Source organism: Castor canadensis, chromosome 7, assembly GCF_047511655.1.
Source record: "Castor canadensis chromosome 7, mCasCan1.hap1v2, whole genome shotgun sequence".
Classification (NCBI taxonomy): Eukaryota; Metazoa; Chordata; class Mammalia; order Rodentia; family Castoridae; genus Castor; species Castor canadensis.
In genome coordinates this window covers 86,772,295-86,844,383 of record NC_133392.1, presented here as the reverse complement: position 1 = coordinate 86,844,383, position 72,089 = coordinate 86,772,295, and the positions used below count along the sequence as shown (strand labels likewise).

General features: G+C 42.3%; 2 pseudogenes; both read left to right on the top strand.

Annotated features, from left to right (window-relative positions):
• Positions 1–13,317: 13,317 nt before the first annotated feature.
• Positions 13,318–61,664, top strand: LOC109675338 (guanylate-binding protein 1-like; annotated as a pseudogene).
• Positions 40,061–43,377, top strand: LOC141424670 (guanylate-binding protein 5-like; annotated as a pseudogene).
• Positions 61,665–72,089: the final 10,425 nt, after the last annotated feature.

The window sequence follows — 72,089 nt, the reverse complement described above, 5'->3', positions numbered from 1 at the left end:
GATGACCAATAATCCCTCATGCGTTGAGCCTGAAAACTCTCTTTTTCCCCAACCCTCATCCTCTCCTTCTGCTTTCCCAAGTAGTTCAGGATGAGTGTCCCCCTCCCCCCTTTGCTCTAAACAGCAGTGAGCTTCTTTCTTCAGGGAGTTTGGGGGAAATCCTTGCAGGCACCAGAAAGTGGTAGTCTCCAATTTTGGCTTAACTGTCTTTGTCAAGCATCAGGTTAACTGGTTAAACAGGTTCTGCAGCCTGCCCTCAGGGAAAGAAAAAAAAAAAAGTTAAAAGGCAAAAACCTCAGGTCTACTCCATTTTTGCCCCTTACTGGGGAGCAAAAGCCTTCAGACTCTCTCTCTTTTTATAAAAAGCATATATGCCTCACAGAATATATAGGGGGACAAAAGTCTACTTCATCAGGAGTTCCCATCCATGCCTCTACAGGGGTCCTCCCTCTGGCCATACAAGCCCTCTTGGTTACTGTGATAGAGTTATTTTTAAATTACAAGCCTTCAGCTGGTAGAGGAGAACCAGGCCTACCTGGGTCGCAGGGCAAACAGGCAAGTCAAAATAGATAAGAGATTGATCAAAGGTCATTTCCCAAGGTTGCTGCACCTGAAATACCTGTAAATCCTCCAAGACCTTAGCCACAGGTGGCAGTGGAAGGAGCCACCTCCCTCTACCACTAGAGTTGCTCCTCATCTGGGGACACCTAGATAAAAGGAGAAACCTCTGTTAAGGTGACCAATTTTCCCTTGGTTCCCTTTTTTTTAGATGGGGAATCGAGCCTCAAGGATCCAGGAAGGATCCCCCCTTGCCTGCTTAATAAAACAATGAAAAGATCTTAATGCAGAAAGTCTTAAACAAAAGCAACTCAAGTTTTACTGCACCCAGGCATGGCTTCAGTATCCTCTGGGAGATGAAGAAAGATGGCCTGGAGGGAGCATTAATTATAATACCATTTTTCAATTAGATATGTTCTGTAAAAAGGAGGGAAAGTGGACCCTGGGAGAGGTTAACAGGATGCTCTGGCATGGGGCTTCTCACTTGGCCTTCATGTCCTGCCCTCTCCTGAACACAGACTGCTGAATTGACTACATGTGCTTCCAGACTGTGGATTTTAGATCTTACTGCCTTGCTGACTTTCCCATCCATCATTAGCCTTTCTCTCCCACTGCTCTTCATCTGACCTACTCTTCTCCTCAGATTCGGTAAGTGTCACCTTCTTTGGGGCTGCCTGCTCTGTCTGGTCTGGTAGTCATGGCGCTGCACCACGTACACCTCCTATGCCCACTGGAGCACCACTCCACTTAGCATGGGGATGCCTGGCTAACCAGTTGGACATTCTCTATGAATGGTAACCCAGGCCAGGACACCAACCCTTGCGAACCCATTCGAGTGACACTCCCCCTCCCTCTCCCTCTCTCACTAACTCTCTCTCTTGCTCTCCCTCTTTGTTTTCCTTTCTTCTCCTAGGGTGAGAGCTCAACAGCTCCTCCAACTTACTTTGATCAAATGGCAACTGGATGATTCTGCTCTCCTTGCCTGAGTCACATAAGGGAGGCTAGATCTTGACCTAGATCTATATTGGCCTGAAGAGTAAACTCACCAAGGCATCTCTCTCTCTCTCTCTCTCTCTCTCTCTCTCTCTCTCTCTCTCTCTCTCTCTCTCTCCTTTCTCTTCTACATTATGGGGACCTCCCACTCTACATTAGGTGTGTCCACTGGGATGCCTTCTCTGCACTCACCCCCTTGGTCTCCAAGATGATATAAAACCTAAGCAACTGATATATTACTACAACACTGTTTGGCCTCAGTACAAGATAGACAATCAATCACAATGGCCTGAAAACGGTACTTCTGATTTTCACAGACTTCTAAATCTTGACAATTTCTGCCATCACAATGGCAAGTGATCCGAAATTACATTTGTCCAAGCTTTCCTTTCTCTCTGCTCTCGACCCTCCCTGCTCCAATCTTGTAACACTGTTCATATCCTCCTTGCCAGCAACAAACCCTCCTCAAAGTCCAAAACTCCTCCTGACCCCTCTCCTGAAGACTCTTCTCTTACTTGTGACCTCACAGCTCCATCTGCCCACCTCCCAACTCCTCCTCCCAGATCCTCTACATCAATCCCTTCTCCCACCATATCCTCCCATAATTCAGACCCCCCTTCTTCCACCCCTGCTGGCTGTCCCAAATATCTGCCACCCTATTCCCCTTCTACAGTAGTCTCAACTGACCCTGAGCCATCAGCTCACCAGGAGCCAACATTGCCAGTCTTGCTCACAGCCCCTGCTACACCCTCACCCTTCTCCTCCCCACCTGTGTCCCATACCTGCTCCTATACCTCCTCCCAAGCATGCTCAGCCCATCTATACCCACTACGGGAGGTGGCAGGAGCTGACGGCATTATTAGAGTTTGCGTGCCCTTTCCATTACTGACCTCTCTCAAATTGAAAAGAGACTTGGCTCGTTCTCTAGTGACTCAGCCTCGTATATTAAAGACTTTAAATACCTAACCCAAGCATATGATATGACTTGGCATGAGACCCATCCTCAAGGATGGAATAATTATTCTCAACTCTCATTTTCTTTCCCAATCCTTCCCTGATATTCAAAGAAAACTTAAACAGACAGGGAATGGCCCTCAAACCCCCCAGGGAGATCTTGTGAAAATGGCATTTAAGGTATTAAATAGCTGAGATGAGACCTACTACCAGTGAAAGGCCCAACTCTTGGTGGCTACCCTGAGGCTACCTCCTCCAACTTCAAGATGGGCCAGACAACAACGCACGCCTCCAGGGGTCTGCTTCAAGTGCAACCAGACAAGACATTGGGCAAAAAAACTGCCCTTCACCTTGCCTGCCACCAAGACCCTGTCCACAATGTGGCCAGAATGGGCACTGGAAGGACAACTGCCCCTCTTTGTCTCTGGAAGGTAGGTCAGTCTCCCACTCCCACTCTCGACAGAGTGAGGCCTCACAGACCTCTTGGGCCTGGCAGCAGAAGACTGATGTGGCCCTGGGACCTCGGCCCCCTCCAAGATCAACTTGGAGGAGCCCAGGGGAGCTGTCCAAAAAGCAGGTGGGCTTCAGTCACTTACCAGACTTTTCAGGTAAGCTCTTTTCTTCACAAATCTCCACCATCCAAAAAGAAAAGACAGTGTTATTTAGAATTAAAATTCTTATAAAAGTTAATTTTAAAATACAAACTACAAAATAAACTACTGAAAGGATATAAATAGATAAACTTCAATGTGTGTTAAAGTTAAAGTTGACTGTAATTTAAAGTTGCCTAAAAGATTTTTAAGGGCATGTCAAACTAAAATCAAATTCTCTATGTCTATAAAATAACAAGGTAACTGCAAAATAAATAAATAAATAAATAGAATAACAAGGTTATCTTAATATTGTTCTGCTCTAAATAACATCTACAAAAAAACTGTTATAGGGAAACATTTTATCAAAGAAATTATTTCTGCTGATCTTGTCAAGCTTTAAAAATTACTAAATCAGAGTTCATTTACATATTTGCTCATGTTAACTGTGTTCTGTTTCTATACTTTACCTAACTATGGTACAAACATTTACAAAGTTAAAAATGTAAATTTATATAAAATGATGAGCTAAATCTTTCTTTTATCCAGAAGTGTTACATTTGACATTCTGACAGTCAGCCTTTGTTTGCCTTTAAAGATTCCACAAACACTTCACAGCAACTAACCTGGACAGTTTTGCCACAAGACTTTAAAGACAGCCCTCATCTTTTTAAGCAGACCCTAACCAGAGACTTATTAGATTGGTACTACCCAGAGGCCACTCTTCTTCATGAGTACTTCTGTGCAGAGCCACAGAGCTCCTCATCTGCAGGGAAACTGAGTCCTTTTTAAAACTTTCTGGCCTCTGGGGATACAAAGTCTTTAAGGAGAAGGCTCAATTTATGTCTCCCACAGGTCAAGTACCTAGGTGCAGTCTTAAAAGGACAGACTCACTCCCTGAGTCATGAGTGAATCAATCCAATCCTCCATTTCCCACTCCCCCATACCTTAAAGCAGCTTAGAACTTTCTTGGGAGTCACAGGATTTTGCAGAATCTGGATTCCTAAATATGCAGCCTTTAGCAGACACCTTCTTATGCTCCTTCTAATATTCCTATTTGGGTCTTAAATAATGTATGGCCACCCATTTCTCTTAGAAAACGTGCCTCCAACAGACCCTGCTCCTTTGGCAGACTATCTACCTTATCTTAACCTCCTCCGGGAACTTCTCAGAGAGCATGCAGACCAAATCCTGCCCCAGCCCTCAGAGGACCCTGTAACAATTTCTGTTAAACCAGGGGATCTTGTTCTCCTAAAGGATCTTTGACCCTCTCCATTGGGACCTCAGTAGACCAGTCCTTATCTGGTGTCCTCACAATGCCCACTGCTGTCAAGCTCAATGGGATCCCCCAGTGACAGCACCTCTCAAGGATAAAACATTGCCCACCAACTTCAGACTCTTCTACTACAGAAAAAGGATGAGTACTCTTGCGTACTGCTGGGTCCCACAAGGCTATACCTCTCCCACAAACTCTCTCCCTCTTCCACTCCTGCATAAGCTCTTATTCCTCATCTGGCTCTTGATCTGCTTTCCCTTCACAGCCCAGAAATCCTCCTCCTGTGACCCATGCATGTGCATTGTGTAGGCAGGAAGTATTGTTACTAAGACTTTACTGTTACACACTTACTATTTCTGTGCAGGGTCTGTTATCAGGTCATGCGCTCACAATCACACCATTTATCAAGCGTGCTCCAATGATAATCAATTTATCTGCTTCAACCCCACTTATTGCCCTGTGGAGCAATGGTTAGAACTCAGGAGTGGCCACCTCGCTGGGAACATTGTTACTCACATCCAGGTGTTTGATCCTGAAAAACTAGCATCATTATTGTTTGATACATCTGAGGCCATAGACAAAATATGTGGAGGTACAGGCTGTGGCTATGGGGACCTGGGTTGGGAAAAGACCTATACATCAAATGAAAAATATATGTGCTAGGAAGACAACTCCTGGCCATGTAATAATGAGGGTTATCATTTTTGCTCTTATTGGAGTTGTGTTTCATGGGCCACATGGCATGGGGCTACACACTTAGCCCTCCTTCAAAAGGGCATTACTATCCTAACTGCAGTCAAAGTACCTGTAACCCTATAAATTTCACTGTTCTTAAGCCATCTGATTGGACACAGGACAGATAATTAGCATAAGGATAGATGGCCAAGGCTTTGACCCCGGGACTCTGTTACACCTTAAGTTAACAACTGGTACCCATGAGAATTCCCCATACCAGGTCTTCCACTCCTTTTATGAGGAAATGATAGAAAAATTTCCAATCTCTGTTACAACTAAAAACTTGTTCCTCACACTGGCTGAATCTATAGCCTAGACACTAAATGTCACTTTGTGCTATGTGTGCAGGGGAACCAACTTGGGAGACCGCTGGCCCTGGGAGGCAAGGGAGTTAGACCCACGAGTGCCTTTCAATGAATGTGCCTTCCCACGACATAGGACAGGAGTCTGACTCCTTAAAACTTCCATTATTGGGAATTACTGCATCTCCCACCATGGAAAACCCTAGTGGGGGCCTAACTTTTCTAGGACAAAAGTTTTACAATGACACAGCCCAAGAGACTGAGCAGTGGGGTACTCCAAACCATACGGAACCCCAGCCTCACCCACTGGCCAACTTTTCTAATCTCAAAACAGCATAGGACAATCTTACTGCAGACATAAACTGGCAGGCTTCCAGGGGACTATATTGGATCTGTGGAAGGCAAGCCTATACAGTGTTGCCTAGAAACTGGTTTGAGTCTTGTGTGCTGGGCTCCATCAGACGATCCTTCTTCTTGCTGCCCCTCAAACAAGGTGAAAATCTGGGAGTCCCCATATACGAACAAAAACTAAATAGAACAAAATGAGGAATCTTAAAAATAGGCACTTGGGAGGATAACGAATGGCCTCCTGAGTGAAACATCCAATACTGTGGTCCTGCCACCTGGGCAGAGGATGGGTCTTGGGGCTACTGCACCCCTATATGTATGCTAAACCACATCATCAGGCTGCAGGCTGTTGTTGAAATTATTACTAATGAGACTGCAAAAGCCCTAAATTTGCTGGCAAAACAAGGCATTAATATGTGCGATGCTATCTATCAAAACCACTTGGCTTTAGACTATTTGCTGGCCTCTGAGGGAGGAGTTTGTGGAAAATTTAACCTGAGCAACTGCTGCCTGCATATTGATGATGAAGGAAAAGCCATACGGGAGATCACTGAGGGAATGACAGAGCTTTCCCATGTCCCTGTCCAGACTTGGAAAGGATGGGATCCTAATAACTTGTTTGGAGGATGGTTTTCTGCCATAGGTGGATTTAAAACACTGGTGGGGGCAGTGAACTTAATTTTGGGAGCATGCATACTACTTCCCTGCTTCCTTCCTTTGGTGATATGATCTATTAGGTCCATTATAGAGGCTACTATAGAAAGAAACACAGCTGCACATGTAATGATGATATGGAAATATAAACCCTTAAGCCAGGAAAATGCTCTTTAACCCTAGATGCCTCCAGGATCATTCAGGGAACTCAGCAGACAGGCTTCCCATCAGATGCTACTACAACATTCTCCCAACAACTGGCCTTGTCTGCAGATGAAGCCTGGGAAAAACCATCAGCCTCCACTCCTGGGGACCTCACAAATTCCAAATTCCAGTCAAACCCCCTTAACGGTGCCCCCACTCAGCAAAAAGCAGCTAGATCAATCGGCGCCCATAATACCAACAAAAGGCTGGAATGTTAGGTCCCTGGCATTCTTGGGGTGTGCAGAAGGTCCCGAGGCTAGCAGTGAAACTAGACTTCCTGATTTATGACTGCTTGCCCAACTCCCCTGCTTGTTTCTCTGCTTGAAAAACACCTCAGGAACTTCCAGTTACTCAACTAGCCAGGCATGTCAACCTGTTCCATCTGGTGATCACAGATAATCAAAGACCAGACTCTCTCTCCCTCCTCCATGGCTTGGACCCTCCCATAAAGCACACTACCTATTTCAGCCCAGCTGCTGCTCCCTGATCTGGGGGCAGGGGAACTGCCCTTCAGTCTGTTTCCAATAAATCTTTCTTTTCCACACATGGTGTGGTCTTTATTTGGCAGTACCTTACAGAAATTAAGAAATCCCTAGATTCAAATGATAACGAGGACACAAATTAACAGCACCTGTGGAATGCAGCAATGGCAGTCTTAAGAGGGAAATGTATAGCTATGAGCATCCACATCAGAAAACTAGAGAAATCTCAGATAAATAATCTGATGATAAATCTCAGACTCTCAGAGAAATAAGAGCAAGCCAATCCAAAATGTAGAAATGTAGTAAATGGAAAGAGATAAAAATCAGGGCAGAAATCAAAGAATTAGGGAGCACAATAGTAATACAACAAATCAAAGAAACAAAAAGCTGGTCCTTCAAAAAATATACAAGATCAACAAACCTTGAATCAAACTGAAAAAGGAAGGCCTGAATTAACAAAATTAGAGATGAAAAAGGGAATATTACAACAGACACCAATGAAATTCAGATGATCATAGAGGAATAGTTTAAAAACCTATATTCCTGCAAACTGGAAATGAAAAAGAAATAGATAAATTTCTTGACACATATGACTTGCCAATATTGAACCAAGATAAGTCCAGGTCCTGATGGATTAACTGCTGAATTCTAACAGACTTTTAAAGATGAACTAATACCAATGCTCCTCAAATTATTCCATAAGGTATAAAAGGAAGGAATACTGCCCAACACATTTTATGGAGCTCTTATTACCCTAATACCAAGGTCAGGTAAAGACACAAAAAAAGAGAAAGTTTTAGGCCAATATCCTTGATAAACATAGCTTCAGAAATCCTCAATGAAATAATTGCTAACAGAATCCAACAACACAATAAAAATATCATATACCATGATCAAGTAGGTTTCATTCCAGGAATGTAAGGATGGTACAACATTTGCAAATCAATAGGCATAATACAACACAAAGGCAGCTCAAGGACAAAAAACTATGTCATCATATCAATAGATGCAGGAAAAGCCTTCAAATTTCAACATCCTTTCATGATAAAACCTCTGAAGAAAGTAGGAATAGAAGCTACTAAGTGGGGAAAATGTGAAACCATTTCCTCTAAAATCAGAAACAAGGTAAGGGTGTCCACTTTTATTCAACATAGTGCTAGAATTCCTAGCCGAGCATAAGACAGGAGAAAGAGATACAAGGGATTCAAATAGGGAAGGAAGAAGTTAAATTGTTCCTATTTGCAGATAATATGATCCTATACATGAAAGATCCTACAAACTCAACCAAAAAACTCTTAGATCTCACTTTCAGCAAAGAAGAAAGATACAAAATCAATACATAAAAATCAGTAGCATCACTATATACGAACAATAAATAGTCTGAGAAAGAAACCAGAAAACAAAACCATTCACGATAGCTTCAAAAAATTAAAATACCTAGGAATAAACTTAATGAAGGCAGTGACCAGCTTACACAATGAAAATTACAAGTCACCAGAGAAAGAAATCAATAAAGACATCAGAAAATAGAAGGGCATCCCATGCTCATGAATTGTCAGAATCAATATTGTGAAAAAGACTGTACTGCTGAAAGTGATCTATGTGTTCAGAGTAATCCCTCTCAAAACTCCAAAGACATTCTTCACTGAGATAGGAAAGTCAACATTAAAGTTCATATGGAAGCACAAGAAACCTCAAACAGCCACAGCAATTCTAAGCAAAAAAAAAACAAGTCTGGAGGTATCACAATATCTGACTTCAAACTATACTACAGAACCATAGTAATAACAGCATAGTACTGACACAAAAACAGACATGTAGACCAATCAAACAGAATAAAAGACTCTGACACAAACCCACAGAACTGCAACCATCTAATTTCCGACTAAGGTGCCAAATATACTTTGGAGAAAGGACAGCCTCTTCAGCAAATGGTGCTGTGAAAGCTGAATTTCCACCTGCACAAAACTGAAACTAGATCCCACACTCTCACCTTGTACTTGTATCAATTCAAAGTGGATAAAAGACTTTAATGTGAGATCTGAAACAGTGAAATTAATCCAGGAGAAAATAGGGAACACACTGGACCACAGAGGCATAGGAAATAACTTTATGAATGGAACTTCAATATCCCAGCAATTACAAGAAAGTATTCACAAATGGGACTGCATGAAATTAAAGAGCTTCTGCACAGAAAAGGAAACACTCACCAGACTGAAGGGACAACTTACAAAATCTTTGCAAGTTATACATCTGACATGGGATTATACAGAGAGCTCAAAAAACCTACCCTCTCAAAGAATCAATAACCCACTGACTAAATGGACAAATGAACTGAACAGACAATTCTCAGAAGTACAAATGGCCAATAAATTCATGAAGAAATGTCCAACATCTTTGTCCATAAATGAAGTACAGATGAAAACTACATTGAGATTCCACTTCACTCCAGTCAAAATGGCTACATCAATAACACAAACAACAACAAATGCTGGCAAGGATGCAGGGCAAAAAGAACACTTCTATACTCTTGGTGTAATTGCTATGGAAAGCAATATGGAGATCCCTCAAAAAACTAAAAACAGAACTATCATACAATGCAGAGATACCACTCCTAGATATTATGTCCAAAGAAATGTAAGGACATACTACTAGGGTATGAGAGAGCCACTTGCACATCCATGTTTATTGAAGCATTATTTAAAATAGCCAAGCTTTGGAAGCAGCCCAGATGCCCCATAACTGATGAATGGATTAAGAAAATGTGGCATATATACACAATAGAGTTTTATTCAGTCATAAAGAAGAATGAAATTGTATTGTTTGCAGGTAATTGAATAGAGTGGAGGAAGTTAAGACAAATAAGCCAGGCTCAAAGAAAAAAAAAATCAAGTCGCATATTTTCTCTCACATGTGGATGCTAAATCTATAAGTTAAATGCATGTACATATACACACACATACACATATATACACATATACATATGTATACATATATACAAATATATATGAGAGAGAAAAAAATTGTATTAGTGAGTCCATCGGAGGGGGCTACAGGAGGCAGGAGAGATAAAGGATGCAAAATATTGAAATAACCCACCTATATATTCATATAATATAATATGTTGAACAGTAAAGTTGTTGAATATTAGGGGAGTATAGTGATAGAAAATGAGTAAATAACGTGGTGGTGGGGGGTTAACTTGATTAAAGCACAATATATACAGACCTTAAGTACCAAGGTGAAACTCCATTTGACTATCAATATACACTTAATTTAAAAAAAGAAAAAAAAGAAGAGCGGGAGAGAAAAAGAAGTCTTTTCTGGGGGTGGATACCAGTGGGAGGGGGTGGGCACAAGGAAAGGCAGAATGAGGGTGAATATGGTGGATGTATTTTGCATCCGTACATGGAAATAGAAGAATGAAACCCGTTGAAATTGTTTTAAGAAGGGAGGGAGGGGGAAGAGGGAGAACGATGGAGGGGTATATCTAAGATATATTCTAAGCACATAAGTAAATGTCACAATATATCTCCCGTACAACTCTTATATGCTAATAAAATTATACCAAAAATAAAGCATTTTAATTGTAAATGTTTTGACAGATAAAAAAATTTTAAATGCATATTTAAGAGGTAACATTTAAGATGCATATTTAAGATGCATCAATAGCTGTGTACTTTGTGTAATTTTAAAGTCAGGGTAACTTAACTATCTCCACAAACGCTTATCGTTTCTTTGTGGCAAAATCATTTAAAATGTACAGTGCATTACATAAAGTACAGTAACTTTGAAATTACAGTACTGAAAAAGAAGGGGGAAGAAACAGTTAAGGGCTCTACTTTCTCATTAAAGCAGCTCTCTTTCCCACTGGAAAAGGATCCTGCTTAAGAAAATAGACCCTACAATCAGGTCAGGACAGGGATGGGAAGAGATTTATAAGGGCTGGTTAGTTTCCTTAAAAATGGCTAGCACCAAGACAGGCTATCGTGGACCTTACGTGGTACAGTATCTTATCAGTATCTGTACCTACTGTGTCATAGAAGACCAGAGTTTTTTAAATCTAATTATGACTTAATTCTCATTGAACAACCATTCCCCTTCAAAAATGATTTTTTAAAAAACTTAATAACAGGATGTTTAAAAGATGCCTTTCAAAGGTAATATATAAGCATATGCTGTTAGAATTAATTTTTAAAATAGTTGTATTCATGTTATAGGGACAAGGTAGTCAGGAAAAAATTACTGGTAAATATCACACAAATTCAAAATCTTCTGTATCTCAAATGATTTTTCCAGAAGTAAAGATGTTGTACAAGCAAAAAAATAATTTTTGTCTTATTCATAAGTTTTAAAAATTATATTCCCAATATTTAAATCTGTTACAAGGTTTACCTTAGGTTAATGTCCTCAAATCCATGAATTCACTTAGTGGATCAATAAATTCAAGTTCAATGATTCATGAATTTGAGGACAGTAACTAAGGGAACTTCATGACAAATTTTAAATATTGGGGCTATAATTTTAAAAAACCTTGTGAATGAAACAAAAGTTAATTTTTCAATAAACACATAAAGTCCCTGCTCTCATAAACTTGAATTTCAGGTAGTCATCATTGAAAGGAGAAAAATAATTAAGATGGTGTGATGGTTATTGACAGAAATCTCATGGCAGATATCTCTGAAAAGATACACTTTAGCTGTCACCAGAAAGACAGGAAGAAACTGACCTTGATAAGATATGGGTAAAAAATTCCAAATGCAGAAAATTGCTCATGTACAGACTCCTGCGGCAGAGGAATCTTATGTGTTCCAGCGATGGAAAGATCTTGATAAATCATAATCTCCAAAGCAAACTAAAGCAACACTTAACAGAGACTAGAAAGATCATGACAAAGAGAAAGAAGAATAGAGGGACCTCTGTGTATGTCAATGTCAGAACTGGCTTCTGGGTAGGAAGCAAAACCAGAATACAGAGGAGTCAGCAGAGAACCTGCCACTAAGGCTTTCCCCTCCTTTTCCGATCTCTTTTCTTTCCTTACAGAGGAAATGAAGAGGGGGAGAAGCAGAAGAAGTTAAAGTCAAACAGAAGTTAAAATTTGCATCCCACTCCTGTGACTTGCCTGGGAATTTGGGCAATCATATTTTTTTAGTCTTTAAATGTTTTAGCACTTTAAATTTTTTATTAGCATATAATAGTTGTACAGGGGGTACATTGTGATATTTACATTTGTGCCTACAATGTATCATAGTTAGATTTACCCACTCCATCATTCTTCTTTCCCCCTCCCTCCCTTCTTAGAACAATTTCAATAGGTTTCATTCTTCTATTTTCATACATGAATACAAAATACATCCACCATATTCACCTTCATTCACCCTTTCCTTATGCCCTCCCCCATCCCACTATGACCCACACGCTGGAAAGGTCTGTTTACCCTCCCATCCTTCATTTTTATTAAGTGTATTTGATGAACCAAGGGGGTTTCATCTTAGTACTTCAGACTTGTATATATCATGCAGTAATCAAATTAACTCCCCATTACCTACCTTCTCTATCACCATGCTTCCAACAGTCATATTAGTTACCTTCCAGTCTTCTTGCTTTCACTATAAGATGGAGAGAGTACCATTTTGCATGACTGGTCAGGACTGAATTAGATATGAATATATGAAGCTCTTGGAAAATGATCTATAAAGTTGTCATGTTTACAATTACTCACTCAGCAACCAGGCAGCAGAGTGAGGTAGTTCAAGGAGAAGGCTTGGGATCTAGCTGCCTGCGCTTAGATTACATAGCTGTCCATGATTTGAGACAACTGGTAAAATCTACCTGTGCCTCAATTTCTATAAAATCATGATGAAATGATAGGAGACATAAGTTATGTAGCCCATGTAAAGAGGCCAGCATTGGGCGTAAAACATCGTTCAGTACTTGGAGCCCCTCTGAGAGCACAGTGAATAGCAAAGTGGCAAGTGCTGGGTTACATACTGGATATTCACAAGTGTGTCAATTCCGGGCCAACTGGCAGTGTGTCCAGTATGTAGAAAACTAAACCTAAAAAATAATATATTGCTTCTTCATCCTAGGCGTCTCAAACTCCCCTCAACGGTGAGAAAGTGACATTGCACTTCAAATGACCCAGTTGATCTTTGCTATGTGACATGTCTTTAAAGTTAAAACTGAGGCATCTCTGGTTGAGAAATCATGTGATGCCCCTGCCATGGCCTTCATATTTCTAGCAAATCCTTTTCTGGCTTTCTGTGGGTTCTTCAGGAGCCAGGCCTCGCTCTGAGTGCTTTCACTTTCATATGTCTAACCACAGAGACAGGGATGCTTGTTGTTTTTTCTTCTGATTTTTCAAGTCTCTGAAGGAAGTCCAGAAAGGCCCAAGACATTCCAGGAAAGAAAAAGAAGTTCAAAGATACAGGGAGAAACAGAAAAGTAAGAGAACTCCCTCCTAAAAGAAAAAAAAAAAAGAAGTAAAAAAAAGCAGGTAAGTACTCCTCAGAGCTGCCCTGTCTCCCACTGGAAACAAAACTTACACTAAAGGCCAGGCAGGAATGGGGAAGGGATTTATAAGGATCAGTTAGTTTTCTTAAAAATAACCATCACCAAGGGAGAGGCTGCAGCTGCACACGATGCGGACCAGAGTTCAGAGGAAATGCAGTGTGGGCAGGCAGCACCATGATGACTAGTGCTGGGCTTGTGATGATTTAGGCACCGGTAGACGCAGAGCTGAGCTGAGAATACGAAATGTCTTAGACTGTCCTTTTCCTTAGTGCTCACTGTGCTGATGGGAGGACACAAATCAGCACTGTTGTTGAGGAAACAGATACATTCTTTCAATGAGAAGGTGAAATCATTAAATCAGATAGATGCAGTATAAACAGCCCACAAATGTAAGAAGGAAAGGCTGAAGCCCAGAGTGAAAGAGGAGGACTCATGAAAACAGCACCACATGCTTTATTTGAAAGTGAAAGTCTTCAGAAATAGTCAAGATTCACCAGATTCAAATTCTTAGGACCCACCTACTCCTTAGCTCCTTGAAAGTGTAATTTCAGGCTTTTACTTACTAAAGGGCCCCTGTTTTTTCAGAAAAGATTTTTTGTTAGCATGTTTTCACTGTCCTTCTTTCAAGGCTCAATGGCAGCACACCCTTAACGGTAGCACCTTTGGCAACAGTTTTGCTCATCTTGACTTGTCTGTGCCCTCAGGCAACTTTGATTCTGTCTTCCTGTAACTCCTCTCCTGAGTTCCTTGGCCTAGCACCCGCTTCTTTTCACTACCCATCTCACCTCTGTATGTCTGTCTATCTGCCTTTCTCTCTGTGTCACTCCTTTTCAGCTCCTATCCTCCCTCTCCTACAACTCTTGTTTTTTCTCATTCTCCTCCTGCTTCAGATTGAAAAGGAATAAAAAAAGACAAAACTTGAAAGTGTATTTCAGGAAATACAAATCTTTTATGTAAACCACTTATGTTTTCCCTCTCTTGACCTTTTCCTCCTATTTTAATCTGTTTTTGTGTGTGTTTTTCTTGCCATGCTTTTCTCTTCTCTTGTTCTTTGTCATTGTAACCAAGAAACATGGTATTTGTGATTTACTTTTGTTATTTACCACCTTCTAGAAAACATGTTTGAGGACAGTTGAACAGCATGCCAGACACTGCACAACTCATAGGTCTTGCTCTAACTGAACAGTCTCTAAACAAGAAATTATACTTTTTGGGGTCCCTATTCATTCTTGCGTTTATGTTAATGTCAACATGTAAAGGGTCTTTTTAATGCCTTCTATTACTCTCCTTATCAGCAATGGGCCTGGAAAGCAGGTGTCTTGGCTCCTCTATCACATGGAGTGGTGCTTTGGTTATGGTTGGTTGATTTATGTCTTCTTTATGAGTTGTGTTTTCCTGCTTCTTTACATGCCCCATAAATTTTTATTGGTTTTCAGACACATTGAATTTACCTGATTTTTGTATTTGTACAAATATTCTTGAGACTACTTGGAAACAGTTTGAAACGTTCAGATTATTTGTAAGAATTGGTAGGCCCTGAGCACTGCTCTGCTTGGGTTTCATTACTCTCCGTCCCGAGGAGAGATCCCTTGGTGTACTTTTCCTAATTATCACAAAGTTTGCAAGTCTTGCCAGTGGGAGCTAGCACTTTTTCTAGTCCTTAAAAGTCCCAAACCTGTTTCCGCAACTATGGGTGGTTTCCTGAGAGACCTGCACTGATCAGTATTCCTCAGATCCGAGGTGAGTTCCACAGTTCTCTCTCTGCATGTGCCTCTCTTCTTTCTGGTGCATCATACACAATTCTAACCTCTTTTGTCTCCATAGATTTGCACCTCCATCTCCTTAAGTTAGGGAATCTGTGGACTCCCACTCACATCAGTGTTTGAAATGTCTCTAAATCAACAGGATGAGTCAGTCACATGCAGCCTGTTTTGTTTCCCAATGCTCAGGAATCACTAGTTTTTGTCATTTGGTGCTCAATGTCTTGAAAACTTTTTATGGTTTGGGAATAAGCATGAATCTGGTGGCTTTTGCTTCACTTGGACAGAAACAAACATCTCAGCAAATTAACCTTTATTGTAGAGTAAGAGGGAAAAAATGGAGCTCCTAAGAAAAATGTGTTTGAATCACAAAGAGCTAACATCTGTCAGCTACATAAGGATCAATTCAAGATACAGGGATTGAGACGTAGATGTTCAAAAACAAGAAAACCAAGTTATAGCACTACTAACAGATCATTACTCATTTCTTTCTGCTCCACAATTTCAGAACTATTTTAAGCTCCATTTAAAAATTAGTACAATTATGTATAAGTACTTCCAAAAAAGCAATGTTCAGAGAAGAAAAGAGCCATGATTCATCAGAAAATGCTTCATGATCACCTTTGAGAATCCTAAAAAATGTGCCCTCTCTGCACAAAGAATTTTGGTGTGAAATAAATAGATGGATTTGATTGTAAAGCAAAATTAGGATTCCCAAATATTACAGGTAAAGAAGAACCAATCTAGATACACAAGAGGTAGATAAAACAATAAGCTTAACACAAATGAAATAATAGGTCAATCTAAAAGTATGCCTGGGTTAGAATTTAGGAAATGAAAACCTTTTTGCGGGACAGAGATGAGGATTCAGTGTGCTCACCTATAGGACAGGACAAAGGGTCTGGCATCTTATTAGTATGTGGGATCAAGGATAGAAAATAAAGAAAAGCATTATGGAGTGGGTTATGAAAGAAATTGCATTAAAAGTCAATTTCAGGGGCTGGCAGAGTAGCTCAAGTGGTAGAGTGACTGCCTAGGAAGCATGAGGCCCTGAGTTCAAACCCTAGTCCCAACAACAACAACAATAACAACAACAATCAGTATCAAGGGGTACATTGAATATAAGCACAAGTACTATTTGTAAGTTAATTTTTGTCACAATGAATCCACTGTTTCATCAAAGTCAGAAACCAAGCATCTACCTCTCAGTCTATGCAAAACATAAAAAAAAAATCTTAGTTCAGTTATTGAATAAACTCTCTTTTTACATATAGCTAACACACAAAGCAAATTTCTCTTAAGCATATTCTATTTTACTCTTAATGTCTCCCATAAATAAACAGTTTAATGGAAGTCTTAAGGAAAAATTTTCCCTATAACTTACATGAAAACTTCTGTGCTTAAGAATGCTTGAATATAGATAAATCACTTTCAAACCAATATTTTTAGCACTGGACTATTTTTAAAGTATTCTATAATATTATGAAATTATAAAATACTCCTCTCATTTATCTAACTGATGCATGTACAATTCATGGCAATATTAGAGAATTTTATGACATTCTGAAATTAGCATAAAATGGTGAAAGTAGACAGGCACTAGTGGTTCACACCTGTAACCCTAGCTACATGGGAGACTGAGATCTGGTACCAGGCCAACCTTGGCAAAAAAACTCATGGGACCCCATCCTAACCAATACTTGCATGGTGGCAAGCGCCTGTCATCCCAGCAATGACAAGAAGCATAAAATAGGAGTCATGGTCCAGACTGGCATAAGCAAAAAGTGAGCCCCTATCTTCAACATAACCAGAGTGAAAAGAGCTGTAGACATGGTTCAAACAGTAGAGCACCTGCTTAGCAAGAGCGAAGCCCTGAGTTCAAACCTTTTTATCTCCAAAACAATAGTGAAAGTATTTGCTCAGCTTTAAGGCTAGAATCTTAATTAACCCTACCTCCTCTCTTGCAGACAAAACAGCAGCTTAGACATGGCCTCAGCAATCTTCATGCCAGGCTCTGTGTGCCTCATTGAGAATGTTGAAGGACAACTGATGGCTAATCAGGAAGCTCTGGACATCCTGTCTGCCATTACACAGTGTGTTGTGGTGATGGCTATCGTGGGCCTCTACCACACAGGCAAATCCTACCTGATGAACAAGCTGGCTTCGAAGAAGAAGGGGGAGGGTGCCACCAACAAAGTTCTGCTGCATCCCCTCTGTTCACCCACACTGCCAGCATGTATCACAGGGATGTAAGAAGAGATAGTTAGAGATAGAGAGGAAGATTGAAGACTTATTTTCAATCTATATTGAAAATAGAATACGTTTAAGAGAAATTGGCTTTATATGCTGATATCAGTTAAAAAAATCAATGTTATACTTTTCTCACTATGATTTAGAAAAGAAGAGTCAGCTAACTCTCCTGGATTTGCCAAATACTGTGTACACATGTGTGTAAATGGAAAAATGAGACCTGTTGAAACTATTTGAGGAATGGGGGAAAAGGGGAAAAAGGAGAATGATGGAGGGGTGAATTCAAGTATGATGTATTTGATATATTGTAAGAACTTTTGTAAATGCCACATTGTACCCTCAGCACAGCAATATATAAATAAAACTTTTAAAATTAAAAAAAGTGATAGTGTCCTTTTGTTACAGCTAATAGAGATAACTACTGTACATATTTATAAGCCAGAAAACATAATAAAATCTTCATGGAGTTAACAGCAAGCTTCCATTGATCATTTAGTTGAAATGACAAGTTCAAATGTGAAATAGGTGTTCTTATTTTCCTTCTTCTCTGTTTTTAGCTAAAATCAATTCTGACCATGAAACATCATCTCAAGACCTTGAATTACCTTAACTCTTGTACCTATTTCCAGAGATACCTGCTTTGAAAATTTTACCCCCTTTTACTTCTCTGTCCTCTGCAGGCTTCTCTCTGGGCTCCACAGCGCAGTCTCACACCAAAGGAATCTGGATGTGGTGGTGCCTCATCCTGAGAAGCTAGACTACATCCTTGTTCTGTTTGACACAGAAGGACTGGAAGATGTAGAAAGGCAAGGAAGGGGGATATTCTCTTTTTGATTGAGACCTTTATCTCTCAACAGCCACTAGACTATTTAATTTTCCTTGAATAAGAGCCCTAACTTCATCATAGTATGTCTTTCATTTTTGTCTACATGTTAGAACAAGTTTGGCAATTACAGTTGAAAATATTCATAAACCAGAATTGTAGAAGAGAAGCATGACAATCATGGGGCAGTGATCTAGCCATTAAAGTCCATGAGCTAATCCAGTTAATCCAGATGCATTAAGGTGGTGTAAACAGAATTACTCAAATGACTATTTTCTTACAAAGAATGTTAGTTAGTGACTGAGGTCCTGAACTCTCGAGGATATGTGTTCAACAAATGTCTCTGAACTCTATAAATTCTGTGGCTTTAGGGAGGCAACTGAATTATTTGTAGCCTCGCCTTTGTAAAATGGATGTAATAGATCTTTGCCTACCTTATAACACTATTTATCTGATAACATAAGTACTGTGATGGTCAGCTATATAGTCATTGCTCAAAAATACTTATGTATATCATTGTTCTTATATAAGTCAGTTAAGCTTTACAATGAAATCTTTAAGAATTTGGGATGCCTACCAATCTTCACTATTTTGTTGCAATTATCTGTCAGTGGTCATAAAGGACCTAACGAGTCAGTAAACTATGAATCAGTTCTAATAAAAAACACTAATTAGAAACTGTTCAATCTCCAAGTTCTACCAATAACAACATATCTTTAATTTGGGTTCTTTTTATAGCTCATAGTCTAAGATCACTTTAATTAAATAAACATATTTTAGTAACTAATTATCTAGAAAGGGCAATGGAATAAAGGGAATATATGCCTAGCCCAAATGTGTTCTGACTTGCAGGGTGACAACCGGAATGACAGCTGGATCTTTGCCCTGGCAATACTCCTGAGCAGCACCTTCATGTACAACAGCATGGGAGTCATCAACCAGCAGGCCATGGACCAACTGAAGTACCCTTTCTGTGGCCCAGAGCACCCCAAAAATGAGACAGGAGACCAGTATTAACAAGATAGCAGCCTGTGAATCCTACACAGTCAAGGTTTTAAAAAAGGTGGGACAGAGGATATGAAAAAAATAAGTGCTCTGGGAAGATCCCATGAACCTATGAATGAATTAACAGTTGGGTCAGAACAAGGCAAAGTAGAGTTTTAGAATAGATGGGATTAATACGAGATGAAGGGGGGATTGAAGACCCTGTTCATTTCACCACTTTTTCTTAGCTTCTCAGCTTTGTGACAGAGGTGACCAAGCAAATCAAATCAAAAGCCTCAACTGACACAAATGAGGTGGAGGATTCAGCTAACTTTGTGAGCTTGTTCCAAGACTTTGTGTGAACTCTGAGAGATGTGATTCTGAGGCTGGAAGAAGATGGAGAACTGCTCACAGCAGATGAATACCTGGAGAATTTCCTGAAGCTAAGTCTAGGTAAAGGGACTGCTGATTGGAATACAGAGAGGAAAGACACCGAGAATTAATATTTTTATGAAGATGCTTGTGTTCAGTTTCCTATTTATAAGGTCTACGCTAGTCCAAAAGAGTGATTCTAATTTAGTGTCCATCTAAATAGATTCAATTTTGATTGAACTATTCTCTTGTTCTAGAAACAAATTTCTTTTGCTTTCTTTTTTGTTGTACTGTTATTAAATTTCTTATTTCTTCCTATTTAAGTTTTGAGGAGCTACACATAGCTAAAAATACGGAGAAGAAACATTTACTTAAAGAATTATTTAAACCTCATATTAGCACTCTACTAGGTATTCCCTTACTTCAGCTCCTCCCCCTGCACCCCACTCTTTTATTTATTTATTTAGTTTTACTTTTACCAGGTACTTCAAAGGAAGATGAAAAGTACAACCTGCCCTGACTCTGTATTCGGAAATTCTTTCCTCAGAAGAAATGCTTTGTCTTCTACTCACCCACTGAGTGGAAGAAGTTTACTCATCTCCAGATGCTGAATGATAATGAGCTGGATCCTGGGTTTGTGCAACAAGTGGCAGAATTCTGCTCCTCCATCTTTAATTATTCCAAGACTAAAACTCTCTCAGGAGGTATCAAGGTCAATGGACCTTGTGAGTCCCCTTCCCAGTCCTTCCACGCTTTGGAGAGTGAAATAATATGCACCCAATTTCAGTTTTGACAAATGTACTGGTTATTGCTAGTATTTTGCTAAATTCTAGATTTCTAGACTTTTGTGAGTAAAATGTTTAGCTAGGAAAAATTTGTAAAGATCCAAGAAAATAAGCTCTATCTTTAATATTTTCATACTAACCTGGACTTACATTGTCCACTTTGGTATCTTAAGGAACATGTATGCCTATTTAATTTAAATGTATGTTAATTCAAAGAAATTTTAAAATTTAGATCATGTGGCCTTATTTCGAGAGCTCAACAGTTACATATCACCTGTCACTACGGGAAGCACAGACACAGAACATTTCATTCACCCAAAAGTTCTACTGGTGACACTGAGTCAGATTAAATCATTCGTTTCGGGTTGCAACATACGTTCAGAGGACAGATGATTTAGACATTAAAAAAAGATTTGGTCCTGTCCTAATGGTCCCAAGACTAAATGGACACGTATAATAAACACAGGCCTACTTTATCTAAGAAGAGGGATTCTCAGCCTTTGGGGTGCATATACATCACCTGTGTAACTTGCCAAAGGGAAGGTTCTGTTTCATAAGTCTGAGGCAAGGCTTGAGAGTATGTATTTGTATCAGGCTTCCAGTGATGTTCATGTCATCCATGAGGCAAACAGCTGTTTATAGACATGCTCAGAATTACTCAAAATGGAGACTTTTCTTCAGTCTATCTAAAACAAATCATCATTTTTTTCCCCATTTGAAGGTCTAAAAAGCCTGGTACTGAGCTACATCAAGGCTAGCAGCAATGGGGAGCTGCCCTTCATGGAGAACGCAGTCTGAGTCTTGGCCCAGGTAGAGAACTCAGCAGCAGTGCAAAAGGCCATTGCCTGCTATGATCAGCAGATGGTCCAGAAGGTGCACTTGTGTGAAGGTGCACAGACACCCTCCAGGAGCTGCTGGACCTGCACAGGGCCTGCAAGAGAGAGGCCATACAAGTCTTCATCAGAAATTCCTTCAACGATGTCAATCATCTATTTCAAAAGAAATTTGTGGTAATTTTTCTCTCAAGTTTATGCAGATTTTGATTGTGGAAGGCAAAGTACTATGAGCAATGATATTGATATTTACTTTGAGAGAAGCAATTATTAGTAGCTTTTAAAATGGTGACAGTTAATTTTTGATTATCATAATGATCATGAAAACAGCTTTATTATCATAGACTTAAGATTTTGAAACTTTTTCTTTTGAAAAATAGTAGTCTTCTCTTTAATTCAACACAGATGACTGACAACCACAAGTGCTAATTTGTTAACATGCCTGCTATTATCATACTGATTTGTTAACACACTAAACAAAAGCAAAGAAACTTATGATTTTAATTATCTGGTCCAGGCTGATATTGCATCATATTTATTCTATTTATGACAATTATTGCTACAATTTGTGACAGAAAACTTCATAAAATTGTGATGTAAAGTATGCATATATACACATATACATACATACATACACACAAACAAACACATTTGGCAGTACTGGGGTTTGAATTTGGCCTTGTGGTGCTTAGCAAGCATTCTACCTCTTGAGCCACACTCCCAGCCAAAGTTACCAATATTTGCTCTGAACATGCTTTCAAAGAAGAAACAGATGCGTAATAAATAAAGTCCAAGTTAAGAGAAAGGATGAAGTTCTGCTGAGTTTCCTGAAGTATCTAAAGGTCTTTATTAGGAAGCATTTCCCAAAATTCTAAGGTAGAACTGACATCCTCTCCCTGTCATTCTTTTTATTTCCTGTTTTTGCAGAAAAGAAATCAAATCGGATGACTTTTGTAACCAGAATATGAAAACATCCTCAGATCATTGCAGGGCCTTACTTGCAATATTTTTGGTTTTCCTGAAGAAGCAGTGGTGCAGGGGATTTATTCTAAGAAAGGAGGATATCTTCTCTTCATTGAGAAGTCAGAAGAGCTAAAGAAAATGTACCTTCAGGAACCCAGGAAGGGGATACAGGTAACTATCATTTGTCTTTTGTTTCTGGGAAGCTACAGACATACCTGCAGAATCCAAGGAGGCTGTGGATATACACATAGACCAGACTCTCACAGCAAAGGAAAAGAAGATTGAAGGTGAGGAGACACCCAAGAGAGCTGACACAAAATCTCTTCAAGGTTTAAATATTTTACCATGTAAAACTTATCTTTGAACTAGACTAAGAAGAGAAAAGACTATCTTGATTCCTAAATCCATTTCTGAGTTGTGGCATAAGCAGCCATTAGCATCAGGGCAACCCTAAATGAAAAATTGACATAGGGGAGTCCTCTATGAAGTAGCACTAATTTTTTTTTGAAAAGTGTAGATGAAAGAAAGAGGTAGCACTGCAAACCTATGTAGATTTCTTTTCTTCCTTTTTGTCCTCAGTGGAATGCATGAAAGCTGAATCTGCACAGGCTATAGCAACAATGTTGGAGGAAATGCAGAAGAAGAATGAGCAGATGATGGAACAGAAAGAGAAGTGTTATCAGGAACACCTGAAACAGTTGATTAAGAAGATAGAGAGGGAAAGAGCTCAGTTAACGGCAGAACAAGAAAGGACTCTGACTTTCAAACTTCAGGTATTCAGTTGTGTCTTCCACGATCCTGAATCCAAAGCACAGTGTAGAATTAAATCTTACACCAGACACTCCAGTCAGCTCTGCATCCCCTACAGTTTCTACTGCTGCCTGTGTTTGGTTACTGAGGGCTATTTACTTGTAGTATGAAGTTAAAAGGAATCCTTCTTTCTTACATGTCACTGATAAGCAGCAGCTATTCACTGCCCAACACTGCAAGTACATTACAGGCATTTACAGAATAGAAATGATTATTTTCTCTCTCTCTCTCTCTCTCTCTCTCTCTCTCTCTCTCTCTTTTAGTTTGAAAAAGTCACAGTTTCAGGAGTAATAAGTGACTTCTCTGAATCATATCTCAAGGAAATGCATCTGGACTGCCTTTCCCACTAAATGAGATCAATAATAATTTTATTTAACATACATTCCATATCTCTGGAAGCACTCTAATTAGCACTCTAATTAGTAGGACCCATTGAAATGCATAGTTAAGTGCTGGGGCTTCAGAAACTTGCTGTTCTCTAGTCCACACTCCAGGTCTGGGTTAAGCCTGGATTCTGACTCAGTAGTACCCCATGGGCCACTGCATCTTCTGATCTCTGCTTTTTTTCTCTTCTGATCCAACCAAAATTTTGTAGGTTTATACTAAATTATATATGCCAATATCTCTTTTGCTTCTGAACATCATGTAGAAATCTTCCCACTGTATTTCAGCCATCATTATGATATAAATATACAAATACAAATAAATATAAATACAAATTATACATATATATGAAAACCACCAGATAGGTGGTGAGAACTGAAAACAAAAAATAATGTGATAGTTTATACAGAATGATTGCTCCATGTGAAACAGGTATTATAGGTATTTCAGGATAGAATAGTAGGGCACCAACATTAAAAAGAGTTCACATGTTAATAATGTATATAAGTAATGCAACCCACAGCCATATTAAATTAAAAATAAGTCTGTCGTGGAAGAACATAAGCTTTGCAAGTTGGAGAAAGAGTGTATGTTAGGAAGAATTTCTGATAGCTTAGAGTTAGTAGTTAAGGAATTGGTAGCATGTAGATTTGAAGGGCTGATGGTATCATGCAGGTAGAAAGAGTAGCAGAAGCACCATCAGAGATACTATACTTCAGAAATCCTTCACAATAAGCATAATGTTATTGTGTTTTCTGGAGCAGAGGGTAGAGGCTGGTAGAGGGTGACAAGAGAGCTTCAAAAGGCAAACTAATTTGCTCATAAAAATTATAGTATCATCTAAATTACAGCGTAATCTAGAAGTTATTTCTTTTGTAAAATGTGTATAAATTTAGCACCAAGCCCTTGAATAAATGCAAAACTAGAATCTATGCTTAGAAGACTGTATGGGAGTTTGGGTAAGAAAATATTCATTGTTTTTCTACACAGTATTCTTTGAAAAGTAACCAATTAGGATAATTGAAGTGGGAATTGTGATAAACAATAAACACCTTAAATACTGAGATCATCACTTTGTTTGATAAATGTTCTTTAAAAATGGGCAGAAAGAGTGCCTCAAATAGTAGAACACCTGCCTAGCAAGCATGAAGCCCTCAGTCCAAAGCGCAGTACTGCAAAAATAAATAAATAAAAAGAAAGGAAAGAAAACAAAAGTAGATGGATGTCTAACTCCTCTTGGGGTAGAGATAAAGACCTATAGAACTGTAGGGCTGGGTGTGGTGGTTCACATCTATAATCCCAGCAATGTAGGAGGCACAGGTAGGAGGCTCATAGTCTGAAGCCAGCCTGGGCAAAAAGCATGAGACCTTATGTGGAAAATAACTAAATTAAAAAGGCTTGTGGGTAGGCTCAAGTGGTAGAGCATTTGTCTAATAAGTACAAAGTTCTAAGTTCAAACCCCAGTACTGCCAAAAAACCTAGATGTGATTTCCAAATAAGTTTCAAAATAAGGCAGAAAAGAAAGAAACAATATTTAACATATTATTACAAATCTAAAAATCCATCTTAATATATTTGTTGTAGGATAAACATAAGTTTTATAGAGCCAGCACAGGGAGAGTTGTCTCAAAGCCTTGCTGAATGCTCTGTGTAGAACTGAAGAGCTGCACCATAGGAAAGGTAAAGCCACTCTTCATTCCAACCTCTAAATGCACATTTCATCTGGTACCTCAAAGGTGGATCACAAGCCTTTCCTTGCCTTGTGGGATGGGTCAAGGCCTCTCCTCTTTCCTGCCTAGGCACCTTTATACTTAACACTTTGTGGTAGAAGCTATGATGTGCTAGAGCCAATATTAGGGAGAGTTTATTGCCCCAGCTCTGGAGAATGATGATGGATGGCAGCTTTCAGGTGTTGATTTTGTAATGAGAAAGATATCTATCCAGGACAGCCTCCCAATAATCATTGTTCATGATTCCAACTCCAGATAACCTTAAAGAATCATTTTAGACACAGAGCTTCCATGAACTTGACAGAGGCTGGGAATGTGGATATTTCCCTTTACCTGACGGCTCCATTCCCCTCTATTCCTTAGTATTGACTGAGGAGCTCACTGTAACAGATGTGCAGCATGTTAATCTCTGTCCCTGGGTCTGCTCTCAAAGAGGCTCACCTAGTTCTAAATATTGAGGCATTAATGGCACCGCATTAAGTCTGACTTGACACATGCAGTCTCTTGATGTCCACTGAAGGCGCTCTGTGAGAAGACCTTTGTTTTATTCACCAATATCTATAGAAGTAAGTCCAGAGATTTGGAATTGAGCTACTCAAAAATTACTTATTAAATGGAATCAAATCATTCACCTCTGTGCCAAGAAATAAACATTTTTACCTAAATGTACAACATTTGATTTTGCCTAGAATTGAGGTTGAAAACACCACAGTTCACCTAATTCTCTATAGTTTGATTTTTAGATTTCAGGAGTATATCCATATATTAAATACAAAAGATCATTAAGAAATGAGAAATCAAGAGTAACATCATCTGTCTCTCACTTTCTGAATTACCTTTTCCACATCACCGAGGCCCTTGGTGTCTAGAATGACCAGTGTGTGGTTTAGCTTGGTGGGATGGGGCACACAGCACATCCAGATGCCCTTGGTTTTAGATTGTACTGTGGAGCCCAGAGGGAAACCTGGAGGCAAGAGGAGAAATGACAGACATGGACAACAGGTAGACAAACTCCCCAGGAGCCATTGAAAAGTATCCCAGGAAACAGAATGGTGCTTCTCTCCCTTTAATCAAGGATGCTACCACATGCACCATCTATTTAAAAAAGCAGGAAGAAGATAACTATAAGAATGATGCTAAGAAGAGGCTCAAGAAGGCAATAGAGAATCTTTTGCATCAAATAAAATTATTTTGTAACCATACATAAATGGTTTGGAAGAATGGTAGAGTTCTAAGCCTGAAAGGAGTGAATCAAAACATGCACTGCAGTTGGGCGGAAGTGAAGGAGTAAAGGGAAATTGAAAAAAATATAGTTTTGCTTTAAGAACTTGTGAAGTGGGTGGTAGCCATAGTAGAATATGGAAGGATATTTAAGACACTAGATTGTAAATGATGTTTGAATATCAAATGGAATATTTGATAGAGGAAGCAAAATAAGCGAGAGAAGACTACAAAAGCTAAATAAAGGAAAGTAATTTTTTTTGGTGTCACTGTGGTTTGAACTCAGGGCCTCAGGCTTGCTATGCAGATGCTCTTACCATTTGAGTGACTCCACCAGCCAAATTCTTTTTTTTAAATGGATAGAATTCTGAGAATCAATAGGAGAGGTTTTCCTTAATAAGAGTAAAACTAGAAAAAGAGAATCAATTATAGTAAAGTAAACAACTTGCTGTTACGAATAGTTTTGTTGAGAGAAGTTGGATTTTCCCATCATGTGACTTTGAAGCAGGAGTAAGAACCTGAAATACAATGGAATCAAGCAAATTGCCTCTGCCACAGGTTGGCAGGGAAGACAGCCATTAGTGAGGCAGAGTGCCACATGTGAATGATACTCTATTTTGATTATTTTCATCCCAATGAATGGGATGTTTAATGACACCAAGAGACAGAGACCATCAAAGGTCTGCCAGTCCCTTTGATCCAAGACAATGTTAATAACATTCACATGTTCCCACATTGCTTCCAGTCCTCTACCTAATCTAGGGTTATTTGTGTGCTTTAGTTATTCAAGCAGTCTTGAAGCCTGAGGTAGGGGCGTCATGTACAAAGGTGCCCACTCAGTGTCTGCCCACATGTCAGAGTTGAGCTCCCTGGACACAACGGAGCATTGCTTCACAGGAGGGAGGCATGCTCACCACTCCTGTATCATTGTGGATGAGCTGTGTATCACCCAAGCTCAGTCCTATAACCTCTGGTGCAGCTAAATGGTACAATGCAGTAACAATGTTTTTACCTCATTTGAGATGTTAATGAAAACATTCAACAATGATCAAGCATAATTTCTTAATACAGACTGACTGTGTTACTAATTTGCAAAGATTATTCTCTGCACATTTTTTTGGTGGTACTGTGGTTTGAACTCTGGGCCTCATGCTATGCTGGGCATGAACTCTACCACTTGTACCATGTCCTCAGCCCTCTCCACATTTTGTGAAAGTAGTATACCTTGTTTCTTATGTGAATCAAATCATGTTAATTACATGGTTTATGTCCGTGGATGTTCCAGGTTTATAATGGAAATTTAAAAGAGAGAGAGAGAGAGATCTTTTCCTAAAGAAGGAAGAATGATGAATTAAAACATGGCAGATCTGTTTATTGGAGACAGAGTATCTACATTTAAATACTGAAACCCAATCTTACTGACTAGACAAGATACTAAATCTCTGCTTTCTTACTATTTTTTCTGAAAAATGAAGTTATTAGTCCTACATATAGGATGATTATTAAGAGTCAATGAGATGATACTGGTAAAGCATTTCAACCCAACACAGTAAAAAGAATGTGTAATGTAAATGTTTGTTAAATGTAATTATGTTTCTGAAGAGGCAGCACAGGTGCATCTTAACTGAAGGGAATGAAAACTGTAGAGGAGTGGCTGTTTTATTTTTTTTCTGAGGATCATACCCTAATACCCCTCTTTATTTTTTTCATCTCAGTACAGTAAAAGGAGATATAAAATTGAATACCTGACACTGAGGAGTACTTTTCTTTTCCATCTTCTCAGTTAATTGTTCCAGGTGACTCTCTCCTTTCTGTTCCATCAGGTTCATCTTTTGTATTTCCTCCAACATTTTTGTTGCAGCCTGGGCAGATTTAACTTTTTCATATTCCATTGAGAAGGAAAATGAATGAGAAAATTTATGTAGTCTTACCATGTTACCCCCTCTTTGTTATTATTGTTACTTCATAAAGGAAATTCCTTGACACAAATTTTTCTTTGGACTAACTATATTACTGTTGACTGAACTATGCCTTGCTCATGAAGTCATTCATGTGCATCTTTGTCATTCTTATTCTGCTTTAATGACTCCACATAGAACTGACTAGGAAGAGCTGTAGTAATTAACTGAAAGGATTCCTTGGATAAAAAATGCTAATTCTTGACTTCTTATATATTCTCTATTATACATATGTGAGACTTTTTCTGCCACTAGCCAGGATTCTCACCATTGCCTGCACACAATGCAGCCTCTAGTCCATTATAACCTTACATAGTCTATACACTGAGTCCAGTTTAGTGACCCTGACATTGGTGACAGATGAGGAATTCCTGCTAATTGCATCTAACCCATGATCACGGCACATCCCAAGGTGCAAGTAAATCCTTGTGTCAGAGCACTGGATTGGGGATGTCTAGAAGTCTTGTGTGAATAAGGAAGAAAAACAGAACCTATTGATAGCTCCCCGTTTAAAAAGGCATCTTGATTACACAATTTAAATTGCATTTCCAATACAAAATGTACATTTCATGAAGGATTAAGGTAAAATTATATTGATCATTAGTACTACAAATAACCATGAAATTAAGGGTCCAGTAGGTAACACTTTTCTTCCCACTTGAGCTTAGTCTTTACAAACCTGGTGGCACAACAGGTGTTTAGTTTAGTTATGGCAATTATGTAATGTCCTGAAATTGCTCACTGACTTTGTGCCATGGCAAAAGAGTATGTGAGAGGAAAGCTTTGTTCTTTGGATTTGTAGATTATAACAACATATGGACAATGGTACCCTTTTCTCTGTTTCTTATCTCCATGTCCTAGATCTCATTATGAAGTCTTCTGTTCTCTTCTTTGAATTCCTTCCTTAATATTCTTTCCTGTTCCTAAGAGGGAAAGTGAATACTGAAACTTTACAGAATAAAACAAGATCAGTGAATTTGTTTCCTAAGCATCAAACTAGTTCCACTTTTAGCAATTCCTCAATAGCTTCTGTCACGTAAAATCTGTTTGGCTGGTGGGCAGCCACCGCATGGCGATCAGGGACTTTCCACTCCACGCTGCCTCTTCTTCTTCCCCCTCTGGTTGCCAGGGCAACTCTGCCTCGGCCAGCAACTCCCGCCGGTGGGCAATCACCCTCCCCTTTCCTCCTGGTTTTGTTCCTCCTCGGGCCCCTGTCTTAGTCGCGGCCGCGCCAGGATCAGCCCCTCCATTTCTCCTCGCACCTGGGCACCGGGAGAGATGTCTCCCCTACCCAGGCTGCCTCCTCTGAACCGGGTCCCCTCTTTTAGTGAGGGGCGCTTCCCTAAAGGTTGAGACTCTCTGACAATTCGGGGATGGGGCCCTCCCAATCCAAGCCGGACTCAGGAACTCCTTTGTCCTGTCTCCTCTCAAACTTCCAAAATTTGGGACTCTCTCCAGACCTCCGTCGCAAGCAGCTCATTTTCTACTGCACCGCGGCATGGCCACAATACACCTTAGACAACAACTCAAAATGGCCTCCACAGGGCACTTTTGATTTTAATATCCTCGCTTATCTTGACAATTTTTGCCGTTGAACCCATAAATGGTCTGAGGTCCCATATGTGCAGGCCTTCTGGGAACTGCCTTCTCGCCCCTCTCTGTGCCTCCAATGTTCCCCTTCCCAGATCCTTCTCGCTCCAACACCCAATTCCTCTGGATCCCCTCCCCCACACCCCAACCCTTCCCCTCTGTCTGAGTCCACCAAATTCCTTGCCCCTCCTCCCCAATGACCACAACCACCCTCATCACCCCACCCGGCTTCCCCTGCCCCCCACACCCACAGAACCTTCCCCACCCAAGCAGCTGCCTCCTTCGGCCTTGCCTCACACTCCCTCTGCTCTACCTACTCCCTGCCCTCCAATGGCCCCAATAGCCTCCCACACCCACTCACAGCGCCTTTCCCCACCCTCTCTCCTTTGTCCTCTCCGAGAGGTGGCTGCAATGGAAGGACCGGTCTGAGTCCATGTTCCTTTCTCCCTCCAGGTCCTATCACAGATAGAAAAGCGCCTGGGGTCCTTCTCCACCAACCCCTCTGCTTATGCCAAAGAGCTCTGCTATCTATCTCAGGATTATGACTTAACTTGGCATGACATATTCGTCATTATGGTCTCCACCCTTACCCCTGATGAACGAGAACGCATCAAAGTGGCAGCCTGATGCTATGCTGATCAAACCCACTTGGCTGACCCCACAGTCCCTGTTGGGGAAGACGCAACTCCCGACCACGACCCTAACTGGGACCACCAACCCGAACCTCCGGGATGCCACCGGAGAGACATAATGATTCGATGCCTCCTACAGGGCATGGACACAGTGCACAACAAAATTGTAAATTTTGACAAACTCCACGAAGTAACCCAAGGGGCTGACAAAAATCTGGCCCTTTTTCTTAACCGTCTCCAGGAGTCCCTCACCCAATATACCCGGTTAGACCCCACCTCCCCCACTTGGGCAGCAATCCTGGCTGGACATTTTATATCTCAGTCCACACCAGATATTAGAGCTAAACTAAAAAAGGCCGAGGACGGCCCTCAAACCCCTATACAGGACCTGATGAAAATGGCATTTAAAGTTTGTAATGCCCGACAAGAGGCGGCAGAGTCAACCCGCCAAAAACACCTCCAACAAAAGGTGGCCCTCTAAACCCAAGCCTTGGTAGCAGCCCTGTGGCCGGCTGGATTACAGACCCGAGTCAAAGGAGGAACCCGAAACCTCCCATCAGCTCCTTCGGGAGCCTGCTTCAAATGTGGCAAAGAAGGCCACTGGGCTCGCCAGTGCCCCAACCTGAGACCTCCAACTAAGCCCTGCCCAAAATGCAAACAGATGGGTCACTGGGGATCAGATTGCCCTGAACAGGGCTTATCCCCTATGGCTCCTCGTGGAGGGTCAGCCCCACCAGCTATCCAGATCCCTGACTTTCTCGGACAGGCAGAACATTGACAACGCCTTGACTTGGGGACCCCAATCACCCTCGCTGAGCCCAGGGTCATGCACCAGGTAGCAGGTAAGTCCATCTCCTTCTTCTTGGACATGGTGGCTACCTATTCTGTGCTGCCTGCACACTCGGGTTTAACAGTTCCTTCATCAGTCTCTGTTATGGGAATTGACGGCTCTCCCTTCTGCCCATATAAAACACTGCCCCTTCCTTGCTCTGCTGGAGGTATAATATTGGCACACTCTTTCCTTATCATCCCATCCTGCCCTGCCCCACTTCTAGGTTGAGATATTCTAACAAAACTTGGCACCTCCATAACCATCCCTCCCCACCTGCTAGAACCTCTAGCCTCCCACTCACTCCTTCTGTCCTCTGCTAGCCATCTAGCCCCTCCTCCTCCTGGATCTGCTTCCCCTTCTGGTCAACCCCATTGTCTGGGACACCTCAATCCTGATTGTGGCTACACACCACCCGCCCATCCGCGTTTCTCTTAAGGACCCTAACAAATACCCCTGCAGATCCCAATTCCCTATTTCAGAAAATCATCGCAGAGACATAAAATCAGTAATTACCAAACTCTTAAATCAAGATCTCCTTATACCTATAAATTCCCCATGTAACACACCTATCCTTCCAATAAAAAAAGGCTTCTGGGTCCTATAGATTAGTCCAAGTTCTGCACATTATAAATGAGGCTATTATCCCCATCCACCTGTTAGTCCCAAATCTGTATACAATCCTCTCCAACATCCCTCCTGATACTACTCATTTTTCTGTCCTCGATCTCAAGGGCGCCTTTTTTACTATCCCCCTCCACCCAGACTCCTATTTCCTCTTTGCCTTTACCTGGAAAGACCCGGATACTCACCTCACCCAACAACTAACTTGGACAGTTCTTCCCCAAGGCTTCTGTGATAGCTCCCACCCACCATTTCTACCAAAACTTGGCAAGTTACACAGGTGGGGACCACTTCCCTTTGGATCTCCCAGGCTGGGGACACTCTTAATTCTGCTCTTGCCTCTTCCTCCAACCCTATCTGAGCCATCTCCCTCTTATCGCTGGAGATTCAGGATCCAAGAAACATATACGAAGGACAATAGGGTGGTCACCCACCTCACCAATGCCGGGGACTGCCCCCCCCCCAGGGGATGTAGCAGACTGCTCACCCTCCAGTTTCAGCACTCCTTTAGCAGCACATATGGCACAAGAACTATAAATCTTGGTTATTTTTGTTTTACATTTAATCAAACTGAACCATACTGCCAGGAGGGGGCCAAATGGGTTGAGGAACATGGAGGATGTCCATATTGGTCCTGCAGAATTCATTACATTAAGTTTAATACTGGATCTCACTCAGGCAACTCGCTGGAAGCTTCCTATGATGGCTCCCAGGTACGCCTTTACATTCCTGACCACTGGGATAATAGATGGACAACCGGGGTGATAGCCAAGGGATATCAACCTGGGTACTACACATACCCCTCAACAACCTTCAAGATCTGGAGGGAGTATGTGTGAATGGTCCCCGAGATCCTTGATGTACTAAAGGACCAGGCAAAAGCCATTAAGGAAGCAGAAAACGGTCTTCAAAACAAAACCTGGAGGGACCCTATTTCCTGGTTGTCCCTGGTGCAGGAAGGTGCCAACTTGCTAAATAGGTCAGGTCTGGCCAATGTAACTAAATGTTTCCTTTGTGCCACATTGTCCAGGCCCCCACTCATAGCTGTTCCCTTACCTGGGCCATTCCCATCAAACAGGACAGCCTCCACACCTCCACCAGCCCCCATCGCGGGAGCCCTCCTATATAGAGATCCTCGATCCCCTTCTGCTACTCTGATCCTGGCCAAATGTGTAACACCACTAACTCCACCATATCGGATTCCCTCTGGGCCCCTCCAGGAGGCTTCTTTTGGTGTAACGGCACACTTTCAAAAATTTTACCCAACAGGCCCTGACTTCCCAGCTCTGCTTACCTGTCTCTATGGTTCCCCAGCTTACCATGTATGGAAGAGGAAAATTCTTCCAACTCATAGACCTTACCTCAAAAATCCAGCCTTCACCTCAACATAGAACTAGGAGGGCTATCTTCCTGCCTGTCCTTGTGGGCATATCTTTGGCAGCCTCAGTGGCAGCCACCGGTTTCAGCTCTGGTGCCCTGGCTCACTCAATCATCCAGACACAAAGGCTCTCTCAACAGGTCCTGGCAGGCTTTGAGGACTCAGCAACATCCCTTGCCTCTCTTCAAAGACAGATAACTTCCCTAGCTCAGGTAACCCTACAGAACTGCTGCGCCTTGGACCTTCTCATGGCAGATAAAGGGGGAACTTGCTTCTTTCTTCGGGAAGAATGCTGCTACTATATTAACGAGTCAGGCCTGGTGGAAACTCGCGTCCAGTCTCTTCACAAGCTCAGCAACGAGATGCGCCACTACAATACTGCCTTGACTGACACCCCTGGCTGGTGGAATTCACCCCTGTTTAACATTCTCACAAACTGATTGGTCCCCTAGTAATTGTTTGTCTCTTTCTGCTTCTGGCACCCTTTCTCTTTCAATTTTTCCAGGACCACCTACACCAGTTAACTCGGGTAACCTTCAACCAAATGATGCTCCAGGTTCATGACTACCAGCCTCTCTCCATGGGGTCTGGCTGCACCGGTCAAACGACCCAAGACATGCCTAGCCCTTAACTCCACCCCCTTTCAGCAGGAATTAGCCAGAACCGATTCTGTGCCCCTTATACCAAAGAGTATGGGATGTTTGCCCGGTGGGCAGCCACCACATGGCGATCAGGGACTTTCCATTCCACCCTCCCTCTTCTTCTTCCCCCTCTGGTTGCCACGGAAACTCTGCCGCGGCCAACAAATCCCGCTGGTGGGCAATCACCCTCCCCTTTCCTCCTCCCCCTATGGTTGCCACAGCAACCCCTGCCGGCGGGCAATAGGTTTCAACCTATTCCATAGGTCCATATTACCCTGAGCCCCTCCTTCATTAAGCCTCAACCTATCCCAGCGTTCTGCAATACCCTAAACTCTTGACTTCACCCAGATTACAAAAACTGGGCTGCCATTTCTCGGGCGCGACTTCTCTGGCCCTGTTCTTTGGGGATGGGGAACCTCGCCCGAGAGCGCACTCTCAGTAAAGCCTGCTTGCTTTGTCATTTGACTCCGATTTGGCCTTTCCATCCGCGTCGACCTAACAAAATCCTTTCATTCCTCATGTTAGATTATGACATTTTCTCTTAAGTGTCCTATGTCTGCTATTAATTTTTCCTCAAACTTCAGAAGGGTTTTTGTTCTTATATTTCCTAATATATTTGGGTCAGAGAACCCAAATTTGAACACGAAATTTGGTGTTCAAAGAAGGTACCACAGGACAGGAGGTGTGGCTCAAATGGGAGAGTGCCTGCCTAAAAGAAAAAAAATTTAAAGACGGTATTACAGAACAATGACATTTGAACAAAAATTTGAAAGTGAAAGAGTAGCCATGCTTAAATGAAGGAAGAGTTTCACAGGTGCTAGGAATAGCATGTGCAATGTCTTGGACTGGGAATGTCTTTGGCAAGTACAAGGCACAGCAAGGAGAGAGAGTATGGACTAGGTGATGAGGTCAGCTAGAGAGCAGGAACCAGATTTATTGAGTCAACATCAGGACTGGTTCTTTAAAGGATCTTATAAGGATTGGGGGAAGTAATTGGGATACCTGGGGCATTAGAATTAAAAAATCAGACTACATTGCAAGAACAACAACACAGGATGTTAAAGAAGGGCAAGAAAGGAAGGAAGGAAGCAAAACTATTGACATTTTCTGCCATCGCCTCCACTAGAGATGATGGCGACACTGGGAGGTAGCAGGAAAGGTGCTAGAATGTGGTCAGAGTCCCGATCTGTGTAAAAGTAGAGCTGTCACTTCCTCTGTACCAGTATTAGGTAAATAGGCACATATGTGTCCAATTTGGAACACCACTGTTACTAACCTGGAGCCAAAAGCAGAGAGCGATAAGAGAATGTTGTAAGCTTGTTTTGATAAACTTAATGTGATGTGGATAGTCTGATATCTAGGATATTAAATTGTGTTTTATTAGCTTTAGTTTCCCTAAAAACAGAGACTGAAATGAAAGTTTGTTTGCAGGTAGTTTAGTTGGGAACATGATCCCAAAGAGCAGAAATGTGGCATAAAGTGAATGGAGAAGGAAAGAAGTTGGTAAGAGAATTGGGATATCACTGGGACAGTGCTGTGACACAGCCATTCCATTCCACTGACATCTTTTAAGTAGTATTGATTTTGTTTAGCTGTGGTTGCTGCTGTTTTTAGCTGAACATGGACTACAGTTAATTCCCTGGGCTTCTACTATGCTCCTTCCACACCTCCACTACGGAGAAATAACTCTAGTTTTTCATTGAAATCAGGGATAAAATACAATGACCAGTGTTCTGGTTATATCTTGCACTTTAAAAATTATCCCAAAATTAGTGGCTTAGAACAACAAATGTTTTGCCATAGGTTAACAATGTTAACACTGTTAACATTCAAAAAGGAAGGCAGTTGCAAATAGCCTTTCTCTGTGAGCACATGTAACATTTCAGAAAATTAGTCCTCAAAAGTATGTGAGGTTTTCATTCAAAAGGTGTGTGCTCCCAGGTGGGAGAAAAACGTATTTCAGAAGAGGTAAAATAACAGACACATGGCAACATTGCAAAAAGATGTCAAAGTTCTCTTTCAGTCACAACATTCAATTCTGGAAAATCAGGCCAAATGTATCCAAATCAGGCAACCTGCTCCTGGAATTTACTTCTTACTTTCAGTTTCGTGTAAAGAAGATTCAGAAAACCCTCTGACTCTGGCTTGCCTGTATTTCATGAGCAAGCTATCTGCTGGGGAAGGGGAAGTAGGGGAGAATGAAATCCTCAGGATTGGGTGAAGATGTATACCAGGATCAATCACAGCTGACCTAAGGTCCAACTGTTAGAACTCTTATAAAGCCCTCCTCAAATCAGCTTTCTACCAGCTTCTAAAATATCTCCAAGCTGTTTACACTGCAGCTCATTCATTGCTCTTTCTCATGAACATTTAACAATAAGATCAGGCAAGCCTGATCATTAAATTAAGATGTGGAAAGGGTGGGCAGAGATTTTGAGATTCAGTTAGTTTTTAAAATATTGAATCATAATAAAATGGAGCTCAGTTTGATGAGCTGTATCAGAGCTAGAAAGTCTCAGTTGTGGTATCAGACCTGCAGCAGAGTGTAACTGTTGGCTGCTTTTGCCTCTGGTTGATTTAGGCGCAAGCGTGGGCTGGGACAAAACTGAGTTGAAATCCCTTAAACCTGTTTCTCCCACTGTCATTGCATGACCTGTGGGGTTCATAACTGGCATTTACCTTTGTCTTTGTTAAAACCTCATTAAGTTGGTCTAAATTGCAGCCTGAAAGTTAAGAACCATAGTTATTTTATGTTCATGAGAAAGAGCAATGAATGAGCTGCAGTGTAAACAGCTTGCTGACACTTTTAAACACAAAGCAAAAGGAAACAGAAAAAGGTGAAACTCAAAGTAAAAAAAATAATGTATTTTTAACCATAGTCTAGTTCTTTGAAAGTGGTTTTCTCCTTAAGGAAGAGTTCCCGCTCAGCCTTTGTTTGTTTGTTTGTTTTTTCCTTCTTGGCTTCCACTTCCTTGTTTACTCTATTGTGTTGGATTCTTTCTGTACTACTCCACTATCTGTCCTGTGGTGAATTTGGTCCCTCCTTGTAACTATCTCTTCCTCTGAAATTCTTACCATGACACATGCTTCATGCATCTCATACTTAGAAATTTCCATTTATCACCTTGATAGGCATTTTTTCCTTTTCCTCCAAACTCAAACACAAAACAACACAAAAGAAAGCAAAAGCAAATAACAGTAAAAACATAAAACCTAAGCTAAACTCATGTGACTAAAAAAGAGATTTTTTTCTCCAGAAACATCATAACTAACACTTCTGAGCATTTTCTCTTGTTTCTTGTCAGCTTTCTTCTTTGTACTTTCCTCCTGCAGCTCTCTCTCTTTTTTAAGCCAGTGTTGGAGCCAACATGGTTATTTTTCTGGGGTTTACTATGTGTCTGGAATATGCTTTGGATTTCCTACTCTGAGGCCACAAGCAACTTTCTGCAAGCTCAAAAGTGTCACAGACCTCCAGCTAGGGCATGCAAGGTTTCCTGTAACTGTGACCACAGTCTGTAGAGGGGTACAGGGGAAACTCTGTACCAGCTTGTTTCTCTGAAACTGGCTTGTTTTTCTGACCATCTGTGAACCATCTACTGCAAAAACCCGCTGGTTACATAAACCACCTGGGGGGTATATAACTAATCTCCTGACACTGATTGGGGCTCAGGGCTTTGAGAAATTATCTCCCCTGAGTATGCTAGCGTAATAAAAATTTCTGCTTCCTGCAAAGTGGTCTCAGTGACTCTGTTTCCCTCACAGTTTCCCACAACACCAGCAGTTACACGGATGTAAATACATATTTGATTACTTCCATTTTCAGTCTTAAAGAGTTGATTGAAATGCCAATATTATACAGCTAGCTGGTTGCATGGTTGGGATTGGATATCAAGTCTAGCTTACCACAAGGCCAAATGTGCATTTTCCTATGTTTTTTGTTCCATACTTGCTCATTTTTTATTTACAAAAGTTATGGGAATCTGTGTCACAGAGGATGCATCCTGAGTATATATCACAGACTGAATATTATATATTCAGTTATGAATAACAGAGCAACAGGTATGTATGTGACTCAAATACACTAAATATGCAAAACTGTTTTAGAGATCTTGCTCTTCTAAAAGCATTAGAGATGCTATCCACAAATTACTTGGTGACATGGAAAATATTATTAATATAGATGCACAGTGCTAATATTATTCATGAGGAATCTGAAAAACTCAAGACAAACTAGTTTCCTCCCAAATAGTGACATCAAGGCAAAGCTGTTTATAAGTTTCCAATATATGCTTATAGATTTGGCTTACTTTTGTTTTTTTGGATAATTGTTGTCAGTGCAAGGTTCCCACATCTTTATAATCCAAAAATTATTTTAGCCCCTACTATACAAGAAATAAGGCAACCAGAACTGACATAAGGAGCCAATGTTGCATTAGAAATGGATAAAGAATGGACAGACACTTGGCACAGGAACCTCTAAATTCGTTGTGCAGTTGCCTTTTCAGGGGTCTGGCTTGCACTAGGAATTTCCTGACTCTCATGTCCTGGTGCTATTACATTTGTGAAGGGATCTCCCTAAAGTCTGTGCCCAAACAGTTTCTATTTCAATTTATCTGTCACCAGCATGATTTATAATGCATGGGATGTGAAAAAGCAAGTGAATGGATCTTCATGATCCTTAAAAGCTGGGCCTGGTGTCACACACATGTTATATCAACACTTCAGAGGCTGAGGCAGGAGGATTGTGAGTTCAAGGCCAACCTGGGCAATACTGGAAGCTTCAGGCTTACCCTTGGGTACATAGTGAGGATCCTATTTCAAAAACAAAGCAGAACAAAAACAAAAACAAAAACACAACAACAAAGGAAAACAAAGTTTTTACACTCTTTTGGTAAAAAGGTTCTGGAGCCTTTCGTTTTAAGATATCAATGATGAATACACCCAGGCAGATGGTGTATTTTTAGCTTATGTAATTAATAATCACATCTTAAATGGAAGATGACCCTTTATGAAAAGGAAATTCAGCAAGTAAGCATTTCCTTATGTCTCAGATGGTTTAAAATTATTTTACTAGAGCTTCTTCAGGTGGCAGGAACAGACTCCCAGAAGTAAAATAAGTGGGTAAACACAACTAAGGGTTTTTTTTCACTGATTTAGCCAATCATAAAATGATCATGATTTGTACTTTGGTTTAAAAAAGGACATGAACAGCTACATAACAATACTTTTAAAAGTATAGCTCTACGAAGTAGACATCTGTGATTTGTCAGCTGATGCTATCCCGTGGTCTGGCAGCAGTTGATGCACTGCATATTGATATACACAGACCTAACCAAATAAGAGAAAAGCAATGAATATGATACAGCACATAATGCTCATAAAATCAATGCAGAGATTTCAGGGGGTAAAAACTAAGAAACATAAGTTAACCAAGCAGGGCACAGTGCCTCCTGCCTTTAATCATAGCTACTTGGAAGGCAGAAATGAGGAGGAACACAGTTAGACCCCAGCCTGGGCAAACAGTTCACATTCACATGACCCCATCTCAACCAATAAAAACACTGAGCATAGTGGAACATGCCCGTCATCTAAGCTACTCAGAAAATGTAAACAGATTCAAAGTATCAGTAGATTAGACTCTGGAAATGGTGCTTCTGCATCCATTAAATAGTTTAGAACCAGAAGGGCAGCTAATAGGAGGCCTTCAAAGGAACTAAGAACTACTTTTCTTTGGTGCTTCTTTTATTTTTACTTTTAATTTCTTCAAAAGCATATGCTATCCTGGGTAATAGTATGTGCCCAGCAGGAAAAATGCCTTTCCTTAAACACTAGAAATTCCATCATATCCCATCTCTTCCATTACAGAGAAAGCAACATGTTGGCCATGGCCCCGGAGATCCACATGCCAGAACCCTTGTGTCTCATTGAGAACACTGAAGAGCAGCTGGTGGTCAACCAGGAGGCCCTGGACATCCTGTCTGCCATCACGCAGCCTGTCATGGTGGTGGCTATCATAGGCCTCTACCATACAGGCAAATTCTACCTGATGAACAAGCTGGCTGGGCAGAAAAAGAGTGAATGTTACCAGCAAAGTTGTGAAGATCCTCTTCTGTCCATCCACACTATCAGCATCCAGCACAGAGATATGAGGAGATAAAGTTATAGACCAGACAGTGTTTGGACCACAACTGTCTTCCTATCTTCTGGGAGACACAGGGCAGCTTTCTGTCACTGTCATCATCTCTTTTTTTTTCCATTAATATCTCCCTTGGAAAAGCAAAATATGTTCCCCTCATAAGGAGAAAGGCATCAATAAAATAATTTCCATATTCCAAACTATTAAAATTTTAGCAGCAACCACTCAGAAAAAAATTTGGAGACTTCTTAAAAATCTAAACATAGACCTGCGATATGATCCAGCAATCCCACTCCTGGGGAGACCCCAAAAGGAATGCAACACAGGTTACTCCAGAGGCACCTGCACACCCATGTTTATTTTAGCACTATTCACAATAGCCAAGTTATGGAAACAGCCAAGATGCCACACTACTAATGAATGGATCAACAATATGTGGTACTTGTACACAATGAATTTTTACTCAGCCATGAAGAAAAATGAAATCTTATCATTTGCAGGTAAATAGATGGAACTGGAGAACATCATTCTGAGTGAGGTCAGCCAGGCTCAGAAGACCAAAAATCATATGTTCTCCCTCATATGCAGACTTTAGATCTAGGGCAAATGCAGCAATGTTGTTGGACTTGGATCACAAGAAAAGGGGAGAGAACATATGGGAGATATAGGTATAAGTAGAAATCCAAAACATGAAAGCGTTTGATGTCCCCACTCCAGAGGAACTAATACTAATATAGCTATCCTTAACTCAACTAGCAAAAATGCTTTGTCTTTCTTATTATGCTTATGTCTTTTCTAAATCAGTCACAAGGGCAGAATGGGACCTGCTTTTAAAGTGAGGGGGGGAGGGGGGCAGGGTGGAGAAATGACCCAAACAATGTATGCACATGTGAATAAATGAAAAAAAAATAAGTAAAGATTTAAAAAAACACATCAAATCCAATTTGGGGTATTTGATGATTTACTCAAATCTCTATTGTAACTCAAATCATCACTTGTATTTTCTGCTGTCTCATCATCTTACTTTTTTTAAACCCTAGGTTAATTACCAAGAAAATATCTTATTTCCAGAGCCACTCTTTTATTACAGCCTCTCCACTCTTCTTTGCAGGCTTTTCTGTAGGATCCACAGTGCAGTCTTACACCAAGGGAATCTGGATGTGTGTGTGACTCATCCCAAGAAGTCAGACCACACCCTAGTTGTGCATGGATTAATTGCCTTGTCTCTGAGCATGCTTTACTCAGTGAGTTTTTTGTTTCTTGTTTTCCAAATTTGTACTTTCACTTGACTAGAGCATGCTTCTTTTTGAGGTAAAATTGGTAAGACTACACTGTTGTTGACATAAGTAATCCCTAGATACAAAGAGATGGTGCAAATAAAATCACCCTTCCATATCTGTACTGCAGAAAGTGTAAGTTGATAGTTCTATGGGTCAGATGAAATTGTGCTCAATTCAAGGATATAATACTTACTTTGACAAGAAGAGTAAGTCTCCCCAAAACTTTTATTTATTTTCTGATGTTATTCAACTCATTATTTGAACAGTATACACATGGGTCTTTTCCTGTTGGTATGCATTTAACGTCCAGCTCACTGAGAAAAATAGCCTTGATTCCCACCACTTGACAATTTCCTAAATACTCCCATCGTAGCTCATCTCAAGGTACCAAAGTGAAGTCAGTGACTCAGATGTGAGAAGAAATGTGCACAGTTGGTGCTTGGGAGCTGGGATCAGGTAGTTCTTGTGCCTTACTAGATCTTTCTCTTAAAATGATGGTTTCTATATTTTGGATGTTTCTTTTACTTTTGATAAGCCATCATTATATGATAAGCCATAATTTTATCTTGAGTTTCTTCCTCTACAAGATAGAGTAATATAAACTCCTCTTTGTGCTACTTTTGGAATTGGATAAGATAGGTGATGTGAACTAGTCCCATAATTACTCAACAATATATATATATACATTGAGTATCTTATAGGCCAATTTTGGTTTTGACCCTGGAAATGTTTTACTATAAGTCTCTGATTACTCTGTTAGGTTTGACTCTTCATTTTGCAAATATTTAACAACAGTTGTAAGAGGGACTAGTGTGTTAACAGTATATACATAACTATAAAATTATCAATGAGAAAACTATCTAAAGTTTGTGTGCCTGGTAAGGGTGATGGTATGGCTCAAGCCTGTGATCCCAACTACTTAGAGGCAGAGATTGGCAGGATCTCAATTTCAGGCCAGCCTGGGCAAAAAATAAACTGGACATTGTGGCTTGCACTTGTAATCCCACTTAGGTAGGAGGCATAGGCAAGAGGATCACAGTCTGAGAAAAAGCACAAGACCACATCTGAAAAATAACCTATACAAAAAAGGGCTGGAGGCATGTCTCAACTGGTAGAATGCTTGCCTTGTGAGCCCATTCTTTGAATTCAAACCACCTTACCACTGCCCTCCACCCCCAAAAGAGTCTATGTGTTTGACAATCATTTTTGTTTTCTTATTTAAGACTTGTAAGTCAAGATCCTATCTTTAATGATTGTTCACTGGCAATGCCATGGAACATGACTTATCCTCTAACTTCTAGGTTGTAAACAAGAATGACACCAAGATCATCACACTGGCAATCCTTCTGAGCAGTACCTTTGTATACAACACCATGAACAAAATTGAGCAGAGAGCTATTGACCTACTGTCCTGCGGACTAGGAGAACACCAAAGCTGGAAGGAGCACACCAGCTGTACATATGTAAGACTGTAAATCATAAGAATGAAAACATGGTAAATAGTGGAAGTACACTTTAGCCCTCATGAGCTGATGAAGAAAGGGAGTTGGTCAGGTGGCATGGAGAAATAAAGGGCTAGGGAGACCTGGGGTACAACTTGGACTAAGATACAGTCCTACTTCTGCCAGTTTTCCTCAGTTGCATCTTAGCAATGTGACAGACCTAACAGATCTGCTCAGGACAAGAAACTCCCCTGACCTTGATGCAGTTGAATATACTGCTGACTTTTCAAGTTTCTTTTCAGAACCTACCAGAACCTATGGGACACAGCAAAGGCAGTCCTGAGAGGAAAGTTTATAGCCATGACTGCATGTATTAAAAAGACTGAAAGATCCCAAATCAATGACCTAATGATACATCTCAAACTCCTAGAAAAACAAGAACAAGCAAATCCCAAAACAAATAGGAGAGAAATAATAAAAATAAGAGCTGAAATCAATGAAATAGAAATAAAAAAATACATACCAGGAATTAATGAAACAAAAAGTTCGTTCTTTGAAAAAATAAACAAGATCAACAGACCCCTGGCAAACCAGACCAAAATGAGGAGAGGAAAAACCCAAATTAGTAGAATTGGGAATGCAAAAGGGGAGATAACAACAAACACCACAGAAGTCCAGGAAATCATCAGAGACTACTTTGAGAACCTATATTCAAGTAAATTTGAAAATCTTAAAGAAATGGACAGATTTCTAGATACATATGATCATCCAAAACTGAACCGAGAGGAAATTCATCATCTGAATAGATCTATAACACAAAATGAAATTGAAGCAGCAATCAAGAGTCTCCCTAAAAGGAAAAATCCAGGACCTGATGGATTATTTGCTGAATTCTATCAGACCTTTAAAGAAGAACTGATATCAACCCTCCTTAAACTGTTCCATGAAATAGAAAGGGAAGGAAAACTGCTTAACACATTTTATGAAGCCAGTATTACACTTATCCCAAAACCAGGCAAAGACACCTCCAAAAAGGAGAACTATAGGCCAATCTCCTTAATGAACATTGATGCAAAAATCCTCAACAAAATATTGGCAAACCGAATTCAACAACACATCAAAAAGATTATTCACCACGACCAAGTAGGCTTCATCCCAGGGATGCAGGGGTGGTTCAACACATGAAAATCAGTAAATGTAATAAACCACATTAACAGAAGCAAAGACAAAAACCACTTGATTGTCTCAATAGATGCAGAAAAAGCCTTTTTAAGATCCAACACCATTTCATGATAAAAGCTCTAAGAAAACTAGGATTAGAAAACTAGGATTATAAAAGCTATATATGACAAACCTATAGACAGCATTATACTTAATGGAGAAAAACTGAAACCATTCCCTCTAAAATCAGGAACCAGACAAGGATGCCCACTATCTTCACTCCTATTCAACATAGTACTGGAATTCCTAGCCAGAGCAAATAGGCAAGAAGAAGGAATAAAAGGAATACAAATAGGTAAAGAAACTGTCAAAATATCCCTATTTGCAGATGACATGATCCTATACCTTAAAGACCCAAAAACTCTACTCAGAAGCTCCCAGACACCATCAATATAGCTATAGCAAGTTAGCAGGATATAAAATCAACATAGAAAAATCATTAGCATTTCTATACACTAATAATGAACAAATTGAAAAAGAATATTTGAAAACAACTCCATTTACAATAACCTCAAAAAAAATCAAATACCTAGGTGTAACCTACCAAAAGATGTGAATGACCTCTACAAGGAAAACTATAAACTTCTGTAGAAATAGATTGAGGAAGACTATAGAAAGTGGAGAGATCTCCCATGCTCATGGATTGGTAGAATCAACATAGTAAAAATGTCGATACTCCCCAAAGTAATCTACATGTTTAATGCAATTCCCATCAAAATTCCAATGACATTCATTAAAGAGATTGAAAAATCTACTGTGAAATTTATATGGAAACACAAGAGGCCACGAATAGCCAAGGCAATACTCAGTCAAAAGAACAATGTAGGAGGTATCACAATACCTGACTTCAAACTATATTACAAAGCAATAACAATAAAAACAGCATGGTACTGGCACAAAAACAGACATGAAGACCAGTGGAACAGAAAAGAGGACCCAGATATGAAGCCACACAACTATAACCAATTTGTCTTTGACAAAGGTGCTAAAAATATATGATGGAGAAATAGCAGCCTCTTCAACAAAAACTGCTGGGAAAACTGGTTAGCAGTCTGCAAAAAGTGTAACTAGATCCATGTATATCACCCTATACCAAGATTAACTCAAAATGGATCAAGGATCTGAATATCAGACCACAAACTCTAAAGTTGATACAGGAAAGAGTAGGAAATACTCTGGATTTAATAGGTATAGGTAAGAACTTTCTCAATGGAACCCTAGCAGCACAGCAACTAAGAGATAGCATAGATAAATGGGACTTCATAAAACTAAAAATCTCCATTCATCAAAAGAAATGGTCTCTAAACTGAAGAGAACACCCACAGAGTGGGAGAAAATATTTGCCAGCTACACATCAAAGGACTGATAACCAGAATATACAGGGAACTTAAAAAACTAAATTCTCCCTAAACTAATGAACCAATAAAGAAAAAGCCAAGTGAACTAAACAGAATTTTCTCAAAAGAAGAAATTCAGATGGCCAAAAAAACACATGGAAAAATGCTCAGCATCTTTAACAATAAAGGAAATGCAAATTAAAACTACACTAAGATTCCACCTCACCCTTGTTAGAATAGCCATCATTAGCAACACCACCAACAACAGGTATTGGCGAGGGTGCAGGGAAGAAGGAACCCTCTTACACTGCTGGTGGAATGTAAACTAGTACAACCACTCTGGAAAAAAATTTAGCAGCTACTTAAAAAGCTAAACATTGATCTACCATTTGATCCAGCAATACCACTCTTGGGGATATACCCAAAAGACTGTGACACAGGTTACTCCAGAGGTACCTGCATACCCATGTTTATTGCAGCACTATTCACAATAGCCATGTTATGGAAACAGCCAAGATGCCCCACTACTGATGAATGGATCAAGAAAATGTGGTATCTACACACAATGGAATTTTATGTAGCCAAGAATAAGAATGAAATATTATCATTTGCTGGTAAGTGGATGGAATTGGAGAACATCATTCTGAGTGAGGTTAGCCTGGCCCAAAAGACCAAAAGTTGTATGTTCTCCCTCATATGCAGACATTAGATCAAGGGCAAACACAACAAGGGGATTGAACTTTGATCACAAGATAAAAGTGAGAGCATGCAAAGGAGATACGAGGATAGGTAAGACAACTAAAAAATTAGCTAGCATTTGTTGTCCTCAACACAGAGAAACTAAAGCAGATACTTTAAAAGCAACTGAGGCCAATAGGAGAAGAGGACCAGGAACTAGAGAAAAGGTTAGATCAAGAAGAATTAACCTAGAAGGTAACACACATGCACAGGAAATTAATGTGAGTCAACTCTCTGTATAGCTATCCTTATCTCAACTACCAAAAACCCTTGTTCCTTCCTATTATTGCTTATACTCTCTCTTCAACAAAATTAGAAATAAGGGCAAAATAGTTTCTGCCAGGTATCGAGGAGGTGAGGGGGAGAGGGAGGGGGTGGAGTGGGTGGTAAGGGAGGGGTGGGGGCAGGGGGGAGAAATGACCCAAGCCTTGTATGCACATATGAATAATATAAATAAATAAATAAATAAAAGAATAAAAAAAGATATTTATAACTACAAACAAACAAACAAACAAAGACAAACAAAATGTACATGTTCCCTGTAGAAATGGAAGTTGGTTGATGCAAATGTTGAACAAAGGTCCAAATTGTCTAGAACCCTAAAAGATGTCTATGTTTACCTATTGCTTTAGTTTTTCCTGAAAACTCTGTCTCATAACTCCGTAAATAATTGATGTATTGTAAAGGAATTTTGCACTCCTCCTATGTGTAAACTGAGAACGAAGTAAAACAGGGGAGTTCTAACAAAGAATGAAGGAAACTTGGTCTAGATTGAACAATTTGCCCTTTTACATTGGAGATTATTTTTATACCATCTTAACCAGAGTAAAGGAAGAAATGGTGATTCTCAAGAAAATGGAAAACTGAGGAAGAAGGAAATAAAGGGAAGATTGAAGAAGCAAAGGCCTTTAGTCTTCTGATCAAATGAATGTGCATAGCTTTCATAATCATCTTCTTAGTTCTCCATGGAGAAGGAGGAAATGTGAACAATCTTACACATCTTGAGATTTCTTCTGTTTTCTTCACTGAACACTGTTTCTTTTCTAGAGAAGGAAAGATATGGCTTCCTTAATTACACAATTTCACAATGGAACTTATCTGGGCCATTCAAATATTGTCCAGAATGCTGAAAATTTTCAGGCAATGCATTATTCTCAGAATTACTCCATATAGATCATGGACTTTCTGTGAAAATAACACAAACATGTCTTCCCTCTGTGTTGGGCTGGAGAACCTGGTACTGACCTATGTCAATTCCATCAACATTGGAAGTCTGCCCTGCATGGAGAACACAGTCCAGGCATTGGCCCACGTAGAGAACTCAGTTGCAGTGCAAAAGGCATTATGAGCAGGAGATGAGCCAGAAGGCACAACTGCCCACGGAAGCTCTCTAGGAGCTGCTGGACCTGCACAGGGCCTGCACAAGAGACGCCTTAGAAATCTTTAAGAATTCCTTCTAGGATGAGGACAAAAGCTTCCTGAAGGAATTAGAGGTAATTATTTTTTGTTCTATATTTTGGCATTTTGGTTAGTAGAGGCAAAGTATTGCTATGAATGGTAAAATAAGACTAACTAAGATAAGCAATTCCTCCTAGACTGGAAAATGACATTAATCAATTATGTGCCATGGCATCATGCTATCCTGAAAACAAACAAATGTAAATATTCTGGGCCCTTATAGATTCTGAAGTTTTCACACAGCCACACTACTCACCTTTACCATGTTATCCTATGAACTAAACTTGAGTTTATTTGTTTAAAAAATTGCATTTACAAGGTAAATAAAGGCAAAGAAAAGGTAGCTTTTCTTTCTATTAATCAAGGAGACATAAATGCCATTTGGATATACTAAAATATGATGAGTTCTTATTAATAGAATAAGCTGTATCATTTCAGCTAATTATTCAGTTCCACCTTAACATTGATGGTGGAAAAATCATTGATGTCAAAAATATTGTAACAGAGAATTTTATTTAAAATTAGGGCATGGGGCTAGAGGTTTGAGGACATAGATCACATCTATGGCAGAAATAACTTCAGGGTGGGATTTTAGGCAATTAGTAACCCAAAAGTAAATGTCATTTTTCATAGAGTATCTTCCTTGGAACATTTCCAGGTTTGGAAAGGATATAGACTCACTTATATTCCTCAGTTTTTAGAAAAAAATGTAGATTCTTTCTGCAAAGATTTCCAGAAATACTGATGTGTTGTTAATATCCCCATCACTTTGTCCCTTTGAGGCTCAGCAACTTGCTAAGCAGAATGATATTTGTAAGCAGAACTTGAAAGCCTCTTCAGATCATTGCTCAGCTTAACTTCAGGATATTTTTAGTCCTGTGGAAGAAGCCAAGTCCTGAAGCAGAGGATTTGTGCTAAAGCAGGAGGCCACACCCTCTTCCTTCAGAAGACAGAAGAACTGAAGGCAAGGAAAGGAATCCAGGTATCCCTAGTGTCATCTGTTGGTTACAGGATACAGTTGAGCCCTCTTGAAAAGGCCGTTGAGGACAGAAGAAAGACAGGCACACAGACACAGAGAATAGGTTTATGTCATTTATGTCTCTGCCTGGGAGGTACTCTCCCTCTGAATGAACACACATGGGAAAATCATGTGGCAGAACTGATGCTATAGCATGGGATTTACATGTTAACCAAGCTGTAGGATTAAATTGAACTATCACTGTACTCACCAGACTTCTGTTGCAGCCATCAATGTTCATGGACCCAAGCTACACATGACAGAATGCCAATAATGGAAGCTAATCTAAGAAAAACCAAAAATTGATTGACTTATATAAACTAAAATAAAAAATTTTCATTTAATTTCAAGTAGAGATACACTCAAGAGTTCAAATGGTGTCATCAATTTTCCTTATTTTTTCCAAGTCCTTTTTCATTTTCCTGTTTTGTTTTTCTGACTATTTCAAGCAGTCTCACTGTGCATGGCAACAAAGATGAAACCAACACATGCAAGTTTAGCTAGTGCTGATTGCCCTGAGTCTCTGGAGAGAGAGCGTCTCTTCTCCAGCATACATGTTAGTCTTCAAAACTCCCAAGTTGCAGAACTTTTCCACCTGTGAGCAGGTCTGTTGCATCCAGTGTCCTTAGGTCCTCTGATTGGCCAGGCCAGCATCATGCCCACACTTGCACTGGGAGAGGCTTAAAGAACAGTTCATAACAGGCTGAGCATCTCCATGAGGAAAGATGTTCAGTGGGAGGGGAAAAAAAGGAAATGCATTACAGTGTTGCTAATTACCATTTCCCAAATCTTGCTCATGTTTTGGGGTTCATAGGCTGAGGAAGCTCTCAGAAATAGTTGAAGTCCCAGAAGTCTGTGAGTGAAGTGATTCTACAGACAGACCAGGCTCTCACAACCAAAGAAAAGGAGAAGGAAGGGGAGAAGGAAATGGAAGCTGTGCAAGAAAAACAAAGTTTTACAAATTTAAAATTAATGTGTCCTGTTCCACTTGAGATCACTGAACTTGAGCAAGAATGGCAAAGACGTCTGATCTGAGACCATATCTGGGTATGGCATCCTCAGCTGTAGTATGGTTACCTGGAAGGGAAAAACAACCTAATCTGTTCAGTTGGAACAATAACAAACAAGTGATGCACGGAGGACACACACAGGAATTTCAGGTGCTCAGGGTTCTTGAGCCTGATCTGAGAATGAAAGCACAGACAGACTCCAACAGCAGAGGTCACAAAGATTTTATTTCTAGAGAATTAATTTGTAGAGGAGAGAAGAGAAGGGAAAGACTGCATATTGGGGAACTCAGGGGGACCTGGAAAACCGTGAGTCAGAATGGGGAGTGGGTTTTATAGCCTTTTTTTGCATTGCCTGAGGGCAGAGATGCTTTTCAGATGCATATGGGAATTTCCTAAGGAGGAGAAGTGTCTCCTTAACCTCCCGAGGTCTGTCCTTCAAGTCCCCCCTCCTAGTGACCTCTCTAACTGCTGTTAGGAATAGGGACAATGAAGTCTATTCAGTAACTACTTCCTGCTGACAGAGGGCGATAAAGGGGCCTGCAGCATCAGGGCTGACCACGAGAGGGGTTGTCTAGGGGACCATGGTAGTAGATCATTTTCATCTCCATCAGAGGCTTTTGTAGTTTGATGGATTCTAGGTGAGAAGAAACAAACTTGACAAGTAAGTTTAAAATGCAAGGCTCAAACACAAGCAAGAGAATAATGGCAACTATAGGCCCCAGAAAGAGTAGGAACCAAGTCCTAGAGGGGAGCCAGGATTTTATTTGGTCCCATACCTGTGTAAAAACCTGAGTTTCAAAAGATTGCTCCCAGAGCCACTTAGCCTGTTGGAGAATGTAATCTGCATGTTCCTCCACAATGCCTGAAGTGTTTATATATGTGCAACAGGAAGTATTGGCAATGGCACACACCCTTCCTTGTTTAGCCAAGAGAAAAATCTAGGGCTAGGTGGTGGTCCATTACCATACAGGCAAGGGATGACGAAGACTTTTGCATGTCCTTAATGGCAAGGCCTACCTGGTCTGAGTTGTCCTCTACCACTTTGGTTAGGTTTTTTGCAGTTACATGATTGGCAATCCACCCCATAACTGATTCCAGCAAGGGCTGCAACCAATGCTGTTATCCCTAAAACTATGAAAGTAATCTCCCTTTTATCCCTATGGGAAGCTGTTCCTGATCATTGGGAAAATTCAGTTTGTTGTATTATAGTATTATTCCAAAAAGAGATATGTTCAGGATTAAGTATTAGTTGGGCAATTGCCCAGTTTCCTCTAGTATGGTTTGGGTGTAGACATGGCAGCCCCATACCTGGTCCTTTTTCCATGACCTTCCTACAAAGAGGTATCCTTCCTCAAGGCATAAAATACCTTGGGTGTTGTTAGCCTGGGCCTGGGAGGTGTCTCCTGGAAACAAGTAGTCACAGACATTAAGGCTGCTGGTAAAAGGTGGAGGCACAGGACGTGGAAAGGTAAAGTTATACAGATTTCCTAATCCTGTCGTATATTTTATTAAGATACATCTGTGATGGCCAGTCATAAGTGTGCAATAAGAGTTTTTATCAGTGAGGTTTGAGGACTAATTTAGCTTGGAGACAAGGCTCCCATTACAAACATTAGCCCTAAGCATACTGGGACTCATAGAAGTGGGGCTTTTAGAGATATACAGCACAAGATGGCTGTGAGATGATAGTCACCTCTAAGGGTGGTGAAGTCAAAAATGTCTTTTTGGGATGTAGGTCTTTTATTGACAAACAACAAACCAGTATATAGTTGTTTGGGACAGAAACGTTAAACATCCAAATTTTCATCTGAGAAATGAACCCAAGCCAAGAGTAAGACATAGTATGCTGGTTCTTCCACGGGACCTCTGTAAGAGGAACCATGGCATAGGAGAAGTTATCTGGCCTGAATATCAAAGAAGGGAAGGAACCCTGAGTGAAATTTAATAGGACCCATGCTGGCAGATGAGCACTGTTGGTCTCTCATGGCAAACTCAGGAGTCCTTAGTGGAGATTTTGGAAGGGTAAATGCTTGAGAGAGATTTAAGAACCCATTGGTTTTCCATGAAGGGCTATATCTCCTCCCATATGGGGGTGCTAGTGTACCCAGAAGACCAAGCCTCATGGCAATATAGTTAGCAAATAAAAGGAACATGCTGATGCTGTCTTTTGGAGGCTCTAGTCTAGCTAGAGGGAGCTGTAGCAGCTAACCCTATGAGCAAAGTAATTATAATCAGAATGAATAGACCAATTAGGAGGTTTTGGAGGTTTGGATAAAGAAGGCTCCTGAAGGTGACTTAGCTGTATCTGTATGCATCTTCCTTTTGAACAGCAGTTTTAATCCATCCAAAGGTTCACATGAGAAGGAGGCAGGCTCCAATTCTGGGTCTGGAGGTGAAGATGTGATGTTCGCAGAGGAATTCCAGCCCTTGACTCTTGAGTGATGGATCCAGGAATCCAGGTCAGCCACTTGCACTGCCATCGGAGTAGACAGAATGACTGGATATGGCCCCTCCCAGAGCGGGCTGTTTAAGTCCTGGGTTGGATTTGGAGACTTTATTAGGACTAAGTCACCAGGGCAAAAGAGAGGGGGTTCCTTTTTATCCTTCCTGGGGGTGACTTGTTTGATCTCTGAGAGTGCTTGTTGGAATTTAGCAAGTTGAGTGACATGGGAAATTAACTGAGCTGTTTCTTGGTCAAGAAGGAGGTCTTTGATTAGGACGGGCCTGTTGTATAGATATTTAAAAGGGGTCAGTCCCTGCTTGCCTGGAGGGTTTCTGAGCTGATGAGAGCAATAGGGAGGAGCTTGGTCCAGGGGGAGTGGGTTTCTTGTGCCAATTTAGCCAGTTGTCTTTTTAAAAGTTCATTTGTTTTTTCTACCTTTCCAGATGACTGGGGACACCAGGCACAGTGAAGGTGGTATTCTATGCCTAGTTCTCTAGAGAGTCCCTGAGTTACTTCTGCCTTAAATGCAGGCTCATTATCACTTTGAAGGCTTTTAGGGAGGCCAAAGAGAGGGATTATTTCTATGATTAGAACTCGGACTACCTCCCTAGCACATTCCGTACTGTAAGGAAAAGCCTCCACCCATCCAGTAAACATATCCACAAATACTAACAGTACTTTTGACTTTGGTCCCCCTGACTTATGGGTGAAGTCTTGTTGCCAGTCTTTCCCAGGATAGTATCCCTGTCTCTGTGCTCCTGATACCTGGAGTCTTTTACTATTGGGATTTTTTTTTTTTTTTTTGGCATATTTCACATCCCTTTACAACTTGTTAGGCAGTGTCTCTTAATTTAGTTCCCCCAAACATTTTGTGGATGAAAACCAAAGTATTGTCTAAGCCCAAATGTTACAGTTGGTGGAGAGTCTTAAGAATTTTCCATTGGAGTGCCTCAGGGAGCCATAACTTTCCTCCGGGGGACACCCACCAGCCTTGGTGATCTAATTGGTACCCTTGGTCTGAGGCTTGCTTATTTTCCCCTGACCAATAATGTGGTCTCTCTGGGGGAAGGAGAGTCCTCTCCCAGAGGAGAGGGCCAGCTATATATTCCTGCATGGCTGTTCATTTAGCAGCCTCAGCGGCTGCTTTTTTTTCCCTTTGCTTTCTTTTCTTCCCCTTTTTGGTGACCTTTACAACAAATCACTGAGACCTTTTTAGGCAATAGAACAGAATGTAGGAGGGCTAGTATGTCATGAGTATGTTTAAGGGGAGGGCCTGTTGTAGTTAACATTTCCCTTTCCTTCCAGATGGCTGCATGAGCATGCAGGATCAGGAAGACATACTTAGAATCTGTATAGATGTTGACTCTTTGTTCTTTTGATAGTCTTAGGGCTTCTGTTAGGGCCATTAATTCTGCCAATTAAGCACTTGTATTAGGAGGAAGAGTCACAACTGCAAACCCTGTATGGCTGACACCATTCTTGACAAAGGAACTGTCATCAGTGTATATTTCCAGATGCGGGTTTTTTAAGGGCTGATCAGTTAAATCAAGTCAGGCAGCATAATTTTCCATAAGTACCTCCTCACACGAGTGTTCAGGATTTCCCTCTGCCTCTGGTAGAAAGGATGCAGGATTTAGGCTCTGACTGGTCCTTAAAGTTATTTCTGTCCCTCCCAGAAGCTGGGCCTAGTACTTAAGTAGATGGATGTCAGATAGCCAAAGTTCTCCTTTTGAGTTTAAATTCCCCCTAGGTCATGTGGTGTATAAACCATTAGGGGGAGATTTAAGATAAGTTTCTGAGCTTCAGGCACTAAAGGCTTACTGTGGCCATTGCTACTTGATCTAACTCTTTGCTTAAGTAACCTACGGGCTGGGGAGTGATGCCCCGGAGCTGAGTCACCATGCCCAAGGCCAGTCCTCCCTTTTCATAGACCTATAATTGAAACTTTCTTGTACTGGGAGACCCAGGGTGGGAGCTATCTTAAGAGCCTTTTTTAACTGGTGGAATGCATTTTCTGACTTGTTATCCCATTCAATAAAGGGTTGGGTATCCTTCTGTGCTTCCTTAAGGATTTGATATAAGGGCCTGGCTAGGTCTGCATATCCCAGGATCCAAATTCTACAGTATACTGTGACCCCCAAAAGGCCCTCAATTGCTTTAGAGTTTTAGATAGAGGAAACATCAAGATTGGACCAATTCTATCTTCTCCTAAAGCCCTCATTTCTTTCTCTAGGACAAGACCTAAATATGTAACCCTAGACTGACACAATTGAGCTTTTTCTTTAGAGATTTTATAACCTTTATCTGCTAAGAAGTTTAGTAAGGATTCAGTGGCTCATGAAATAACAGGCTCAGTCAGTCCACACAGCAGGAGGTAATCTACATATTGTAGCAGAGTAGCTTGTGGATATTGCCACTCTGCCAATTCTTGGGTTAGAGCTAACCCAAAGAGGTGGGTGCTGTCTCTGAATCCCTGGGGGAGGACAATCCAAGTGACCTGTCCAGACTTTCTTGTGGGGTCCTCAAAGGCAAAGATAGGTTGACTTTTATGGTGTAGGGGAATGCAAAAGAAGGCATCCTTTAAATCCAAGACAGAGTAGTAAGCGGTACCTGGATGTATTTGGGCTAAAAGCATATAGGGATTTGGAACTACAGGGTGGAGAGGCACTACTTCTTCATTGATCAGGCGGAGATCCTGGACTAGCCTCCATTTGTTAGGTCCCTTCCTGACACCGAGAATAGGAGTAGTATCTGTGCTGGAGCATTCTATTAGCAGTCCCTGTCTGTTTAGGTCTTTGATTATGGGAATTACCCCTCCTTAACTGCTGGCTTTAAAGGATATTGTTTTTGGACAGGACCAGGAGGACAAGAACCAGGAGGGGTCCTTGCAATGAATTAGGACTGGGACAGCTGTTCATGCCCGTCCCATGGTGTGTCCATCCGTCCACACTGTTGGGTCTACTTGTTCCTCTATTAGGAGCAAGTGAAAGTACTCTCCTGGAGGAAAAGGACTTGTACCCCCAATTTAGATAGAAAGTCTCACCCTAGCAGAGGAGTAGGAGTTTCTGGGACAATTAAAAAGGAGTGACAGAAATGGAAATCTCTCCAGGAGCAGGCTAAAGGCTGAGTGAAATAACCCTCTAGAGGCTGGCCTGATATGCCTCAAACAGTAATTTTCTTGGAGGACCTGCATCTGGGAGAGAATGGAATAGCTGAGATGGTGACTCCAGTATTGATAAGGAGGCTGACCTTGTACTTTTCAATCATGAGTAAAACTTGGGGCTCCTCTGCTTTTATGGTGGTCACAGGAGCCTGGATGGGAAGGCCCAGAACCCCTCACTGGGTGGGAGGCTCTGGCCTTGGTTCCCCTGGGAACTGGGGACAGTGTGCCTTTCAATGTTTTCCCCAAAAAAGTGGGGCAGGATCCTGGAGGTAGTTTTCTCTCAGGACACTCCCTCCTAAAATGGCCTGCCTGTCCACATTGAAAGCATGTTCTTGGGTTTGGACTTTGCCCTGGGGAAGACACTCTGAGCACTGTGATCAGAGCCTCTTGCTGCTTATTCTTTCTCTTTTCCTTTTCCAGGTCCTTCTTTTCTTTTTCTAAATCGCTATTATAGTTTACAGACATGGCTTCACAGACCAATTGGTCCAGATCTCTGCTCCCTTCAACCACTAGTTTCTGAAGATTTTTACAGATATCTGGTGCTGACTGTGTTAGAAATTTATCTTTTAGGATGTTTTCCTCTTCCTGTGACTCTGGTATAATGTTGGTATGCTTTTGTAATGCATCCTTAAATCTCTGTAGGAAAGCTACTGGAGTTTCTAAGGGTCCTTGTTGTACAGCTGTGACTTGGGAGTAATTAAGAGGTTTTACCTTGGCTCTCAGTCCCTCAAGAATACAGTGGATGAAATGGTTGCAGTTCCATTCATCCTTGTCCTTTTCAGGGTCCCACTTAGGGTCATACCTAGGCACTGCCTGATCTCCTCTTGGAATTGGGAATTGAGGTTCCCTTTTAGGTATCCAGTGCCTTTGTCTTTCTTCTCCCTTCCCCTCCTCCTCCTGTGAGGGCCCAGTATGAGATAAGCCTGTGGGGCTGCTTTTATCTAAGTGATAATTGTCTCCAGCTGTGACTGCCTGAGCTAGTACCCTGGAGAAGTGAGGGTCTGAGATAGTGTTGGGGCCTTTAACTGGCAGCCAACCTAGCCTAGAAATCAGCTATAACTGACATGACCCTTGGGTAACCTCGTGAAGAGGAAGATAGCCTTGAAACTGGTTTGTAAAACATGGTAAACTGTCAATTAAAAGCTGTAACCTCAGACAGAGCTGTGAGGAATTGCTCGTTAGAGCCATGCAAGAGTTCGGGACCGAGATGAAAGGCACCATGCAGAGATAAGCACCCATCCCTGCCTTTCTTTCTCTCCACTTGTAAATAAACTTTCCAAAGCAGGACTCTCTGCTGTTCTTATCTAAACCTTAGGTTTCTATTCCACTACTAGCCCCTAATTTACGGGAGAACACATTCCTTGTAACCTGATAAGTAAGCCTCTGGTGTTTCCCCAGCTCCCAATAAATAATATTACCCCACAACCAGGATGTGGGCAAGATCAGGATGTGGGCAAGATCAGGAAAATGTGACCCCAGGGGCATGAGGAATTCCTATGTGATGATGATTGATGCTTTAAACAGTATAAGATCTGCTTAAACTTTTCTCTCAGGGTCCTTGCTGAAACCTGCTGCATCAGGCGGATGCTCGAACCCTAGCCCGGCTAGAAATAAACCTTGCCGTGTGACCTCCTTTGTCTCGAGTGTCCTTTTTCTCTCAGAAGGTGGCCGGCCTCTTACCCTAACAGCTGGAGGTTCCACTGAGATTGGCCCCTCCCTGAGAGGAACAAATGGCCTCTGATACCGAGGTTTAATTGGGAAAGACCACGGAAGGAGGATTGGCCACCTCCATTTGGAGGGACTTAGAGTCCCCATCTAAATTTGGTTGAGAATTCTCATTGAGTGAAAGGAAGGGGTTACAGCCCTGGAGGCTTCACTATTGGAAGTCATGGGAGACGTCCCCAACAGTCAGGAACCACACCGGCGTCCTCAGTGGGCACCATTTGGGAGGTCTTTGGGTAAGGATCCTAAATCTGGTGTGAATGGAATTATGCCTGTGAGAGTAGTCTGGTTGACTGGCCAGTACTTGTGTATGTTGGAGAGTCCTGTGCGAATTTGTTTGTCTGCTGGAATTGTCTCTTTTGTTCTTTGTTGTTTCCTTTGTCCATCTCTTCTGATCATCATGGGACAGGCCCAGATAACTCCTAAGACCCTTCTTCTGAGTCATTTTTCAGAAATCCACACTAAGGGACGCAATTATGGCATGGAAATTAAAAAAGGTAAGTTTGATGCCCTTTGCTCAGTGCAATGGCCAACCTTTAATGTAGGCTGGCCCCCTCAGGATACCTTCTCCTTGGACACAATTAAGAAGGTCCGCAATGTCATTAATAAACCTGGTCTTCATGGCCACCCTGATCAATATCCCTACATCCTTATGTGGCAGACCTTAGTAGAGGAACCCCCCCCTTGGCTGCGGCCGTTTACCCATGAGGCACCTACAGACCGGCACACAATACTGGCTGTGTTGGGGAACGCCCCCACTCCTGTTAATTCCCCTAAGAAGGCTATTCTGCAGGAAGAACCGACTTCCCATCCGTCCTTGATAGACTTAGATTCTGAGGCAAGCCCCCTGCCATATGCTGCTGCTGCGCCACTCCAGTCAGAGGCAGCTGCCCCCCCCGTACCTCCCCATTCTTCAGCCTCCCTGTCTGCACCCACCACCCTGGTCTCTGGACGGGCGAGGGGACTCAGGCCCTGTAGGCAGCGAGAGGAAATTCCAGAGGAGGAGCCCTCCTCCACTTCCACCGCCCCCCCCCATCCTCCTGGTGCAGGCTCTGGGCAATGCTGGTCCTGATGGGGGACGCATCTATCAGTATTGGCCCTTTTCAAGTAGTGACCTGTACAACTGGAAAGCCCAGAATCCTCCTTTTTCTGAGGATCCTAGAGGCTTGACTGATCTGTTCGAGTCCATTTTACATACTCACAGTCCTACATGGGATGACTGTCAGCAGCTCCTTAAGACTCTATTCACCACTGAGGAATGGGAGCGGATTCTCACTGAAGCCAGAAAGAATGTCCCTGGTGACGATGGGTGACTGACTACCCTGCCAAACCTGATTGATGACCGTTTTCCCTTAAACAGGCCCAATTGGGACTATGGGAACGCAGAAGGTAGGGAGCATCTCCGGGTCTACTGCCAGACTCTTATGGCAGGCCTCTGGGCGGCAGCTCGCCACCCTACCAATCTGGCTAAGGTAAAGATGGTAGTGCAGGGGGAGAATGAAAGCCCGGCCACATTCCTTGAGCGCCTTTACGATGCATACAGACAATATACCCCCCTAGATCCACTAGTGGAGGTAAATCTGTCAGCTGTGATAATGTCCTTCATAAATCAGGCTGCCCCTGATATTAGGAAGAAACTATATAAGCAGGAAGGACTTGGGGAAATGACTATCCGGGATCTGATGAAAGTAGCTGAAAAAGTTTTTAACACCCGAGAAACCCCGGAAGAGCAAGAGGATAGAATCAGGAAAGAAAATCAGAAACTACAAGAAAAGATTCGGAGGGAGGACAGTGAACACCAGAGTAAGGAAAACAAGAAACAGCAGAAGGAAATGGCTAAAATATTGCTAGCAGGGGTCCAAGGTTTGGCTGGACTGGGCTCTGGATGGACTGCCCCCCCATCCCTGAAGAGATCAGCCCCGGTTAGGCCAGGGACAATGTGCCTATTGTAAGGAATACAGACACTGGAAGAGAAAATGTCCCAAGCTCTAGGGTCGCTTGAGGCCAAATAGCAGGCCCAGCAATGACACCCGGGTTCTGTTAACTGAATTGGACAATGACTAGAGGGGACGGGACTCAGAACCCCTCCCTGAGTCTTGGGTAACCATATATGTAGAGGGGAAGCCCGTGAGATGCATGGTGGCTACAGGGGCTCAATATTCAGTTCTAAATAAACCTACTGGGCCACTGTCTCAGAAAATTAGTCTCGTGCAAGGAGCCACTGGCTCCAAGGCATATCAATGGACTAGCAAGTGTCAGGTGGATTTGGGCTGGCATCAGGTGACCCATTCCTTTTTGGTCATTCCTGAATGCCCTGCCCCCCTTCTGGGGCATGATCTGCTAACTAAGGTGAGGGCTCACATTCACTTTGAGCCAGATGGTATCAAAGTGATGGATGGACGAGGACAACCCCTCCAAGACTTGACTGTGTCTCTCAAGGGGATGAGCACCGCTTGTTCTCCTTGCGGGACCCTCCCCTGAAACCTATTGAGTGGTCCCCTGAAATGACTTATTGGATTCAAACCTTCCCCCAGGCTTGGGCAGAAATAACAGGTGTGGGGCTGGTGAAACATCAAGCACTGGTAATGGTAGAAATCAAGGCTTTGGCTCAGCCCATCCGAGTCCATCAGTATCCCATGTCTTCCGAGGCATGGAGGGGGATTGCCCCTCACATTAACTGCCTCCTGGAAGCCGGAATATTACAGCCCTGCCATTCTGCTTGGAACACTCCACTCCTCCCCATTAAGAAACCCAGGGGAAAAGACTATAGGCCAGTCCAAGATTTAAGGGAAGTAAATAAGAGGACTGAGGACATCCACCCCACAGTCCCCAACCCCTATACCTTGCTGAGCCATTTGCCCCCTTCCCATGATTGGTATACCACTTTGGACTTGAAAGATGCATTTTTTAGCATAGCCCTGGCACCCAACAGTCAACACATTTTTGCCTTCGAATGACATGATGAAAATATGGGAACTCCCGGACAGTTAACATGGACTAGACTCCCACAGGGTTTCAAAAACTCCCCTACTCTGTTCAACGAGGCTCTTAATCAGGATCTGGACTCATATCGCCGGAGCCACAGTTCCATCACACTTTTGCAGTATGTAGATGACTTGCTTCTGGCAGCTGCATCTGAAGCTGAGTGCTGGCAAGCCACTGGAGACCTCCTCCAGGAGCTGGGGAAATTGGGCTATCAGGCCAGTGCAAAGAAGGTCCAAATTTGTAGACAAACAGTCACCTACCTGGGGTATGAACTAAAAGAGGGAACCAGATGGTTAACAAATGCCATGAAAGAAACTATTCTCAGACTCCCCGTCCCCACCTCAGCTCAAGAAGTTCATGAGTTCCTGGGGATGGCAGGCTACTGCTGGCTGTGGATATTGGGGTATGCTGAACTGGCAAAACCCTTATATGAGGCAACTAAAGATAAGGTCCCATGTGCCTGGGGGCCAGATCAACAGAAGGCCTTTGAGGAGCTCAAGACTGCCCTCCTAAGAGCTCCAGCCCTGGTGCTGCCAGACCCTCTAAAGCCCTTCACCCTCTTTGTAGACGAAAGGAGGGGAATAGTGAAAGGGGTACTAACGCAGCACCTAGGGCCCTGGAAGCATCCAGTTGCTTATCTATCCAAAAGGTTGCACCCAATTGCAGCAGGCTGGCCCCCATGCTTGCGGATCATAGCGGCAGTTGCCCTAATGGTAAAAGACGCAGATAAGCTCACTTTTGGGCAACATCTGAAGGTGGTAACCCCCCATGCAGTAGAGGGTGTCTTAAAGCACCCTCTAGGCAGATGGATGACCAATGCCCGACTGACTCATTACCAAGGGCTCTTGCTGGATGCCCCCCGAAACTTCTTCTCCGAACCAGTTTCTCTTAACCCAGCCACCTTGCTGCCAAATCCAGACCTGGAAGCCCCCCTACATGACTGTCAAGAGATCATAGCTGAAATCACCCAAGTGCACCCCGATCTCCAGGACTCAGCCCTACCCAACAGTGAGCTGGTATGGTATACAGATGGGAGTAGCTTCATCTCGGATGGGGTGCGTAAGGCAGGGGCAGCGGTGGTGGACCAAGGTGGGAACATAATTTGGAGTGCCCCGTTGCCCCCAGAGACCTCAGCCCAGAAGGCCGAACTGATCATGCTGACAGAGGCACTCGAGCGGGCTGAGGGAAAACGAGTGACTGTTTACACCAACAGCCGCTATGCTTTTGGCACCATCCATGCACATGGCGCCATCTACTGGGAAAGGGGTTTCATTACAGTGGAAGGAAAAGAGCTACGTAACCTCCCAGAGATCCAGAGATTACTGATCGTGGTGCAGAAGCCTCAGGCTGTGGTGATAGTACACGTTCCTGGTCACCAGTCTTCCCAGACTCTGGAAGCTATGGGGAACTGGCAAGCGGACAAGGCGGCCCGAAATGCTGCTTTGGCCTCCACGACCCTAGTGCTGACTTTACCCGTGCCCGAGCTTCCGCGCTTGCCACCACAACTCGAGTACACCCCGGAAGACAGACAGTGAATCCAAGGTCACAGATGCCCAGAGTCCAACCAGCAAGGCTGGTCTCATGATGATGAAGGGCGACTGATCCTTCCTAAAAAGTTAGGACTGTTTCTCCTCTCCAACCTACATCGAGCCAACCATTTAGGCAAAAAAAAAACTACTTGGCCTCCTCGAGTCGGCCTGCCTCCGGTTCCCACACCAAACAGCCCAGATTCAAAGGATTGTGGACCAATGTGCCAGGTGCCAGGCTATGAAATCCAGCAAAAAGGGACTCCTACATACAGGTACACGGGTACGGGGGAGGGCGCCAGGATGGAGCTGGGAAGTGGATTTCACTGAGGTGAAGCCGGGAAGGTATGGGTATAAGTATTTGTTGGTTCTGATAGACACCTTCTCAGGCTGGGTGGAGGCTTTTCCTACAAAATGAGAGAATGCTCAGGTTGTAGCTAAGGTTTTGCTGGAGGAAATCATACCCAGATATGGCATCCCTGAAACTCTAGGCTCTGATAATGGTCCAGCTTTCATCAGTAACATCCTACAAGGGCTGGCCCGGGCAGTGGGGGCTAATTGGAAACTGCATTGTAAATATAACCCCCAGAGCTCAGGGCAGGTAGAAAGAATGAATTGGACCCTGAAGGAGACCATCAAGACTGGCGGAGACTGGGTGGCCCTCCTACCCTATGCCATCTTCCGGGTTCAAAATTCACCATATGTACATGGATTGACACCTTTTGAAATTCTATATGGGGCTCCGCCCCCCATTGTTGTCCGAACTCTACCGGACCAAGACCCCAGTATGGCCCCAAATTACTTGGCTAACTTAAAAGCCCTACAGGAGGTCCAACAAGAGATCTGGCCCTTAGCGTGCTCCTTGTATGAGACCAAAGATGCATCAAACCCGGAACATGGCATCGTCCCAGGGGATTGGGTATGGGTAAAGAGACATAGAGCCCACACTTTAGAAGAAAGATGGAAGGGCCCTTATATGGTCATTCTGGTTACCCCCACTGCTCTTAAGGTTGATGGCGTCGGGCCTTGGGTCCATCACTCCCATGTGCGTCAAGCCAGTCAGCAAGAACAGGAAGAGGCTAGAGAGTGGATCGCACGGCGACACCCCAATAATGCGTTAAAGCTGAAGCTCATCCGGCCCAGGAGACGTACAGAGCAACTCTCCACGTGACTTTCAAGGCCCCCCTGCAGTGACCTCCAGACCAGGACAGACCCCAAGGCCAATTAGCCAGCAAGATGATAAAATTCCTCCTATGCATTCTAAGCCTTCTGTGTCTATGCTGGGTGGGACCTGCCCAGAACCCTAATCCCCACCAACCCTACCACCTCACCTGGGTGGTCATAGATACATCCACAGGGAGGATTCTCACTCAGACCTCCAAGGAGACCCCTCCCAATGTCTGGTTCCCTGATTTAACTTTTAATCTGACAAAACTGGTGGCCTGTGCGGGGATTCTGAAGGATAACGTTTACGTCTGTCCAGTACACCTAAAAGGCAAAAGTAATAGTAAACAGTGCGGGGGAGCATCAAATTATTTTTGTACTTCCTGGTCCTGTGTGTCCACTGGCAACATCTGGTGGCCTCCCCCTGAAAAAACAGACCTAATTACCATGTCTAAGGGCTGTATTACAGAACAAAGAAGCTGCTGGAGGCCTCACTGTGACCTTGTAAAAATCAAATTTACAGAAAAAGGTAAAGCTGACACTCGATGGATATCAGGCCTCATCTGGGGGATTCGCCGCTATGACCTGATGAGGCTCGGGGCCCAAGACCAGGGAGCCCTATTTACCATCTGGCTCACACAGCGACCCACCCCTACTCAGGCGATAGGCCCCAATAAAGTACTTAAGCCGCCCTATGTGGAGCCGCCTCCCCGACCTTGCACAACCCCAGTCCCTTCCCGACCTCACTCAAATGCTAGTATTACAACTCCAGGACCTCTAGGAACTGGCACTTCCCTGGGAAGGCCCAGCCCCGACCGGGTCTATGGACCCCCTTTGGAATTTGGTAAATGCCGCATTCCTAACATTGAACCACACCAGCCCTAATATGACTACCTCCTGCTGGCTGTGCTATTATGTGAGGCCCCCATTCTATGAGGCAATAGGACTAAATGCCACCTGCAATGTCTCGACTAGTGAAAACCCCACTCAATGTTCCTGGGAAAACCATAAGAGAGGCTACTCATACAACAAATGAGTAGCCAAGGAACCTGCTTAGGGAAGGTGCCGGTGGGAAAACAGGACCTATGTGCTGTTGTAGATATCAACCCCACATGGGGCAATGGTGTTAAATGGGTAATTCCAAAAGACAATGGATGGCGGATATGCTCACTGTCTGGGCTCACCCCTTGCCTATCGACTAATGTCTTTAACGGCCCCAGGGAATTCTGTGTCCTAGTGACTGTGCTGCCCCGCATCATCTATCATTCTGAGGAGAGCCTATATTCATACTGGAATACAGGAACAGGTGAGAGAAAGAAGAGAGAGCCTATTTCTGCATTAACCATTGCTACTCTACTTAGCCTAGGAGTGGCTGGAGCAGGAACTGACATAGCATCCCTGGCTGCTCAACATAATGTGATGTCCTCGCTGCATGTGGCCATAGATGAGGACCTAGAGAGAATAGAAGCCTCCATTAGTCACCTAGAAAAATCTCTTACCTCCCTATCTGAGGTAGTACTCCAGAACAGATGGGGGCTAGACTTATTGTTCCTTCAGCAGGGGGGAATATGTGCCGCCTTAGGGGAGGAATGTTGTTTCTATGCGGATCATTCGGGAGTAGTTAGGGAATCTATGTCTAAAGTGAGGGAAGGACTGGCAAAAAGAAAGTGGGAAAGAGAGGCCCAAGAAGGTTGGTTTGAAGTTTCGTTCAATAGGTCCCCCTAGTTTACTACCTTGGTCTCCACCCTGGTGGGTCCCTTGGTTATACTGCTACTTATCCTAACTTTCAGCCCATGCATTCTGAATAAGCTAGTGACCTTGATAAAAGATCAAGTTAGTACAGTCCAATTCATGGTCCTGAGACAGCAATATGAAGGGCTACCTAGCCCTGAAAATATTTACGTGTATCATCCAAATGAGCATGATTCCTTATTATGAACATCTAAAGAGGGGAATGCTGGGGCCTTTAACTGGCAGCCCACCTAGCCTAGAAATCAGCTATAACTGGCATGACCCTTGGGTAACCTCGTGAAGAGGAAGATAGCCTTGAAACAGGGTTGTAAAACATGGTAAACTGTCAATTAAAAGCTGTAACCTTGGACAGAGCTGTGAGGAATTGCTCATATATATGCAAAGCATTACATCATTCCAGCTCAGTTCAAAGTTTTGGCTGACTTCTCTAAATGACTGGATGTACTGATCTAGGTTTTCTGGGTAATTTCCTAAATCCTTTTTTATTTCTTTAAGTTACTCACTTTAAAAGGAACATGAGCCCCATCCCCTCCAGGAATTAACTGGAGGGGATACAGTCCTGTGGGACCATGTCTGGTGTGTGAGGTAGATGGGTAAATGGGGAGAGGGGGAGCTGATGGAGCATTAGATGGGTTTTTTGATTCAAATGCACATTTGGCCTTGTGGTAAGCTAGACTTGATATCCAATCCCAACTGTGCAACCAGCTAGCTGTATAATATTGGCATTTCAATCAACTCTTTAAGACTGAAAATGGAAGTAATCAAATATGTATTTACATCCGTGTAACTGCTGGTGTTGTGGGAAACTGTGAGGGAAACAGAGTCACTGAGACCACTTTGCAGGAAGCAGGAATTTTTATTACGCTAGCAGACTCAGGGGAGATAATTTCTCAAAGCCCTGAGCCCCAATCAGTGTCAGGAGATTAGTTATATACCCCCCAGGTGGTTTATGTAACCAGCGGGTTTTTGCAGTAGATGGTTCACAGATGGTCAGAAAAACAAGCCAGTTTCAGAGAAACAAGCTGGTACAGAGTTTCCCCTGTACCCCTCTACAGACTGTGGTCACAGTTACAGGAAACCTTGCATGCCCTAGCTGGAGGTCTGTGACACTTTTGAGCTTGCAGAAAGTTGCTTGTGGCCTCAGAGTAGGAAATCCAAAGCATATTCCAGACACATAGTAAACCCCAGAAAAATAACCATGTTGGCTCCAACACTGGCTTAAAAAAGAGAGAGAGCTGCAGGAGGAAAGTACAAAGAAGAAAGCTGACAAGAAACAAGAGAAAATGCTCAGAAGTGTTAGTTATGATGTTTCTGGAGAAAAAAATCTCTTTTTTAGTCACATGAGTTTAGCTTAGGTTTTATGTTTTTACTGTTATTTGCTTTTGCTTTCTTTTGTGTTGTTTTGTGTTTGAGTTTGGAGGAAAAGGAAAAAATGCCTATCAAGGTGATAAATGGAAATTTCTAAGTATGAGATGCATGAAGCATGTGTCATGGTAAGAATTTCAGAGGAAGAGATAGTTACAAGGAGGGACCAAATTCACCACAGGACAGATAGTGGAGTAGTACAGAAAGAATCCAACACAATAGAGTAAACAAGGAAGTGGAAGCCAAGAAGGAAAAAACAAACAAACAAACAAAGGCTGAGCGGGAACTCTTCCTTAAGGAGAAAACCACTTTCAAAGAACTAGACTATGGTTAAAAATACATTATTTTTTTTACTTTGAGTTTCACCTTTTTCTGTTTCCTTTTGCTTTGTGTTTAAAAGTGTCAGCAAGCTGTTTACACTGCAGCTCATTCATTGCTCTTTCTCATGAACATAAAATAACTATGGTTCTTAACTTTCAGGCTGCAATTTAGACCAACTTAATGAGGTTTTAACAAAGACAAAGGTAAATGCCAGTTATGAACCCCACAGGTCATGCAATGACAGTGGGAGAAACAGGTTTAAGGGATTTCAACTCAGTTTTGTCCCAGCCCACGCTTGCGCCTAAATCAACCAGAGGCAAAAGCAGCCAACAGTTACACTCTGCTGCAGGTCTGATACCACAACTGAGACTTTCTAGCTCTGATACAGCTCATCAAACTGAGCTCCATTTTATTATGATTCAATATTTTAAAAACTAACTGAATCTCAAAATCTCTGCCCACCCTTTCCACATCTTAATTTAATGATCAGGCTTGCCTGATCTTATTGTTAAATGTTCATGAGAAAGAGCAATGAATGAGCTGCAGTGTAAACAGCTTGGAGATATTTTAGAAGCTGGTAGAAAGCTGATTTGAGGAGGGCTTTATAAGAGTTCTAACAGTTGGACCTTAGGTCAGCTGTGATTGATCCTGGTATACATCTTCACCCAATCCTGAGGATTTCATTCTCCCCTACTTCCCCTTCCCCAGCAGATAGCTTGCTCATGAAATACAGGCAAGCCAGAGTCAGAGGGTTTTCTGAATCTTCTTTACACGAAACTGAAAGTAAGAAGTAAATTCCAGGAGCAGGTTGCCTGATTTGGATACATTTGGCCTGATTTTCCAGAATTGAATGTTGTGACTGAAAGAGAACTTTGACATCTTTTTGCAATGTTGCCATGTGTCTGTTATTTTACCTCTTCTGAAATACGTTTTTCTCCCACCTGGGAGCACACACCTTTTGAATGAAAACCTCACATACTTTTGAGGACTAATTTTCTGAAATGTTACATGTGCTCACAGAGAAAGGCTATTTGCAACTGCCTTCCTTTTTGAATGTTAACAGTGTTAACATTGTTAACCTATGGCAAAACATTTGTTGTTCTAAGCCACTAATTTTGGGATAATTTTTAAAGTGCAAGATATAACCAGAACACTGGTCATTGTATTTTATCCCTGATTTCAATGAAAAACTAGAGTTATTTCTCCGTAGTGGAGGTGTGGAAGGAGCATAGTAGAAGCCCAGGGAATTAACTGTAGTCCATGTTCAGCTAAAAACAGCAGCAACCACAGCTAAACAAAATCAATACTACTTAAAAGATGTCAGTGGAATGGAATGGCTGTGTCACAGCACTGTCCCAGTGATATCCCAATTCTCTTACCAACTTCTTTCCTTCTCCATTCACTTTATGCCACATTTCTGCTCTTTGGGATCATGTTCCCAACTAAACTACCTGCAAACAAACTTTCATTTCAGTCTCTGTTTTTAGGGAAACTAAAGCTAATAAAACACAATTTAATATCCTAGATATCAGACTATCCACATCACATTAAGTTTATCAAAACAAGCTTACAACATTCTCTTATCGCTCTCTGCTTTTGGCTCCAGGTTAGTAACAGTGGTGTTCCAAATTGGACACATATGTGCCTATTTACCTAATACTGGTACAGAGGAAGTGACAGCTCTACTTTTACACAGATCGGGACTCTGACCACATTCTAGCACCTTTCCTGCTACCTCCCAGTGTCGCCATCATCTCTAGTGGAGGCGATGGCAGAAAATGTCAATAGTTTTGCTTCCTTCCTTCCTTTCTTGCCCTTCTTTAACATCCTGTGTTGTTGTTCTTGCAATGTAGTCTGATTTTTTAATTCTAATGCCCCAGGTATCCCAATTACTTCCCCCAATCCTTATAAGATCCTTTAAAGAACCAGTCCTGATGTTGACTCAATAAATCTGGTTCCTGCTCTCTAGCTGACCTCATCACCTAGTCCATACTCTCTCTCCTTGCTGTGCCTTGTACTTGCCAAAGACATTCCCAGTCCAAGACATTGCACATGCTATTCCTAGCACCTGTGAAACTCTTCCTTCATTTAAGCATGGCTACTCTTTCACTTTCAAATTTTTGTTCAAATGTCATTGTTCTGTAATACCGTCTTTAAATTTTTTTTCTTTTAGGCAGGCACTCTCCCATTTGAGCCACACCTCCTGTCCTGTGGTACCTTCTTTGAACACCAAATTTCGTGTTCAAATTTGGGTTCTCTGACCCAAATATATTAGGAAATATAAGAACAAAAACCCTTCTGAAGTTTGAGGAAAAATTAATAGCAGACATAGGACACTTAAGAGAAAATGTCATAATCTAACATGAGGAATGAAAGGATTTTGTTAGGTCGACGCGGATGGAAAGGCCAAATCGGAGTCAAATGACAAAGCAAGCAGGCTTTACTGAGAGTGCGCTCTCGGGCGAGGTTCCCCATCCCCAAAGAACAGGGCCAGAGAAGTCGCGCCCGAGAAATGGCAGCCCAGTTTTTGTAATCTGGGTGAAGTCAAGAGTTTAGGGTATTGCAGAACGCTGGGATAGGTTGAGGCTTAATGAAGGAGGGGCTCAGGGTAATATGGACCTATGGAATAGGTTGAAACCTATTGCCCGCCGGCAGGGGTTGCTGTGGCAACCATAGGGGGAGGAGGAAAGGGGAGGGTGATTGCCCACCAGCGGGATTTGTTGGCCGCGGCAGAGTTTCCGTGGCAACCAGAGGGGGAAGAAGAAGAGGGAGGGTGGAATGGAAAGTCCCTGATCGCCATGTGGTGGCTGCCCACCGGGCAAACATCCCATACTCTTTGGTATAAGGGGCACAGAATCGGTTCTGGCTAATTCCTGCTGAAAGGGGGTGGAGTTAAGGGCTAGGCATGTCTTGGGTCGTTTGACCGGTGCAGCCAGACCCCATGGAGAGAGGCTGGTAGTCATGAACCTGGAGCATCATTTGGTTGAAGGTTACCCGAGTTAACTGGTGTAGGTGGTCCTGGAAAAATTGAAAGAGAAAGGGTGCCAGAAGCAGAAAGAGACAAACAATTACTAGGGGACCAATCAGTTTGTGAGAATGTTAAACAGGGGTGAATTCCACCAGCCAGGGGTGTCAGTCAAGGCAGTATTGTAGTGGCGCATCTCGTTGCTGAGCTTGTGAAGAGACTGGACGCGAGTTTCCACCAGGCCTGACTCGTTAATATAGTAGCAGCATTCTTCCCGAAGAAAGAAGCAAGTTCCCCCTTTATCTGCCATGAGAAGGTCCAAGGCGCAGCAGTTCTGTAGGGTTACCTGAGCTAGGGAAGTTATCTGTCTTTGAAGAGAGGCAAGGGATGTTGCTGAGTCCTCAAAGCCTGCCAGGACCTGTTGAGAGAGCCTTTGTGTCTGGATGATTGAGTGAGCCAGGGCACCAGAGCTGAAACCGGTGGCTGCCACTGAGGCTGCCAAAGATATGCCCACAAGGACAGGCAGGAAGATAGCCCTCCTAGTTCTATGTTGAGGTGAAGGCTGGATTTTTGAGGTAAGGTCTATGAGTTGGAAGAATTTTCCTCTTCCATACATGGTAAGCTGGGGAACCATAGAGACAGGTAAGCAGAGCTGGGAAGTCAGGGCCTGTTGGGTAAAATTTTTGAAAGTGTGCCGTTACACCAAAAGAAGCCTCCTGGAGGGGCCCAGAGGGAATCCGATATGGTGGAGTTAGTGGTGTTACACATTTGGCCAGGATCAGAGTAGCAGAAGGGGATCGAGGATCTCTATATAGGAGGGCTCCCGCGATGGGGGCTGGTGGAGGTGTGGAGGCTGTCCTGTTTGATGGGAATGGCCCAGGTAAGGGAACAGCTATGAGTGGGGGCCTGGACAATGTGGCACAAAGGAAACATTTAGTTACATTGGCCAGACCTGACCTATTTAGCAAGTTGGCACCTTCCTGCACCAGGGACAACCAGGAAATAGGGTCCCTCCAGGTTTTGTTTTGAAGACCGTTTTCTGCTTCCTTAATGGCTTTTGCCTGGTCCTTTAGTACATCAAGGATCTCGGGGACCATTCACACATACTCCCTCCAGATCTTGAAGGTTGTTGAGGGGTATGTGTAGTACCCAGGTTGATATCCCTTGGCTATCACCCCGGTTGTCCATCTATTATCCCAGTGGTCAGGAATGTAAAGGCGTACCTGGGAGCCATCATAGGAAGCTTCCAGCGAGTTGCCTGAGTGAGATCCAGTATTAAACTTAATGTAATGAATTCTGCAGGACCAATATGGACATCCTCCATGTTCCTCAACCCATTTGGCCCCCTCCTGGCAGTATGGTTCAGTTTGATTAAATGTAAAACAAAAATAACCAAGATTTATAGTTCTTGTGCCATATGTGCTGCTAAAGGAGTGCTGAAACTGGAGGGTGAGCAGTCTGCTACATCCCCTGGGGGGGGGGGGCAGTCCCCGGCATTGGTGAGGTGGGTGACCACCCTATTGTCCTTCGTATATGTTTCTTGGATCCTGAATCTCCAGCGATAAGAGGGAGATGGCTCAGATAGGGTTGGAGGAAGAGGCAAGAGCAGAATTAAGAGTGTCCCCAGCCTGGGAGATCCAAAGGGAAGTGGTCCCCACCTGTGTAACTTGCCAAGTTTTGGTAGAAATGGTGGGTGGGAGCTATCACAGAAGCCTTGGGGAAGAACTGTCCAAGTTAGTTGTTGGGTGAGGTGAGTATCCGGGTCTTTCCAGGTAAAGGCAAAGAGGAAATAGGAGTCTGGGTGGAGGGGGATAGTAAAAAAGGCACCCTTGAGATCGAGGACAGAAAAATGAGTAGTATCAGGAGGGATGTTGGAGAGGATTGTATACAGATTTGGGACTAACAGGTGGATGGGGATAATAGCCTCATTTATAATGTGCAGAACTTGGACTAATCTATAGGACCCGGAAGCCTTTTTTTATTGGAAGGATAGGTGTGTTACATGGGGAATTTATAGGTATAAGGAGATCTTGATTTAAGAGTTTGGTAATTACTGATTTTATGTCTCTGCGATGATTTTCTGAAATAGGGAATTGGGGTCTGCAGGGGTATTTGTTAGGGTCCTTAAGAGAAACGCGGATGGGCGGGTGGTGTGTAGCCACAATCAGGATTGAGGTGTCCCAGACAATGGGGTTGACCAGAAGGGGAAGCAGATCCAGGAGGAGGAGGGGCTAGATGGCTAGCAGAGGACAGAAGGAGTGAGTGGGAGGCTAGAGGTTCTAGCAGGTGGGGAGGGATGGTTATGGAGGTGCCAAGTTTTGTTAGAATATCTCAACCTAGAAGTGGGGCAGGGCAGGATGGGATGATAAGGAAAGAGTGTGCCAATATTATACCTCCAGCAGAGCAAGGAAGGGGCAGTGTTTTATATGGGCAGAAGGGAGAGCCGTCAATTCCCATAACAGAGACTGATGAAGGAACTGTTAAACCCGAGTGTGCAGGCAGCACAGAATAGGTAGCCACCATGTCCAAGAAGAAGGAGATGGACTTACCTGCTACCTGGTGCATGACCCTGGGCTCAGCGAGGGTGATTGGGGTCCCCAAGTCAAGGCGTTGTCAATGTTCTGCCTGTCCGAGAAAGTCAGGGATCTGGATAGCTGGTGGGGCTGACCCTCCACGAGGAGCCATAGGGGATAAGCCCTGTTCAGGGCAATCTGATCCCCAGTGACCCATCTGTTTGCATTTTGGGCAGGGCTTAGTTGGAGGTCTCAGGTTGGGGCACTGGCGAGCCCAGTGGCCTTCTTTGCCACATTTGAAGCAGGCTCCCGAAGGAGCTGATGGGAGGTTTCGGGTTCCTCCTTTGACTCGGG